At 44.0% G+C, this 60948-nt stretch overlaps 2 protein-coding genes across 6 annotated transcripts in view; one reads left to right on the forward strand and one right to left on the reverse strand.

The window, feature by feature from the left end:
- CRYBG3 (crystallin beta-gamma domain containing 3) overlaps positions 1–26534 on the forward strand; it is a 136569-nt gene extending 110035 nt beyond the window's left edge. Inside the window, exons 18-22 of one of the 2 annotated variants that reach the window (XM_034791429.1) lie at positions 9674–9813; positions 15022–15145; positions 17783–17941; positions 21161–21320; positions 24526–26534. In XM_034791429.1, coding sequence (XP_034647320.1) covers positions 9674–9813; positions 15022–15145; positions 17783–17941; positions 21161–21320; positions 24526–24614 — 672 coding nt within the window. In that variant the 3' untranslated portion in view covers positions 24615–26534. The remainder of the gene's footprint in view (positions 1–9673; positions 9814–15021; positions 15146–17782; positions 17942–21160; positions 21321–24525) is intronic. The other variant, XM_034791436.1, reaches the window with a different exon arrangement.
- Positions 26535–28753: 2219 nt separating this feature from the next.
- On the reverse strand, positions 28754–60722 carry RIOX2 (ribosomal oxygenase 2). Of its 4 annotated transcripts, none has more exons than XM_034791470.1 (10): positions 60493–60722; positions 50906–51341; positions 47470–47589; positions 46098–46226; positions 41709–41812; positions 36638–36740; positions 35490–35652; positions 34469–34557; positions 32923–33033; positions 28754–29058 (listed from the first exon to the last, which is right to left on the reverse strand). In XM_034791470.1, exons 2-10 carry the CDS (start codon positions 51335–51337, stop codon positions 28900–28902), a joined length of 1410 nt encoding a protein of 469 aa, XP_034647361.1. In that variant the 5' UTR covers positions 51338–51341; positions 60493–60722; the 3' UTR covers positions 28754–28899. The 4 variants fall into 4 exon arrangements, with proteins under 4 accessions (XP_034647361.1, XP_034647343.1, XP_034647345.1 ...); XM_034791452.1 differs by having other exon boundaries at positions 35490–35655; positions 60493–60718; XM_034791454.1 differs by lacking the exon at positions 60493–60722 and adding an exon at positions 60439–60457 and having other exon boundaries at positions 35490–35655.
- Between the last annotated feature and the right edge of the window lie 226 nt (positions 60723–60948).

The following is a 60948-nucleotide window of genomic DNA, read 5'->3' on the forward strand; positions in this document are numbered from 1 at the left end:
TTGGTGATATTTATTAAAAATGTCAAAATCCTTTTTCTAGCCACAAACAAGTTTAAAAAAAAAATTTGATGGGGTGGAGGGTAAGGGCGGCAAGGGTATTTGACTGATTGAAGCGTTGGACCAGATCCTGGCTGGTGTAAATGATCCTGGCTGCAGTGACTTCAGGGAAGCTACACTAGTTTCCACCAGCTGAGGATCTAGACCTTGGACTTCATCCCTAGTCCCTTTAGAATCCCTTGATGAGGGGATGGGGCTAACTCAGTGAAAACAGGGGTTTAAAAAGCCTGCTCCTAAGCAACCACAGTAGTTAGCGAACAGGACAGGAGCTAGCGAACAGGGGAGTTTTGAGAGGGAGTGAGAGAGCCAGATACACCTAATAAACATTCTCTAAACTTAGGCCAATAACATCTCCCAAAGAAAAATAACCACATACAAACAAAGAACAAACAAAACCCTGCAATAATAAATATCATGTGGGCAGAAGTCCAGCAGCAAAGTGGGGGCTACCCAGTTTTTTGCACTGAACGCAGCATGTACATAATCGTGAACATGCTTGTGAGCAGGTGGCATGTATGCATTCGGTGCAAGCAACTCATGGCCCTCAGAGACAGAGTACCAGCTCTTGAGACCAGAGTGGCTGAACGGGAGGAACTAAGGGAGACAGAGAAATACATAAATGAGACTTTCCGGGACACAGTCCCATCCTGCAGTCCGACAGCCTCTGTGCTTTTGAAGAGGATGAAAGTATTGAGGAAGGAGAACACTGAGCCGGAGCAGAGGAAAATAATCCCATAGTTGGGACCCTCCTTCCAGATGATATCATGGTATCCTCTTGCACTGAGGATATCTCTCTGGGGGAGGGGACCACTGTTGTTAGGAAGAGACAGTTAATAGCAATGGCGGATTTGATTATTAGAAATATACACAGTTGAGTTTGTGATGACCGTGAGAACAACGGGTACAAAGGTTGCAGACTCTAGAGACATCTAGATAGACTTATGAGCAGTGCTGGGTCATTTACAGCTGCATAATTGCTAGCCTGGGCATCTGACATTCAGAGTTCTCTGTCTCCCACTTGATTCCTGACACACTTCCATCTTGTCCCAGTATACAACTCCAATTGAAGAGATAGCTACTGAGAGCTGGAAATGAGCATCTTGCTAAGTATATATTCAGGTTTAACAATCCCCACCTACAGTTTGTAACAGTGTGTGTGGTTTTTGTAGTGTTGCTACTTGTCACAAGATTTCCAGGGTCATCCAACCATTTTGGTGGTGAGCCTGAAACGTGCAGCGGGTCCCAAAATATCAGACGTTGCAATGTTCCATCATATCATGGGCCTTTTTTAACTCAGCATAGCAATGTTGTGATGTGGGCATACAGTTTTGTGATGTGGTGTGGTAATGATCACGCTGTCATGATATGAGTTAGTCTCTGGGAGCAGCTTGGAAATACATCATCTCTAAGACTGTGACTTGTGTGAGGACAGTCTGACCGAGGCAATGATTTGTTGATGTCAATAGGCTACTGAACTGGGAGAGAAGAACAGGCTTTGATTAGTACTTTATATCTACTGAATTTTGTTCTGACTTATGGCTGTTCAAGATAGGCTGCCAGATATACTTGGATGTGTTATTAGGAGCTTGAAAATAATTTCTCTGCCTGATGGTTTTCCTGATTTAAGTCTGGCAAATATATTTTTCTGTTTCTCCCGTGGAATTTAAGTGAACGTGGCTCCACTTTGGTTGGTTCGTGTTTCTGTACTAGTATCTCTGAATGAGCATGTCTTTCAGAACAAAGGTCACTATTATGATCATGATGATGATTGGCTGGGAAGTAGCAGAGCAAAATTTATTGTAAGTTCATATATATATGGGGGGTATTCACTTTTTCCAAGCAACATGTGGGCTGGCCCAAGCATGTTGCCTCCATGATGAATCCTGACATGATTCCCAAACCTTGGTATCATTTGTGGTAGTGTCACCAAGTCAAACATTATGGCAGAGTCTTAACACCTTCTCGTTGCACTACTCTAATCCTCAAGCATGGAGGGGGAGCATGTGTCTATTTCTGTTCAAAGCTGGACTGGATGAGCAGATATATTGTCTGAGAACTAAAAACATTCTTGAAATGGTTTTAAAATGCCCTAAATTGAACGGAAAAATTCGAATCTCTCTCCCTATCTCCTGTCTTCTGGTGATTGATCAGATTTTGTCTCCTGACCTCGGAGAGTAGGAGAGGAAGGGAAGGAATGGTTCCTTTTGGTTACAGGAGCCTCTTTCCCTGACTGGCTTGCTCCCTTTCTCTTCCCCCCTCCCTCCACAAATTAAAGGTTTCATTTAGGCCTTACCTTTTTTGTACTCTGCTTTCCACTTCCCTCAACTCAGGCTGAAGGAATCTGGCCTCCTGGGAATGTCTAAGGTAATAAGAGTGTAATCTATAGGCCATTGGGCACAAGCCTATCTATAGCTTGGTAATCTCTCCTGTAGGGTTACCATATTTCAACAATCAAAAAAGAGGATGGTGGGAGCCCCGCCCTAGCCCCGCCCCTCCCACTTCCCGCCCCCTGACTGCCCCCCTCAGAACCTCCAAACCCCCCCCCCGCTCCTTGTCCCCTGACTGCCCCCTCCTGAGCCCCCTCATCCTAACTGTCCCCCTAGGACCCTACCCCCTACCTGTCCCCTGACTGCCCAAAACCTTATCCACACCCCCACCCCCTGACAGATCCCCAGGACTCCCACACCCCATCCAACCACTCCCCACCCCTTGACAGACCCCCTCCCCAGAACTCCCGACCCATCTAAACCCCCCAGCTCCCTGACCCCTGACTGCTCCGATCCCTCTCCCCACCCCTGCCCCCTGACAGCGCCCCCAGAACTCCCAGCCCCCCTGCTCCTTGTCGCCTGACTGCCCCTCCTGAGACCCCCCCCATCCTAACTGCCCCCCTAGGACCCTACCCCCTACCTGTCCCCTGACTGCCCAAAACCTTATCCACACTCCTGCCCCTTGACAGCCCCCATCCAACCCTCCCCCTGCTCCCTGTCTCTTGACTGCCCCCCTCCAGAACCCCCCTGCCCCTTTTCCGATCCCCTCACCCCCTTACCGTGCTGCTCACAACAGCGTGTCGGGCTCCAGGCGAAGCCCGACATGCTGCCGCGCTCCCCCATGGAGCGCATAGCCCGGTTCCCGCCCTCGCAGAGTGCTGCGGAGCGGCGCGCTGGGCAGCAGGGGGAGGGGGAGCAGGGGGAGGAGCTCCAGACTGCTGGAGGCCCGATGTGAAATGGCCGTGAAATGGCCGGCGATCTGCGAATGCAGGGAGCAGGAGGGAGGGAGAGAGAGAGAGGAAGGGAGTGATCTGAAGCTGCAGGGAAGAGAAGGGGGGAAGCAGAGGAGGGGCTCTGGCTGCCGGAGCCCCGTGCGAGTGGCTCGATCCGGCTGGCTGCACTGTCAGCTGTGCCGCGCTCTGCATAGGGGGGAAATCCGGACATTTACAAATTCCCCCCCCCCCCCCGGATGCTATTTTTAAACTCAAAAAGCCGGACATGTCCGGGAGAATCCGGAGAAATGGTAACCCTACTCTCCTGTGCTCGCTGAGCATCATGGGAAGGGAAACCAGAGCCCTGCAACAGCAAGGAACTAGTCTAGATTTTACTTGAAATATAAATTTGTGATACCATGAGCTGCTTCTACTGCTGTAAAAAGTGCAGCTTCTGCACGCAAGTGCCCACTAAATTTTTCTTAATGTTCTGGTTTGAGTGGGGAAGGATATCAATGTAAATATGTCATTCCAGCAAAGTAAAGTATTTCATAGAAATACAGCACAGTAGTACTCCTAGAAGCTGTGACTGCTCCATCACAGCTGCTATTAAAAAGCCTCTGGGTGGTTGCAATGGCAGCATTCAGACTAATAACCCTTCTCATCCAAGGACCTCAAAGAAATTTACAGATTTTTTTTTTTAAATAAAGGATGTTGTGGTAGGCATTTAGACCCATAATCCAGATACATAAAACCAAGACACAGAGCGGATGAGTGACTTGCCCATGTTAACCCTGGGAGTCAGTTCCTGAGTCAGGAATAGATCCCAACAGTCCTAACTCTGTCAATAGACAGCCCACAACAGTGGCTCACTTTGTACAGTACTGTGAACTAATAAAAATGAGAGAACATAAAAATTCTGCACACAATATTTTAAAATTCTGCAAATTTTTTGTCAAAATAACACTACATAATCATACCAGTTTCAAAATACCTGTCAGCAAGTATGTCTAACAATATAGACACACAAAAATTCCCCCAGGAGTAGGGAGTTAAAGAAAACCCCTATGACAATCCAGTTTGTTTCTTTGCCCTTCCTTCCCCCCCCACCTCCCCGAGCTCAGCTGTGGGGCCAGACACCCACAACCCCTCCCCCTGAGTCCATGCATGCGGTACTACAAACATTTAATATCCACTTGATCCTTGATATATTCCATTTATTCAGCAGATAATTCAGTGCAAACGAAGTGGGGAAAAACCTACCACAAGTTTTCATAACAGGGAAGGCAATTAGGCCCGAGTCCAAAACCCACTGAAGTTGATGAGAAACCTTCTGTTGACTTCATTGGGATAGGACTCTTTCTTATGAAAATGTATGTAATTTTCATTTTGGAGGTTGCAGTGAAGTGAGAGAAGGAAACATTTTTGGTGACACCGTCTCAAATCAAGTTTATTAATAACATTTTCATGAAATTTGTCATGAAAGATTATCTGTACTTCCAAAAGGACAATGTATTTATATTTTTTATTTTATTATAGCAATGTGTTTGTGTGTATGGTGTCTTGAAGCTATTTTATGTAGCAACTTTACTTAACTTATGCGGGTCTGTCTCTTCCTGTTGAGGTTGGTTGGTTTTGAATTTGGTTTTCATGGTATGGGCACTTAAAAGTGAAAATGGAAACAAAAGCAGTTTGAAGGAAGTAGATCTTGTTTTAGTCTTTCTTTTTAGTATGAGATTTAGTATGTGCTTTTTGCATTGGTAAAATATAAAATTCCTTTGATAGAGTGGTTTAGATCTGTTAAATGAAGGTGAGATGGTTTGTGAATAGGGCTCAGTGAGGTGAGAGAAACTGTGTGAGAGGTTAGCTTTGTAGAAGTTGAAGGTAATGCATAAGTGACTTAATCCAGCAACTGAAATACTACTGTGGAGAGAGAAATGAGTTTGGCAGCACCCCCACACCATCTGATGTATTAATACCAGAGTATTTGCACCTGCTAGCCTAAAGAGTTAAATACAAAGATATTCTTTACTTGTGGACACTCCTTCCTGAACTACTATGTAGAAGTATCCTCCCTTTCTCACAAGACTATGCTATAAATCACATAACGCTCCCTGTGTTTTAACTCCTTGCATCATAAATTAGGCTTTCCCCAGTATTAATTTTTGTTTGAGCAAGGTGGTTTCATTAACATACAAAGGTCACTTCAAAAGAATTCTTCAGTACTTCTTCATGCTTGTAATAGGGAAGATTTTTTACAAAGGTTACAAGTATACCATAGTTGCCAATGTTTCAAAATATTTTCCTGAGAGAACTCTTAGAGCGGCCCTGAGCTGTGCTGGGGCAGTTATTTCCACGTCCTGGAGAATTGTAGGTGACTTTAATTTGGATATCTCGGCTTGCAAAACTCTCAAGGGAATGGGAGTTCAGCTTAGCAGCCAGAACACATGGCGACCCTATCCAATGACCATCAACCTCCTCTCCTCCAGTGCCCCCCTCTTTCCCCACACACACACTCTTGAGAGGAGCCAGGTGGTCCAGGCTTTTTTCTTGGGAGTTGGGGAGACTGGGGTTTTCCTCTGTGTGTTCCCCCTTTCCTACATTGTCTCTCCTCCCACTCCCCAAACTCACCATTTATTTGGTGTAAGAACTGACCTGTTACAAGAGAGAATCCTGAGCAGTGCTGCTTCCCTGCAACCAACTTTTCTCTGGACTCTCAGGACTCTACCATAGCTACCCTTCATTAATGGCCTCTCCTGTGAAATGGGTTCAGTGTCAGTCCAGAGGTGTCCTCATCATAAAAAAAAAAAAAAAAAAAAAAATCACCGTCATAATCAGCACCGTTGTTGGCAGTCTTATCAGAAAGGCCAGGGATCAATTGAGAATGGAGACTGCATTATTCTGCTGCCTTCTGCTGAGGGGTCAGGCATATGGGCACGGGTCTGTGGAGAAGCTTGCCCTGATGATGCTCTGGCTATGTCTTATCAGTGGATAAAGAAAGGACTTCCCATTCATGGGCTGTCAACCTAGCAACATCAAAATGTACTGGGAGTGAAATCCTGGCTCTGTTGAAGTTAATGGCAAAAGTCCCCCAGACTTCAATAGGACCGGGATTTCTCTCCTTATTTTTAGAATTATAAAAAAGCATTTATGGCCAATTGGGAGGCCCATATGTTCTCACCAATTTTAAAGGAATGTGAAACAGCTATTCAGGTACCCCTTTTAAAGCTGGCATGAGAAGCAGTGAGATGCATGGTTTCTTGTGTATCAGCCCATTCCAGGAACTTTTCATCCAAGGCCCAATTCTGTCACCCTGTCGCATGTTGGAGAAAGGACCTTTACTGTGGAAGTAGTGTCACTGAACTCGCACAGGGGACAGCATGGTTCAGTGAACTGTGAGTTAGGAAACCTGGGGGTTCTGTTCTCCACTTTGCTACCAACTTGTGTTACACTGGGTCACTGCCTCCTAATTTGTAAACCCGAGGTAATGATATTCACCTTCCTTTGTAAAGCACTCTGAGATCTAGGGATGACGACACAATATAAAAGCTGGGTATTATTACTCCGTAGGTAAGGTATTTCTCAGTATGAGTAAAGCTGGCTGGAGTAGGCCCACAGGTATGTAAATGCATCTCAGCATTTCACAAAGTAGGGTGGTGCACTGGATTTTTCTTTTGTTAGTTTGGTATCTTACTCTCAAGACCTAGCTACTTTAATCTGTTATGGTAGTTTCCATGGGAGCCGTGAAAACAAAATCGGGGGAAAAAGCAAGGCTAAATTGCTGCTGCCAGCCGTTGGCGTGTAGTGATGTAAAGCATGTGATCAAATCATTGCACTTTACGTGGCTGTAGAATATTGAGCCACATTGTTTAAGACAACAATTTTTTTCCTCTTTGCTCTTTATTTTTGTAACAAGATCGGTTGATTCCATGTTAGAGTTCCACTAGAAAGGTATGGAGTCTTGCTTTCTCCTATGGCTCGCCAGCTAATAAATGCTAATAAATAACTTAAATGAATGCACTGTGTAAACTTGTAGATTGGGACTGCGGAATATCTGGTGAGCTTTCTTAGGCCAGCCACGTTTGAATACCTTTACTAAAGTTGTTTGAGGGTTGGAGCCACTTCGGCTCCCAACAACTGTCAAGCAAGTTTCCTGCCTTGACTCTTAACACAGACATGATCATGCCAGTGGTCCATCTAGTCCAGTATCCTGGCTCTGATTGGCTGGTACCAGATACTTCAGAAGAAAGTTCAAAGAAAACCCTGATATGGGGAGTTGTGGAATAACTTGCCCACAGGACAAATTTCTTCCCAGTCCCCATTAGTTAAAGATTGACTTATGCCCTGAAGCATGATTTCATATCCCTTCCATAAATTTAGTTTTTTAATATTGTAACTCTGAATATCCTTGTTATCCATATAAACATCCAGTCCTCTTTCAATCTTGCTAAGCTGTTGGCCTCAGTGTTGTCTTGGGGCAATGAGTTCCCCAGGCTAGTTGTTCATTCTATGACCTCCATACGCCTCTGGTGCAATAAAATATTTTTTTCAAATTGGAGGCACAGCTAGGAATATAGCAAAAATATTTTTTAAATCATATTAGCTGGTCATGTTGTACGTTACACCACCATGAGCTAACATGGTTTTAAGTATTAAACTGCATCTACACTAAGTGGTGTTTCAAATGATGTTAACTCCTTTTTTTAAAAGCGCCTTTTTTTCTTGTCAGTTCCTCATCTAGACAGACAGAGTTTAGCATGGCTGTCAGTCTCTCTTCAGGTAAAGACTTGGAATTGAGAAAATAGGGTTGTTGCAGACTTTGTGGCTAGCTGGAGAAACCTCAGCAGCAGTTGCCTGTGTTCTGTCTATTGCTATGAGTTTCACTTTCATTAGCCCTAAGATTAACTATTGAAACATTGAAATCAAGCACATTCCTCCCCTCCCCCCTCTACCCCGCCCCTCCCCCGCCACATAAATTGTCCTGCCTCTTCAGAGGAGTGGAGGGCGGCAAAGGAAGATGAATGACATTTCATAATAAGGACATCATGTCTTTGAATCTCATTTTGTGTTTTGGAGAGTTCAAGTTGAAAGCCCTTTCAAAGTTATCTCAGGATGGGTAACATAGATTCTCCTCATTTTCAAGATGCTTGGCAAACTTTTCTCTCATCATGTGCAATACCTCTAATAGTGCTACATGGTACTAGTTAGCAGCGGGAAGCAGTTTCCTGGAGGTGTAACAAGCAGTCGCATAACAAGAGCAGTGAGTCAGTGACAAATTCATGAATCACAATCAAGGTCTTTGTGAAATACATGTCACTAGAAACTCTTTATAACTGTACCTCCTTGGTTCATGACGTTTATATCCTCTTAATGACTGCATGGGCTTAAACATTAATGTTAGATTTTTTGTGTTTGGTTTGTGCATCTTCTGACTCTTAGGCCATGTCTTCACTGAGGGGAAAAAAGGGTGTGTTTTTGCATCAAGAAAACAATCTCTATGTATATCCTGGTGAAGGCACAGGTAATTTTTACCTGGATGTAGCTAGTGAGGTCAACTCTATACCCCGACCTAGAGTTTTCCTTGACTAGCTATATCAAACTAAAAATTCTAAAGTCCCTGGTTTCTACTAGGATTTTGCATTGAGTTGTCTAACTCGATGCAAAAATGTGTCTTTCTTGCAGTGAAGATATAGTTTCCTTATTTGTGAAGTAGTACTATGTATGCTCTACAGATTTCATCCTTGTACCTCATTTTCAAATAACGGTTATGATCTTTATCTAGAGTCAATAGTGCCAAAAGAATTGTTACCAAAATAAGTTAAAAATAACATTAGGTGAAAAGATATGAATTTAAGTGATTCCTAATTACTTGATTTTTTTTTCTGGATTTTTTGAATGGAAAATTCAAATTCTTGATTAAAAATATCCACAGTTTTGCAGTGTATTTCTTTGTTCAATATTTAGGGCCAGATTTTCAACAGTATTTAAGTGACTAAAGATTCAGGTAGGTACCTAGAGGAATATTCAGCCCCTAACTTCCTACTTGAAATCAATGGAAGTTGCATGCCTGACCTGCTTATGTGCTTTTGAAAGTCCCACTAGGCACCTATCTGCATTTTTAGGAGCCTAAATACCTTAGCAAATCTGGTCATTAGTGTCCAACCAACAGCCACTGATGTCAATGGGCACTACACTGTGGTGGCAAACCATTAGACCATGCTTCTTCGACAAATATCAATTCCTAGGAAAGTTTATTATCCAAATCAAAAAGCTAAATTACTGGTAAATGTTCACATTAAAATTAGACCAGAACCACAGAGAGATTAAAAACTGAAATAGACAAATGAGGGTCCTAGGTAGCATGCCAACAAGGTGCAATTAGGCTGTTTTGAGTAACTATAGCTACCTCTCTCCTAGGTTTTTGCTGAGCCTTCCATCAGTCTGTTTGCCCTGGAACGTTGCGAGGGCAGAGAGTTGCACTTCAAAGAAGCTGTCAATTCTGTTCTAAACAAGGACCTTCACTTTTACACCGAGTCCGTATGGGTGAGAAGCGGATTGTAAGTATGGTAGAAATATTTCAGAGACTTCATTTGTGTTCTCCTTCTAGTTGCCTTCCTATATGATGAATTTGCTATATTTGTTTTGGGTCTGTGTGACAAGTAAAACCGGAGTATCCCAAAATTTGGGGGAAATCAACATAGGAACTTGTTTGTACCTGGACCTGAACAGAATACAAATGTGATCCAGTCAGTAAATCAAACCTCCTGCTACAAGAATCTGCCTTTTTGTCTGCTTAAAAGAACAAACAGTGAACAATAAGGTGTTGAGCAGGACAAACCCAGGAGCAAAAAGTAAACCATTTTTAGACTTCCATGAGAAGCATCTTGCATCTGTGAAGTGACCCTTTCTCCACTGCTCGCGCTTCTCCTCACCCTCAGAAAACTCCAGATACCCTCTATCCTGGCTATGCTTTGCGGCCTGGATTCAAAAGCCCCCACCCACCTCCTTTTTGCACGGAGTCCCGTATAGCCACCAAGTTGTGCTAGAGATTGCTGACTACGATTCTTAGCAGCCATTGAGTGTGCAACAGATATCTTCCTTTTTTTATTTTTTAAGTTAATCTTCAGCTCATCTTTCTGTTTACTCTCCATATTCATATGACCAGGTTGGCCTCCGAGCTGCCTTTGTACAGTTTAACGTCACCATTACAGACCCCTAAAGCGAATTCCAAAAAATGAATTTAGACCTCTATTTTTCCTTCACTACCATGTGTAATGTACATTGATATGCTTTTATGCCGTATTTTAAAAATAACACTTCTCTACCTGTCCTGAGCCCATACATTCAATCACCAGAGAGAATTGTAACTTTTACAGAGTAACAGTATATGTGGGACCCCTGTGATACCAGTGCTGAGCTTCCTTCTTCTTTCTAGTCTGTGTTTGTACAAGAGGTAGTACAAGGGGACCTGGTCCCTCACTAGGCAGCACAGTTATACGATTAATAAATAATGATAGAAATGTCTGGTGTTGTAAGGCTGTTCCCACCCTTCTATTCGGCTCTGTTGTGTGAAGCAGACTTAGCAGTAGGTGTGAGCGGTCAGTGCTAAGTATAGTGGCTTTGTATAAAGTTGCTGCCCACTTCAAACAAATGACATTAAAGTGCTTTTTACAGGAAAATTAAGGTAAAGGTAAGGATGAGTGAAATCCTCACCCTCTGTGACCCACCTGTGATCCAGCCATGCCCACGTCCTTGATCCTCTGAGTTCTCTTTGAGGGTTATCTTCATATGGCCTGAAGCACTTCCAGGACCATGACAGGGTTGGGAGTGGCATTGGGTTGGCCTCATGGAAATGCACAGTCTTATTTTTCACATAACCAGTTTTTGCAAAGGTGGTTAATGATTGAACTTCCTTTCTGGGCGATTTAAGAGGGCATTACCAGTGGCTGTAGACCCATGGGGGTGTGTACACTGCCTCAAACAGCTTTGCCAGTGTGCTTTCCCTCTGGTTTCAACATCACTGCCATTCCAGTCCTGAGCCCTTACTAAATAGAGATTGTTTGCTCTTGTTGTGAGGTAGTTTAGAGGCCAGTGACAAACAGCAGCAAGATTTGAGGTTGAGAATAGCAAATTAATTTTCCTTGTGACCTAATCCAGTTTTAGCCTGAGACCTTTGGAGAGGAAAGGCTAGTGTTGTCTGCATTTGCCACCTAGCTGCTAACGTTTCATTATAAATGTGAACATACATATTCCTACCTCCTTGGTGTTAGCACGGTTTGCCATGGACCAGCATAAAGGAGTGTCCTTTCCTTTAAGGATCTGCTCGGGGGGATGTTTGTGGGCTTTCTCTGCCTCACATGGGGATGTGGGTGGGGGATATTAAATCCTCCACCTTGACAGGATTGGCTGGGATGGGAGGCCAAGGCCCATACAAGGGAGAAACGGGGTGGGGGAGTAAGGAGCACTAACCTTCCCTCTCACTGCTTACTATCGCTGGCCATGTTAACAGGCTCTCTACATCTGGGAAGAGTCAGCGCAGGTATGGAAAAGTCCTGAGGGAGTCTCCCCCAGGGCTAGTTCAGGGTTGGAAAGAAATTCCCCTCCCCTCTCCCCATAACAGTTTTGGCTGAGCTGCTGGTGGTTTTTCACCTGTTTCTGAGCATCTTGAAATATCTCTGGGTCAGGGTTGAGGGAATAGGTGTTGGACAATTGTAGGGCTTTCATTGGGATTCCTTCTGGGTGGTCCAGGAAGGGCTTGTTTGTCTCAACTGAGAGTCCATGCAGCAAGATTTAGCGTTCCCTTGTCCTATTGTCCCAAAATGTAAGGTCAGCTTTGGCAAATAAAGAGGCTAAAGACATCTGCAAGTTTGTGTATATGGGGTGGGATCTTACTGTCATGCACAGGCCAAAGGCACCAAGGGAAGTAGGCTAGGTAGGGATTGCAGCTTGGAGGGGGCCATATCCCTGAGTGGCTGGGCATGGACATGCCTATAGACCTTAAAGGCTTTGGGTGGAAGGACTGAGGGGTGCTGGGTATCAGTTGTGGTTATCTTTTGAGTTAAGTTTTACTGTGATTTAAAAGTTCAGTAAAACTGCAGCAGAGGCCTTTAAACCATAAAATCAATAAGAGCTTTATTGGCCACACCCCCACAGTTGACATTGACATTATCTTCATATTAAACTTTGATCAGCTATTAGAACTCTTTCAGGTGTGCCAGGTCACAGAAGGTCAGCTTAGCTAGTTGTGCTAGCAAAATGCTCAGGGTAGGTCTACACTACAAACTTGCATCGGCGCCCCTGCAGCTGCACCACTGTAGTGCTTCTGGTGAAGAAGCTCTCCTGTCAGCTTAATAACTCCAGCTCCGCGAGAAGTGGTAGCTCTGTCGGTGGGAGAAGTTCTCCCGCTGACAAAGCACTGTCTAACCCAGCACTTAGATCAGTGTAACTATGTTGCTCGGGGGTGTGGATTATTCACCCCCACAAGCGACGTAGTTATACCAAAGTAATTCTGTAGTGTACATCAGGGGTCAGTCTAAATGACTCTTCCTAGGTTTATTTCCAAGAACAAGATGCAGATATGTCTCTGCAGCTGAGTGTGACAAATACGTAAGTCCATTGCAAGACAATGGGTTGAAAAAGCAGCTTAAGTCTGTGTTCTCTTAATCCTATTTGAATGCGCACCTTTGTTTGTGCATTCCTTTGGCTGAGGTCTGTGTCACCTGAGTGACAGGACTAATCGCACTGCACTGATTTCCTCATGAGCACAGAGTTGTAGCCTCTTAGTCTCTATTGAATACCAAGGGTAAGCACTGTGGTTTTATGGCTGCAATTCACATTCTCTTGTTTATTGAATACGGGCACAGTTCCGCAGTTGTTTTTTTTATTATTACAAAAAAATCTTATTTCCCTCTCTCCTGTCTTTTATGCACTAGAACAACGCTTTGGTAATAGACACTGTATTTACCTTGAGACTATTGGGCACTGCTAAGACTGAAGTTCTTACCTCCGAGTGTGCAGCGATTTTGCCCGAAAGCATTTCAAAAAAGTTAAATTGTCAGCAATATGGTAAAATAAAAAGGAAGGAATTTATAACTGTTGTCGGTCTTATTGAATAGCTGTTAGTCAGGACTTACGGGACTCCTTTGAGGCTTATACACAAACATGCACTGCCTGTGAGTGAAGTGTGCATGATCAGAAGAACTTTCTCCAAAGTACGTACAGTGAGAGAGGCAAATGATGGATACTAGAACTCTCATCACAATTCAAGCACATAAAATAGGAAACATAGTAAAAATAGTGCATGCTTTATGCTCAGATGAGCTCATGAGAAGAGCATGGAGAATTCACAGTCCGCAAAAGAACATCCCTTAGATACAAATCCAAGATCTGAATATCTCTGATGCTCAAAGATACAGCTTGCAGGCAACACTGTAATGTGTATAGGCCAGAATCTGTATAGTGGAGGAGCAATTTGTGTGTTGCTCTTGGTATATTTTGAAGATGGTATTCTAGTACAGGTATAAATGGTATCAGTGATGTGTTATGCTTCTACAGTTAATAATACTATGATTGAAAAGATGTTTTTACTTAGGGTTACCATATTTTGTGCCTCCCAAAGGAGGACACTCCACGGGCCCGCCCCAGCCCCGCCCCCACCCCAACTCCGCCCCCTCCCCAAAGTCTCCGCCCCCTCCCCTGCTTCCCGCGAACATTTGAGTCGCGGGAAGCCTGAAGCAGGTAAGGGGGAGTGTGGGGGGAGGAGGCGCAGCCCAGGCTGGCCCCGGCCCTGGGGTGCCGGCCCCTGGCCGACCACCCCCGGCCCGCCCAGCACTACGGTCCCCGGCCCGGCCCCCAGGCCCTCGGCACCACACTGCCGGTCCCCAGCCCGGCCCCCGGCCCCGCCGGCCCGTCCCCTGAGCCCCCGGCCCGGCCTGGCACTGCCGGAGCCCCCGAGCCCCCGCCGGAGCCCCCGAGCCCCGGGCCCGGCCCCGCCGGCTGGCCCCGGAGCCCCCGGCCCCGCTCCACCAGCCCGTCCCAGCCCCCAAGCCCCTGGCCCGGCCCCCCCGATTTTCCCGGACATGTCCAGCTTTTTGGGCTTTCCCCCCGGACAGGGATTTGGAGCCCAAAAAGCCGGACATGGCCGGGAAAATCCGGACGTATGGTAACCCTATTTTACTATGTAAAATCCTGTTGTAGCAGTTTGTAACTTTCTGAAAGTTAGTTAGGTTTAAATTTCTCATGCCTGTTCTTGGTCCTGTAGTGCAGTTTGATATAACCTTGTTTGGCTCTTCTGTAGTTTGTTTCACATGTTGACATAGTTGTGTGAGATCCTGTTTTGCCCTCTGATAACTAAACTTTGTGGCAGTGTAGTGTGCTGCAAAGCCTTTCTCGGTGCTCCCTAGAGTGAGTTGTGTAGTTCGCTTGTGCAATGCAGCAATCCCATGCACATGCCCGTTAAACCTGTACACACCATCCATGTCTACAGAGGGATTTTTTTAATCTTCATGTGACCAGGTCAAAAGTTTAAAGTAGTTTCCAGCTTTCATATTAATATTAGGGAATACAAAATAGATCTTGATATAGGAGAAAGCTCTTAACCCACTTTAGGTACTCTACATATTTGGCACAGTAATATAAATACAGTATAATACTATCATGAAAAGCCTTTGGGTTTAAAAATATTGTATTAAATATTATTTATGTAGCTTTGTTTTGCCATATTTAGAGTATAGCATCTTAGGGTTTTGTTTTCTATCTTTATTCAGGTGGATTGCATACGAAGGAGGAAATTTCTCAGGAAAACAAATTCTGCTAGAACCCAGCAAGATTTCAAACTGGACTGAATTCAGTGGCTGGAGCATAATTGGCTCCCTTCGTCCTATGAAGCAGGTACTGTAGGAAAAAGTGTTTTGGGAATAAGCCCTTTTTCACTCCTTTAAAAAAAATAATTCAATACATAAGTATCGGCTGAGAAATCCGACCAAATCCTGATCCGATTGAAGCTAATGAGAGTTCTGCTATTGATTTCAGTGGAGCCAGTATTTTACCCCTGAAATTGGGTCCTGGTGTGGGCTACTAGGCCCTATCAAAAGTCACGGAGAGCCTTTCCATTGACTGCAGTGAGCTTTGGATCAGGCTTATAGAGAGGAATAGACTTGTTTAAAGACTTCAAGTTACAGAGAATCCACCAATTATTTTAGTTTAAAACTGCAAGTGACCCAGGCTCTTTTCTACTGTGAGAATTTTTTAACTTAATAAAAAACTGAGGGTTTATTAAAGCTTTTAACTCAGTCTCCTTTAGGTTCTGCATTGTTTTCAGTTTTCATTGTATAAAAACAATCCTGTATTGGCCTATAAACAATCTAAATAGAAGTGATGGAACTATTTCCCCTGATGGATTTTATTGTATTTTTTTTCCATTTAGTGAGGCATTCTGTGTCATTTTTCACAATAGATTCACTTTGGAAAATGTTCTAGTGAGCCAGGATGATAATCTGAGAACTGGATTAACAGAGGATTTTATTCACAGTTTTTTTTCAAGATTTAGAGAAGTGATTTAGGTGATCAGGATTTTATGTTCTGAAATAGAAGAATACCAGAGATCCTTATGAATGTTATCTGGAATACTTTGGAACTGGTAACCCAACTAGTGATCCATTGTAGCTTCATGGTGGCTACAAACAAGCCTGATAATTGAGTCAAGACAATTATTGCTAATTTAAAAAAAAACAAGGGTCAGAATTGTCCGCATGTAACTGCAGAGTGTATGGTGCTATCCAGGGCTGGGGTGGAGAGGGGTGTGTTCGGTGCAGAGGTGTCATCAATTCATTATTTAAATATTTTTCTGCTCCCATTAAGTCTCTTCTTCTTGGGAGGAGGATAGGTCCTCTGAGAATGCCTCCATTTTCTACCCCACAATCCTTGCAGTGCTGATACCCATCTCTGGAAAAGGAGACTGGACTCTGCAGCCCGTGTAGCCTGTCAGTGCTGATCAGAGCATTGGTCAGAAGGGTTGCTTGAGAGCAGTGTGAGGCACTCCCATCCCCTAGGCCAGGGGTGGCCAAACTTACTGGCCCTCCGAGCTGCATATGACAATCTTCATAGGTTAGAAAGCCAGGGCACACCTGCCGGGGCCTGGGGCTTCAGCCCCACTCTTGCTGAAGCCCCAAGACCCCCCTTCTCTGCTGGGCAGAAGCCTTTACCCCACCACCCCGCTGCAAGGCAGAGGTCCCAAGCTCATCCCCTGCGCCTGGCCCCTCCCCCCCCGCCCCCCCGGTCTGGTACGTGGAAATGGGTGTGTGTATGTGTGGCGGGGCTCTGTGAGCCGCACTTTAATGGTAAAAAAAACTGCGTGTGGCTTGCGAGCCAGTTTGGCCACCCTTGCCCTACGCACTGGGCTTGCTTGCTCCATAGACCTGCTGTTGGACAGCTGATCCGGACTCTTACTGTCTGTCTGTCAAGTTACAGCCTTTCACTTCAGAAACATCACATTATCTTTCACGTCACTTGCATTTGGGCATGCAAATCTGCCATGTCCATTCTCTTGCCATCACAGAGTCTCCAAGGAATGTTACAAGATGCTATTTTTTTTAAATGCTGTTTTTTATGTATGCATGTAAAGCTGCTTGGATCGCTAAAGGGCGTGCATATTTGTCTAGCTGCCAGTGTTTTCGGTGTAGGGATATGATCTGGTCCCAAAGGAGAGCGGGACAATATTGCAAAACAATCTGCAGCTTGTTTGCTTATATTCTTCTGCCTTCTCAGTGATGCGCAACAGAGCGAAATCAAAGTTTTCAACTTAATAACTAGCAAAAAGATAGTGAAACATGTCAGAAGTGACTACTACTTAATGGATGGACAAAAATTATTCAATTAATGACTTTATAATGAAGATTCTCTCTAATGGTGGGGCATAATTGTGCACATATTTGCAGATGTTTTGGGGTGGGCTTTTTAGGGCAGGATTTTAATGAGCGTGATGTTTAGATTTCAGTTTAAAAAAAAAAAAATCCCAGGAGGAATTTTGTCAGCAGCTTTGAGCCTCCTTTTTTCAATAAAGATCCCTATATCTCACAATGCACTATACTAGTGCTGTTTCAATGGCCCTGAGGTATGTCATGGAGGAACTGTTTCTTAAGCTAAAACCTCTCAATAATAGCTTTGCAGACTTCCCCTGTAATTTTTTTAATGAGCTGAGTCGGTGGTGATACCAGTTCAGTGCCCTTTTTTGTGTGTGTTCATGAGCAAAAAAGTGTAACATGAATGGCTACACATTAGAAGCCATTGTTGCTTGTTACCATCCACCTCCCATACCTTGTCTCTTGAACAATTTTTTATAGCATGTTCTTTCATTCACCAAACCCACTTAACAACCTGTCTGAAACTGAATATGTAAAAGACATTTTGGAATGGAAAAGGAAGTGGGGAAAACTGCTGTAAGAATGCTAGCTGTGCGGGAGCTGGTGGGAGGCTTTGCTCACACCTGCTTATACATGTACAGTATAATGGTGCTTTTCTAACTATCAGCCGGCAGTTTACTTCAGAATAAAGAACCGAGCCCAGGATAAATACTTGACAGTCACTGGAAACCTATCAGATGCAAGAGCTACTTCAGTGTGTGTTTCTTCATACAATGGCAAGAATACCCAGATCTGGCACTACTGTCATGGACTTTTCAAATCCAAGGTGAGTTACTGAATGTTGGAAGTGCAATGTATAAACCCACTCTCCTTTTGTCTTGACTGTGAGTCATTTTCCATGGCTCCATGGTCCCCTCCTGCATCCCTATAATAGCCTTCCTTTCTTCCATCAGAGCTCTCCTTAAACCGCACTTCCTTCTATCACTGATTCCCTTCACTGTCTGCTCCCTGGGGTGCTGGAACAATTTATATAGTGGGGGTGCTGAGAGCCATTGAACCCAACTGTAACCCTGTACCTAATGGAAACCACTTCAAGCCAGCACCCCTAGATCAAGCATCTCTGCTGCTCCCACACCTGAGCCTTACATCTTACTTCTTCGTATTACCTGTGTCTAAATTAGACAGAAATTCCTCCTGGCAGGAACCAAGTCATCTATATAAAGCATAGTGCAAGCGCTTTGGTTGCTATGTAAATGGAAAACGTTTAAAAAAACAACCCAAAAGCCTTTTAACTCAGTACAGCTTTTTAAACCAACTTCTTTAACTTTCCAGCATGTTTTCAGGTAAAGGTGCACTTGCTCTGAACATATGAATATGTGATATAGTCACTTCTTGTGTAAACATCTGTGCATTGAGATGAAAATGTACCCCTGGACATATTACGACACTCTCTGATTCCCCATTGTGTTTTGCTTTCTATCTGTTAGGTACTTTTTAATGGCCCCCCACTATCTGAGCACTTCATAATCTTTGATGTGTTTCTCCTCACAACACCTCCATTAGGTAGGGAAGTGCTATTATCCCCATTTCACAGATGGGAACGGAAGCACAACAAGACAAAGTAACTTTCCCAGGGTCACACAGGAAGTCTGTGGTGAAGCAGGGAATGGAACTTGAACCTGGGTTTCCAAAGTCCCAGGTTAGCGCCGTAACCACTGGGCACCATCCTTCCTCGTTTTGCTTTGCTTGTGTAATAGTAATATGCTGGCAGTATCGTCTCAGTAAAAATTAAATAAATTGTATTAATCCATACAATGATAATTATATAAATTGAGTTGAAGGAGGAAAAACTGCAGTTCTGATGCGTAGTTGTGCTGTTCGATACAACCCTGAGTGGAGCCCAGTGCAGGTCCCCAGGGAGTGATTTTGGCTGAATTCTGCCTTGGGGAGACCAAATTCCTCCTGGAGCAACACACGTGCAAGAGGAGTGCTCCTCCTCCTGCTCCCGGAGTGGATAAAAATCAATGATTTTTAAACAAGGTTTTTTTTGTTTAAATTAAATACAGGTCTGTTTTTTTTAAATGTCAACCTATGTTAAGGTCTCAACTTATTGTAATCTATTAATATAATTTAAATAAAATACACAATAATATTAAGCAATACATATTTGCTGACAAGTTTAAGGAAGTCAAACCACTGAACTGGTGGAAGTCACTGGCTGAGCACCTGGAACTAGAGTTTGTTGACGTGCTAAACCAGCTTTTGACAGTAGTAGCCTCTTCTGCAGGTGCAAAGAATATTTTTTTACATATTGGTTTATTCAGGTAGTTCAGTTCAGTGACTAGTTCATTCAAAGTTAAACTAATTGAAAAAGCAGAAAAGTTTGTTTTCCTCTTCCAATCTATGAATGAAAACAAGGTGTGAGAACATGAGATCTTCTAGTTCTAAAATCTTGAAGGACATGGTGACCCAAAACAATGTGTTCAGTTCACTAACTACAGATAATACTTCCCCTGTTTAATAAATCATTTTGTTTTAAATGCAAAACATGTTTTGATAAATTTTTTTCCATGTGTCCAGCACATTTAACATAGTTTTATTTAGTTTAAAAAAATCAAATGCTGTCTTTTATGCACTTTTGAATTTCCATCCAAATAGTGCTTGACACAAATCACTTAAAAAAAAAAAAAAAAAAACTCAGAAATATGTCATTCACCATTTCCCAAAATAATGAAAAAAACATAAAAATTAAGAAACTGAATGAATGCAAGTTAAGCTATATAAATACATGTATAGGTATAGTGCAGTGGTCTCCAACCTTTTTACGCCCAAGAGCACTTTTTGAATTTAAGGGCAACGCAGGATCTACCTTGGCCCTTCCCCAATCACTCCATCCCCCCTCCTCCGTCGCTAGCTCTCCCCAACTCTCTCTCACTTTCACTGGGCTGCTCTGGGTTGGGGCTGAGGGGTTTGCAGTGTGGGAGGGGGCTCTCGGCTGGGGCAGAGTGTTGGGGGTGCAGGAGGGGGTTCTGGGCTGTGGCAGAGTGTTGGGGTGCAGGAGGGGGTTCGGGGTGCTGGCCAATGGGAGCTGTGGGGACGGTGCTTGCAGGCAGGCACGAATGGTGTGGGGCCGGGGCAGGTGGGGAGCCCTGCTGCACCACCCGAGATTGCGATCGACCAGTTGGTGACCACTGGTATACTGCATACTCCTGGTTAGCAAAAAGAAGCACCAAATTTAGTGTCAAGGCTATATTTTACTTCAAATCCATGTTTTATCAACCCAATGAGAATGAATCTTTGTTTAAGGAAATAACTAAAATACAAATTTGAAACAAATTAAAATAGATTGTTTAAATCAAGGTTTCCGGCTTGCTAATTTAAATCATAATTAAAATTAATCCACCCTGGCAGTGTAGACATTGTGAAGGCCTTGCACTGTCTCTCCAGTCTGTATAAAAGAGGGTCACAATGGGCATGTGTACATAGGCCATGGCAGTGAGCCGCCCAGATTGACAGACTCGAGGTAGCAGGGCTCACGCTAGCACTCTAAAAATAACTGTGTAGACAGCGTATTGAAATTGTGGCTCGGGCTGTGAAGCCCACTCCCTTCCTAGGCTTAAGTGCTCTCTGCACAGCTATTCTTAGAGACTTAGCACGAGCCCCTCTAGCGCAAGTCTTTCGACCTGGGTTGGAAGGTTTGTGTCTGCTGACTCTGTACATGTACCCAATAAGGCCTTCAGATATTTAAAAGTGACCTGCAAAGGAAGGAGTAAAGAATTGCTTGTGGTTTTCTTTTTCTTGTATAAAGCCTGCCTGAAAATTCTACTTAATTAAAATAAAATGGTGATTATTTACCTTTAGAAATGTCAGGAATAATGTATGCTAATCTACCCAGTGAACAAGCTATTAGTTGTAAATGTGATGAATGTAATCTGCTCAGAGCTTAGTGGTGGGGTCTATTGCTAATTACAACACTTTTATTTTGAGGCGTCATGGTCGCAATAACCAGATTCTACTGTTATTTTTTTTCCTCCAAATCTCTTAGGCTATTGCTGCATGTCTTGATATTGTCAGTGGCAGAGACCTACCTGGAGCTAAAGTAGCACTGTGGACAGAACATGGAAAGGCTAGGCAGAAGTGGAGACTCAATAAGGATGGAACCATCAGTTCATACCTCAGTGATCAACTGGTTCTCGATGTCAAAGGTACTAAAAAGCTCATCTGCTATTATAAATGCATGTTTTTGCTGTAGGCAGTTGTGGCTGGCTGGGATGTTCCAGTTATCTGTACCCTCAACGAGCTTGCACAATATTAAACAGTCCATTTACTCTGTTGGGTGAGGTGACAGATGTTCCAATCCACAACTATGTATTTTTACCAATCACTTTTAGTGTATGAGACTGAGAAAAGCAGTGTCATGCTATTCCATAACTCCCTAAATCTTGGTAACTTTCACCAGTTTCCACTTCACAACTAACATTTACTGAGGGGAACATTTTGAAAACTATGTTGCAGATGAATGTAGAAAAACACAATTTGTTTTTTGTTTTTTTTTACATTGCTCCTTGTAGCTGATCCCAGCTGTTTGACCAGTCACTTATCAGTTTTACTTTAGGGAGAGCAGAAAGACAATGTCCGGAAGCAGCATTTGAACAAGATGAAAATGCAATTTTATGTCCTAACAAAATAACAACACCACACCCCCCGATACCATAAACCTATTTTGGTACAGTGAAAAACAGCCAAAAAATGTAAAATACCATATCTATATACATTGCCCTGTGTAAAGCCAGATTAGTATCCAGTGGCTTCTTCATACTCAATCTTTCTAGTATGCTGTGGTAGAGCCTCACTTTCAACTACTGTAATAAAGAGCCAGATCTTATTGCCATGTACTTTTAATGACAGCAGGAGTAGAGTGTAAATAAGCTACACAGCCACTCGGGAGGGCAGATCATTTGCTCTTAAAATTTTCAGGATAGTGGTTGGCGCATAGGACTAGGAGTTAGGCAACCTGGGCTCTACATCTAATTCTTGCTGGGCAGAACTGTGTTGCAGGAAGTGCAGCTAAAAGGGAGCATTGCTGTTTAGGAAGCAGAATTGCTCAAGTCCTGCCAATAGTGTGGTAGCCCTGGGAGCATGTAATGGTACAGTGATTCTCTAACCATGGTAAGCAGAGAGCAAGCTGATCTGATAGTACTGTCTCCTCTTCATTTCCAGCTGTTGAGATGCTTTAAAAGAGCTAAAAATACATTACTTTATTAATCCTTTTCCATGTAACCAATTGCTGTAGCTACCCGAGGGGTGTTATACAGTCACAAATGCAGGAAATGGTTTGCACAATGGTAAATGGGAGAGAAAATGTCCAAGACCACCTTTGTTTTTAAAATATAGTTCACTTTATTTAAAAGTTTACTGACGCTGCTGTTAATGATTAAATCTTCTTGTTTCTTGCAACTAGAACTTACGGACGCAATGAAAAATATATCAGCACCAATAAAGAGTTCCTAGCCCACAGGGGTTAAATCAAGAGTAATTCGGGCTCCTAAGTTTTAATTTTAATTAATCATTAATTTTGTTGTGCGTAGCTTGATCCTAAATCATTAAATACAAAATTGTCCTTATTAGCAACATAGATGACAGGTTTTAAAATATGAAATCAGACATTTTAAAAAGCAGCGTCTATTTGACAGGATACATGTTGAAATTGTTTAAACCTGTGCTGCTTTATTTAATGCAGGATCTAATATTGAAGTGACCAGGTTGGTACAGGAATAATATAGTTGTTAAATACTATATTCTTTGGGTGTCTGAAAAGAAATTTAAAATGCAGTTATAAATAGCAGGTCCCTAGGAGCATTTAACTCTTTGGTATTTGCGGTTTGTGACCTGTTAATGCAAAATGCACGGTAGCTCTAACACAGGAATCGTCTATGCTACCTGGAGTCAAGTGGGAAACAGAAAATGAAAGGCCTCTGGCTGGAGAGAACAAACCCTGGCTCAGGATTGTAGCATTCTACACCTGTAAAATGTGCTGATAGTTGTAGCAGTAGCTCTGGATTTGCCAGTTACAAGAAGTAGAAACGCATTTAAGGGAATGGCTGAGAGCCAGTTTTCAGTTCTACAGTTCTTAATTCTTCACCCTGGCAAAAAGGCTTTTCCTGAGCACAGAGGTACACTTGAAACTAAAAATCCTTCTAAGGGAAATAATAAAACTGAGAGAGCGCTTTCTATCTCTTTGGCAATTATATAACTCTTATTTGGCCAATATGCATGAAACTAGCAGCTGAAATCTTAACGTTTGTTTCTGAGTGCTATAATGCAAGAAATCTATTGACAAAATGGAGAGAGTTCAGAGAAGACAATACAAGGAAACAGAGTTAGGAGCACTGGGATGAAGGGAGTGAGATTTAGGATGAATATGAGGGGGGAAATAGGCTCTCTAGCGATTTCCAAAGGGAAGCGGTAGCAAACCCATTGCTTGAGACTGTTTATCAGGTCTAGTTTTAAGAACCAGAAACTGTACTGTGACATACAATGCTGTATAGAATAAGCCTGCTGACGTTGTTATAGGTCTATCCCACCTCTCGTTTCTATGATCAGTATTTTAGTGCCCTCAGCAAGGTGAGGAGAAAAAGGGTACAATCACAGAAGACCCAGGACAAAGATCTCCACGAGGGGTCAGGAGTACAAAGGCAGCAGAGACATGGAGGAGAATGAATAGGGAGAAGAGACCCTTTCTTGTGAAGAGGTTGTGTATAACCTTTGAATGCTACTACCCTCCCCATTCAAAGGCTCTGAATGGAGGGGATTGAGGTGAAAAATTCAAGGCACTTGAATTTGACTGTGGAGGAGGGGTCAAGTGAAGATTGAGGGTACAGACTTGGAGAGCAGAGAGGAAGAAATGATGGAAAGAGTGAGTAGAGGAGACACAGGGTGGAGTTGACAAGTACAGTAGTGGTGTTTAAAGTGGAAAGAAGCTGAGAGCCCTCAAGAGCAGATAAATCCAAAAGAGGGAGTGGAAGGTGGAGAGCTCCTGCTCTTTATGAACATTTCATTAAGACACAGCACCCCTATGCCATCGGACAGAGTGACGGGTACTGTAGCCATTTTACAGCTGAATAAATTAACGCACAAAGACATGAAGAGTCAATGCTGTACTCCCAGTGACAGTAAACCACTCTCCACCTCTAAAACCTCAGACAGCTCTTGATTGTGCTAGGAAAAAGTCCATTTTTAACAGATTCACTTTAAAGCTTAGAAGTCTGAGTAACTTTGCAACGAGTTTTCTGTATTTTATAGATAATTTTCAATGTACTATATATACACTCAATTGAACGACCAGCAGTCTATTTGTTTTGTTTATAAGTATGCTGCATTAACCTTGCCTTAATGAACGTCTATTTTTAGGAGGAAATTATTATGACAAGAACTACGTAATTGTAAATCACCCCCTGGAGAGTGAATTCTCACAGAAATGGGACATTGAAATATTGTGAGTAAAACCACTACAAAGATCCTGGGAATATGGACCTAAGTGTGTTATGAACACTCTGTTTGAGAGAAGGAACTACTGAAGTCACATGCCACTGGAATGTTACTCAGCAAGTCCACCCTACTTCTTCCTATTAGACACTGACTCCCAAACAATTGAGTTTTGCACATTGGCAAGGTGAGGTTAATGTAATGTTTTTTTTCTAATATTCACACATGACTCCATGTTGAGGTCTTCCTCTTCTTAAGGCACCATTTTAAGCCTAAATTCCTTTAACATTCACTAGTCCTGTTAATCTTTAAGTGAAGGCAAAGATATGATACAGTAGCAAAAACTTGGCAGTTTATTTCTAAATAGCCTTTCCTGTGTCACCTTTTAGGGTATAATATGAACTAGATTTTCCTTTCTCCTCAAAAGTTAAAGGAGACGCTCTGCTGATTTAGGATCAAATTTTAATCACAAAAATCATCTCGCTACAATACACTTTAGTCTGTTCTAACCAAGCCCTGGAATTCCAAATCATTGGCCACCTGGGTAAAATTAAGCCCTTATCTGAAGAAGTATTGCATTAAACCATAATAGTTTTTGGATTCATGGGCCTGTCTCCACCCATCAGGTGCCAGCCCAGAAAGTAGACTTTCATATACAGGTAGACAGTTGTACATGCAAATCTATACTAGATCAGGCTAGCTTTCTAGAAGGATTTGTTGAGTAAATTAATGCAATACATTTTGGTCTTAAAACCACAGTATATTCAATAGCACCTTTACAAAACAAATCTATCTTGTATGTGTGCTAACAATACCTTGTGCTGCGGCAAGGTTAAACCTGATGCATGCTAACGTCCGTGAGGCTCATCAGCATTGTATACCTCAGCTGAAGCAATTGCTCATTCTTTAGGAAAAGACCTGAAGATGCTGGCGACTTCCAGAAGTACACCCTTCAGTGAAATCTCAATGCTATGCAACGTTTTTTCCAGTTAATAAACAACATATTTGCATTTCATTTCTGAGGGAAAAGTGTTAACTATTTATGTGAGGCAGATTGTATTAAGAGGGCTTCATGGTTTTTGGTTTATTCTTTCACGCATTGGAGAAAAGTGTTTAAAATTCCATTATGTAGTTCCCCTAGAAGTGGGGTCATCCTAAATGCAGTTCAATATGTAATGCTTTCTAAGTGAGGTACCTTCTCTGGCTCGTGTGTTTTTTGTATTGATTATTAAACTATGAAAGAACGAGTACAGATTAGCTAAACCAAAACGTGAACGATTGTATTATTTCCTATAGCTATTTTGTGTTAATGGCTCATCCTTAAAGCCAAAATTTTGCCACAGAAAAGTGAAACAGGTGTAAGATTATTTTTGTATAAGGGAGAATTCTAGAGTGATATATTTTGAATACCTGTACCTACTTGCACTTATTTACTTTTACATTCTAAAAGCCAAAATCAAATACAGATCTGTAAGTGACTAGGTTTGTGACTGTATATATTTTCTCACTAAAGCACTTGTATAGATTTTTCTATGAAAGTCTGTCAATATACTACATAAATTTTAAATATGATTTGTGCTTTCTAGTTGTAATATAATCCCTTTTCCCTCAAAACAATGAGTAGATCACAGCTGGTGTATCAGTGTTATATAATAAAGTAAAGCATGTATATTTTAATTGTAAAAACTTGCAGGGGATTCTTTAGCTTGTAGTATTTTGTACTGTGTAAATGCAATAATTTTTGTTTTTAGCTAAGACAGTAAGGCACAAAAATTGCTGAAGAGTGACTTCCTTCCCAAGAACACCAGTTATAGCATTTAAACAAATGCCATATATACACTGAATGACACCTCCCTCCCCCCTATGGCTTAAAAATCTTCATATTAAAATAATGCAAACATTCTTACAGCCTAGGAACAATTATTACAACAGGATATTCATTATCGGCATGTTTACCTTTGACCCTCAGTTTTGTGAAGCCATTTCAGAGTACCAGCATATGGAAGATATGCTGTTATGGTCACTAAAATTAATAGCACTTCTTGCACGAATAGGAGTGTCTAGCTAAATTGCATCAGAGTTACTACCTTTAAAATTTTCTAATGCTGTTTCAATGCTTCACTCATCCCTGAAATTCAGTCACCTCTTCAGCGGAAGGTATTTTTTTTGTTAAGTAACTGTAATATTTCCTACAACATCCTGGTGTGTATTACCTTTTTCAAAAAAAGTTGGATGGGGTAGCATTGAGGTAACCAGTTATCTCCTAAGGCTGTGGAGAAAAGGCACAATTTTTTTAACCTGTTTGTTTCCCCAGGGCCAGACAATACAGCTATAGACAGAGTTGTGTTTTTGTGTCTCGCGTAAGGGACACCAAGCAGCATGAATGGTTTTGTATTACTTTACAGGCAGGCTCACTTCCTAGTTGATGGGCAGAGCTGTGAAAACAGGTTAGCCTGCCTTACCACAAGTCATTTACTTGGACTAGTCCTGTCACCCCACCTTAGTTGTTTGAAGAAGGGGCCCTGTTTAGGGGGGGAAACCCAAGCAAATAGTGAGTTGCATGAGATGAGAGCAAAGACAACTGTAGGCTTGAAATGGGAGTTAGTCACATTATTTGCCACTGGGTAGTTCAGCTTACTGTAACAATCCTGGCTTTGTTTGTAGTCACCCTTCAGCTTCTAGGTAACTAATGGCCATACTTTAAATTCTTCTACTATGCTGTTTAACAAAAGGCAGGTAGGCATATTTTAAAAATGTGTCAGAGGCCACAATGTTAAAATTAGCACACACAAAAACCACCCATCAGCTGAGAGTTCAGCCAAGAAGTAGCTGTTGGCCCAGTTCTATACACATTCCCTTACGAGTGCTGAAAGAGGTAGAGACCAAGAAAACCTAGACCAAAACTTCCCTAATCTGAATAAGAAAAAGACAGACATGGTATGCACTGCTTGGGGGTGGAGTATGGAGGAGCAAAAATAAGATGGGTATTTGAGAACCAAGGCTGATAGTCTCACTGGGTTTAATTTTCAGCATGGCTTTGTGCTGTAGTTAAATTTATGACCTAGTGAGACATTTTCCCAAGAAAAGTCACCCTGGTTGAGATTAGACAAGGAGTGACACAAATTGTTTACTAAGTAAAACTAACAATAAAAAGTAACTGTGGCAAACCTGTGAGATGTGCAACACAATTTTACTAGATGCTCATTGCAGTGGACCTGTTTCTTATTGAATGACTCCCTTAGTGGATCCAGCCCTCACTGCCTGACAACCCTTGTTCCCTCACCCTGCAGGCATCTAAATTTTCACAACTGTGCATGTGCAAAGCTACTTTAATCCCTTAAGAGGAACAACTTCAATAGGAGAGACTGAAGGTCAGAGTACACTAGACACACTGATTTGGGGATTTGAAGCCAGGTCTCCCCCATCTTTAGTGTTCTAATCACTGAGCTATTGTGTAGAAGTCAGGGGACAGCACCACCACCACCTAAATTGCTTTGGGGGTGGAGATTAAACTGCACCTCTGCCTTTCTTAGGCAGCCTTGCTGGCTTGTGTAAATCCTACTCTTGGTGTTGGAAAGCATAACCTTAGGTGCCCAAGTCCCTCTTTGCCCATCTAACCCTTAGTGCAAAAAGGCAATAGTACAGGGAGGCACAATTTTCTAGAGGCATTAAATACAGGGAGTTGAACTCGGCTTTTAATGCAGGAGACAGCTAAAGCAAGAATCATGGTGGTGGGAGGGGTGCTAAACTGCAGGGACTTTTACCAAACAAACCGTCACAAAGGAATTACTTGCTTTAAGAAGTTTATATTAAAATAGTTCTTTTGATTTTAGCAGGCGTGAGACAGACCCACTCCTTCCAAGAGGGAACATATTTAAGTACAAAAGGCCTTTTTTAACTTTAAAAAGTGAACTTTGCTAAATGTAGGCTTCACTGCTCAATCTGCAGTTGCTATGATGAGGTTATAATTTTTGACCAATTCTTCTCCTTTTCTGCTACACTTACTGTGTCCCTCTGCCTAAATTATCCTCATTTTACATTTAAAATTTCAAGGCATAAAAGCCACCTTGCCTTTTGGATTTAGATTTCCCTAAGGCATGCAGAAGAGGGTGATTTTGAAGCCTCTTTAAAAAAGAAATACAGCACTAGATTGTACATTGTACAATTTGCCATTTATTACTTTGCTGTCAATACAAGGCAGCAGCTCCCTAGAAGAGGAGGACTCAGATGGTCCTTTGTCAGTACATACTCCAAGGCTGAAATGTCAGGGTCCAGGAACATGGCTGATTTTTTAAAGACTCAGATTACCTCGATGAGACATTCAGCCCAGAGTGATAACACAAGGTTCTCTTTCTCTGCATCTGATTTAAGGCTCAGTTCCTTAACAGCAACAGTAGCACTTCTCCAGATTTGCTTCAATGCATCCATGTGAGATAGAGGAAAACGTAATCCATGAGTCTAAAAAGAAAATTACCCCCCCCCCCCAAAAAAAAATCAGGCAAGGGTAGAATTGAGGCCTAATTGAAACAACATGCAGATATTTTACAAAGTCTCTCCTACAACATCATGTGTGTTTTAACACACAAACACCAACAGTGCAGAGCATCCACCGTAGGTATCCTGTTCTGGGAACATGAAGCACGTGCTAACATCTGGACTATCATCCCCAGTGCATAGTGGCTCGGGGGGGGGGGAGAGTGTTACATACATTTACTTCATTCATATTTTTGGGTTGCACCACTGCCTACTTTAAAGACCACGTGTAGATAGCCACAACCTGTGCTCACAGACGTCATGGGCCTGAAGGTTTTTCCGTTGACCACATCCTCCCTTAGGCTGAGTGCACAGGGAGAGACAGAGCTTCACTTTCATTCTTGTCATTTGTTTCTTGCTGTTTTTTCATCTTTTCTCTGTATAATTCAGCAGTTGCCCCTGCAGTGGAGCTCTCAAGGGATGTATCAGCCATACCATGGCGATACTTGATATATGAGGGGGGGCTTTGCTGTGACCCTGTTCTACTCTGAGTCCTCACTGCAGCAATGTCAGGTGCCTTGTGGGATTTGTGCCAGGCCCTGCCTTGGATGCACACGATGATTAGACTTGCCTAGATGAAGTCTAATCCCAAAGCCAGTGCAGGATCCCTGTGTGCCAGGGAAGAAATCGTAAGCATAGACACATGGTTTGCTACAAATACAGGAGATAGTCAAGCACACCAAATTTCTCTAGTATAAACAGGGCCTGTGTTATTACATTAAAATGCCAATCAAAGTGAGACTATTTGAGGTGGCACAGCAAAATTTAAGTTATATAACCCACATACAAGAGTTATGAGGGCATATGTAAAGTAGGGTTACCATACGTCCTCTTTTTCCCGGACATGTCCGGCTTTTCAGCAATCAAACCCCCGTCCGGGGGGAATTGCTGAAAAGCCACACATGTCCGGGAAAATGGCCGGCACTTCCTCTCCCCCTGTGGCTCTGCTCCACTCCTCCTCTCTCAGATTTACAGAGCCAAGCTGCCCGAGCAAGCGCTACTGGCTTCAGGCAGCACCCCCTCCCCGCCTCCGGACCCCGAGCCCCCAGCCAGGCACTTCTCCTACCCGGCTCCAGCTGAGCTGCACCCACGGTGCAAGGTCCCGAGGCAGGGGGGGAGGCTGCCTGAAGCCGGTACCGCTGGCTCCTGCAGCTCTGCTCTGTAAGTCTGAGGGGGCGGAGCCGAGCAGCTCAGTTGGAGCCGGGGAAGGGATGTGTCCAGCCAGCTCTGGGTCCTGAGGTAGGGGAGGGCTGCCTGAAGCCAGCAGCTCGGCTCTTACAGTCTGAGCTGGGAGGAGCAGCTCAGGTGGAGCCCAGGTAGGAGAAGTGCCTGAAGCCGGTAGCACTAGGGCAGCTTGGCTCTTAAACAGAGCCGAAGAGTCAGGGAGCAGCAGCAGTCGCCAGAGCCTGCTCTAAGGTAAGCCAGGGATGCCAGCAAAGCTGGGAGTACCATGCGCCGCTGATTGCACAGGTGGGGGGCAGCGCTGGGGGAGCTGCTCCGGGGAGTCGCCAAAAAGCACTGACTGTGGTGGGGGAGGAGGGGAGGGCAGTGTGAAAAAGGCAGGAGTGTGCAGAGGGATCAGAGCTCTGGCTGCGATGGGCATCGGGCTGCCTTGCCTGCAAGTGGATCAGAGCTCCTGGGGCTGGGGTGTGCTGTATGGCACTCAGCTCCCCATTTGTGATGAGACACAGCAGTGTGGTGGATCACTGCGAAATACCTGCCCAATCAGAGCTGCGGGGGCAGGGCTTGCAGGGGCTGGCTCCGACAGCTCCCATTGGAGCTTTTCCCAGCTTGTGGCGGGCCCAGCACGTGGAGACCCTGGCTGCCCCTGATCCTAGGAGCAAACACAATGCCAAAACGAAAATACAAAGTTCACTACATATAAAGAATTACGTTTTAGAATTAAAGAATTAAATAGCTCAAAATGTCCGGGATTTTACCGGGCAGGGAGGAGAACTGGGTGCTCCAAGGCATCTGGGGAGCTGGGAAACAGAACAGTGTGAGCTGCGTGTCCTGACCGCTCCCAAAAACTGAGCGCCGGGGCAGATCCTCCACTGAGCAGCTTCATTAAAGTCATGGGAGTCTATACTAGTGGAGTGCCTGACTTTAGAATTGGTGCAGCTGTTTCGTGTGGCTGGGAAGGAGGAGGGGGAATGTGGGGTGCTCAGGGGAGGGGGTGGAGTTGGGCGGGGCCGGGGGTGGGGAAAGGGGTGGGACCGGGGGAGGGGAAGGGGCGGAGTTGGGGCAGGGCCGGGGCCCCATGGAGTGTCCTCTTTTTTCAATGTTCAAATATGGTAACCCTATGTAAAGCCTGGTTCCAATTACCAAAGCAAAAAACAAGTGCTAGACAAATAGCCTACAATATCTTTTGCCTCCACATATTTTGTACAGCGTAGCTGTTTTTGAAGAATCCTGCATTCTCAACTCTTCCAGGTCAAAGCTTTAGTTGGTTCAGATTGATGTTAATCAGACATTCTGACACATCCCAGAGGCACTGACACTCTGCTCAGTAAAATATACACGATCCCAAATGAAGCGAAGGCTAGTCACACTGTTGAAGTCATCAATATTGTCCTGAGCAAGAAAGGGAGGATCCCTTCAGGCATAGTGATAAAAGCACCAATCACAGGCGCTCAAAAGGAAGATATCTTCATGAAGTTTAGATTTAAAAAAAAAAAAAAAAAAAAAAAAAAAGCAGCACTTTCTGTTGGCACATAACTTAATTATTGCATGAGCTTTAAGAAATCACATCAAATGTGAAGTGCGGGGGGTCAGACAGAGCCAACACACGGTCTGGTCTCTATAGAATGTGAGAGGTTATTTGAACAAAAAACAAAACTGATTAGCTCTGTTGCCCAGAGTAAACCCTTTTGAATGACACTGCCAGAGTCTGCAAACAGATGGAGAGAAACGAAGACCTATGGGTGAAACACAGCTATTTAACTCAGTAAGGTGTTGACTGTGGAACCTAATGGTGAACATTTGAACTGTCACCAGTGTTAAAACAAGTATCAGAGGGGTAGCCATGTTAGTCTGTATCCACAAAAACAACGAGGAGTCTGGCGGCACCTTAATTTGGGCATATCCACAAAAACTTAGTCTTTAAGATTTTAAATTTTTTTAAATTTAAATTAATTTTTTTTAAATTTTAAATTTTTTTAAATTAATGGAGATATCCCATCTCCTAGAACTGGAAGGGACCTTGAAAGGTCATCGAGTCCAGCCCCCTGCCTTCACTAGCAGGACCAAGTACTGATTTTGCCCCAGATCCCCAAGTGGCCCCCTCAAGGATTGAACTCACAACCCTGGGTTTAGCAGGCCAATGCTCAAACCACTGAGCTATCCCTCCCCCCCAAGATACCACCAGACTCCTCGTTGTTTTAGCGTTAAAACAAACAGCAGTGAAATAGCTGGTAGAAACATCCAGCTATTCTGGCTGGTTTTTAGAGTTGGGTGCAGTGTGCCCTCACTTGGCTTCTGCCCCTTCCCCTCATGTCCGACTAGTCTTGACAGAGAGGGCAGCAGAGCACATAGAAGTGGGGTGAGAAAAACAATGAGTTTCTGCTAATCCTCCAGCACATCTTGACTAGAGAGCAAGTGAATTAAACCTGCAGAACAAATCTACATGAACCCTAACTTGGGGAAACAACAATTTAAACATGAGAAGCTGTAGAACTTCCTTTCCTTTTGTTGCAGGGGTACAGTCTGCTCTGTTATACATTTAGGGCTGGTTATGGGGCATGCCCATCAGTGCTTAGCATATCTAACTAAACAGAATAAACAACAAACCTCAGATATCCCTTCTTCACTAGTGTCATCATCCTCATTCCCCATCATGTGCCTCTCTCTCCTGTTCTTTAAAGAGTGATAGACATAAACCATCTCTTTGCGAAGCTCATCCTAAAAGACAGCAGGAGGAAAACCATTATCATACAAGACAGGGTAAGTTAATTGCTTTGATCACATCTAATTACCTCCTTATTTAAGCAGCTCATTTTAAGACTAACTCAGGAACTCTTAACTACCCACCCTAGTCCGGATGCCACCTGCTTTAGTGGAGACGAGGCTGCAGAATGCTAGTCTTGAAGAAGTGACTTTCAGAGACTTCTATTTTTCAGCCTACAATGCTGACCAGGTGTGTGTTAGGGCAGGCATCTAGTCTCCCCTTGACCATGTGAGGCTGAAAGGACCATGGAGCCTCCATAACTAAAGCCATCAATAGGTTAAGACTACAGAATGGAACTTAAGTTATTTACAACATGGACTTTCCTTCAGGGTACACATGCTGCAGGGCCTTCATAAAGGACTAGATGGCTTGTTAGGCTACGTATCTTGTCTACATCACAGGCCCAAAGTGGGCCTAGGCCAGTAGTAATCCGAATTTGGATCACTATCTCACAAATTCCAGGCCTTTGGTCAGATTCTTGGGGGCAATTGTCTGCCAATTGCAAGTAGTAGTTTCTGTGACAGAGAGTCAGCTGCCCTCTGACTCCTAAGGGTAAACCCTCCAATCCAAGCACGGCTTGCCAAGGCAAGGAAGCTCGTACTACCTCTTGTACCTGTGCTGTAGACAGAAGACTAGTTTCTACAACTGTCAATTTAGATCCTTTCTCCACTAACCCCTATCCCCTCCAAAAAAAAACCTCTACCAGCAGGCCTTGGTTTACACTGTGTCAAGAGTACTCATCAGAGACCACGATGTTACCATCTCCTCCATGGAACAACTCAGTACCCACAGCCAGCATGGCAGGGCCAAGGGTAACAGAGACAGAGGGTTACTTACAATCATAATGCAGGCCATGGCTGCCCCACTGAAGTCAACAGAGCTGCACCCTCTTGCACAAGGTCTTAAATAATATGACCTAGCTGTTATATAGTGCTTTTCATAAGTAGATCTCAAAGCTGTTTACAAAAGAGGTAAGGATCACACTCTCCATTTTAGATAGGAGGAAACTGAAGCACAAAGAGGTGAAGTGACTTTAAATCCTATTTAATGTCCTATCTTGAAAAGAATGTGTTTCAAAAGCAAATCTCCTTTGCCAGAGAGCGGCAAGAGATATCCGAGTATATGGTACCAGGCTTTTTCTGGATCTAAGGCCATTTGCCAATTCCTGGTGAAAGCTCTGTGTATGGTACACAAAATCCCTGAGTAATTCTACTTTGTAGAACTTCAAACTGAAAACACTACATTGTAGAACAAAATTGCATTACATCATTGAAATCTCATAACAAATCCTAATCAGATGCTGGGCAACTAAACAAACACTCCTACAAATAGTCCAGGACAGCACAACAAAGCAGCAAACACCTATGGAGACAGTTTCATTATACTTACAGAATTTTCTTGATCAGGTTCCACTGTAATTATGGCATGATCTTTAAACCGCAATCTGATTTTGCTGTCTAATTTCGGTAATTTTCCTCCTAAGAGAAAAACACACTGTCCTTCAGAAAGGAAGGAAACCAAACCAATCTTTGCTGAGAAAATTTTGTTTAGCTTTTTTCTTCCTGTAGCTTAAAGTCTAAGCATGAATAGCTCTACTTTTGACTTCTGCTTATTCTCAGATACAGGGAGGAAAGAGCATTCTTTCAGATTCTGAGGCATTTACGTTCAGGTTCATCAGATACAATAGCAAGTTGGCATATTAGCAACAACCTCCACCAGTTAAAGCAATATGCCCTTAGAATAAATATGTAATTCTAACAATCAAGCACAACATTAAACATTTGCTTCATTCATTTTAAATAGAAAAGTAATCGGTTCAAAATTCAAATCATATGTAAAGAATCTACTATTATCACTTTGCCCAAATCAGCACCTTGAACTGCTTTGAGATCCATGCGTTAAACAACAGACATTAGTTAAGCCTCAAAGCATCCCTCCTTTCAGGAAGGTTGGGGATTAGCCCCATTTTACAGAAGGCTAAACTGAAACTGGAGCACAGATAAAATGACCTGCCAGGATTCACACACACAGTCAGTGGCAGAGCAAGGGGTAGGAAGGACTGGCAGGAATCCTGGCAATCCCTGTGATCTAATCACTTGACAGCACTTGCTGCAAAACTTCAGAAATTTCCTCCAGTGCCAAGTCAGGTGCTATGGTTAGGCAGCTGACACGCTGTCATCAGAGCTCATTACACTAATTATAACCATCTCATTGCTACCTTGTGCTCCTATCTGTCTGCTGCATCCACCTGTTGGCTCTTGCCTTACACGCAAGGACTGCATTTGGTGTGCACACAAAGTGTCTACCGGAATGGGGAGTTGCTCCCATACCGAGGCCTCTAATGCTACCACAATGCAGATAGTCATCATAATCCCCCACCAAGGGAATCAAGAGTAAACTTAAATGCCACCTGGAGCCAAGAGATCAGAGCTGTTCCCCAAGAAAGGCGGTAATCGGTTCATGATGAAATCCTTCTTCATGTCCGAGGATCTCAGTTCTTTGGTGTTTTCCAGCCGGTCTGCAAGACTTCTCAGAAAGCTGCTTAATCTCCTTGTTGAGTCAGCTATATCCACCTGCTGAACACACACAGATCCTCACAAATGAGCCCGAGTTAATCATCAGAGACAATCCTAATTCATTAGAGAAGGGATGGGTCAAAATCCTCAAAGCATTACAGATGCTGGGAACCATGCTACTGTGTGGAGTCTTTGAAGTAGCATGAGGAGAGTGCTCACATTTGGGGCTGTCAGTATCCCTTTGAACTACATGAAAAAGTGAAAAAAAATCAATGGCAAAACATTCTCCGGTCGACCCCAGTACTCCAGCTCCCAAAGAAGAGTAAGGGAAGTCTACTAGAGAGCATCTCCCGTCGACGCAGCACAGTTAGGACACCGGGGTAAATCAAGTTATTCACCTAGATGGAGTAGTGTAACTTAGGTCAACTTACCCCGGTAGTGAAAACAAGTCTTAGCATCACTAAGAATTCCGCCAGAAGGAAGTGACACCTGAGAGGGACCCCAAAACACCACCACGACTGAGAGGAAAAAGTGTTGCAGCTTGGGATCATGTTGGATATATAGAGAGCAGTTCAACAACCTAGACACAGCTTGTGGGCGGCCTATTCCTTGGGGTTGAAAATGGAGGTGAACTGCAAACCTCAAAAGGAGATGGTTGTGGGCGGCCTATTCCTTGGGGTTGAAAATGGAGGTGAACTGCAAACCTCAAAAGGAGGTGGTTTTGGTACTACGTGATGGGGCCAACACGTCAATAGGGCTATCATGGAATCATAGAATATCAGGGTTGGAAGGGACCCCAGGAGGTTATCTAGTCCAACCCTCTGCTCAAAGCAGGACCAATCCCCAGATAGATTTTTGCCCCAAATCCCTAAATGGCCCCCTCAAGGATTAAACTCACAACCCTGGGTTTAGCAGGCCAATGCTCAAATCACTGAGCTATCCCTCTCCCCCAAGAGAGCTGCATTGAGCTGCATTCTCCTGAACATTTCTTTAACATACAGAAGTTCATGCTACATTTCCCCTCACAATCTCATCTCTTTACCATCAGTAGTTGCCTTGGTATACTTGTCCGTAGAGCCACATCTTCCTTCGCTGTATCAAACACAAGCCCAGGAATCGCATCTAACAAGAAATCTCCCCAAGAACTGCAGGGTGGAGGGAAACAAAAACCTGAAATGGTGATACTGAAATAAGGCTCAAAGGGACTATCTAACTGCTTCTCGTCTATATAGAGTGGAAGCTATGCATAGCTAACTTGGATAAAGCAAGATTCTCTTTATTAGCGTTGGTCACAGCTTGTTAATGTGGAGTTTAGATTTGCACTTAAAGCTAAGGATTCTTAGTTATGTCTGAACGATACAGGGTATCCTTCCCAACTTTACCGCACTTACTCTTTCGGTATGGAGACTTTACAAATAAATCCACAAATCCATTACTGTACAAGTTAAAATTAATGGAAAAATTTAAGAAATTGAGCACAGTGTCAGACCTTTGACTCCAGTGGTCAGAACAAAATAATGCAGACTAGCTTTCCAAAAAATCACTGAACCATTATGCAGTGGCTACATTTGAAAATTTTGTTTTAGGATTAATGGTGATTTTTTGCTGTTATTTCCCACAGCTGAAAGTTTTTGTTTCAGGGGCGGTTGAATAATCATCTTCAAAAAATTCCACAATTCGTTCACAATGGCTGCCATCTCCCACTGCACTCTATGAGAGCCAAACTCTCCTCTCCTCCCTCCTTCTCCCCACACTGGGCCAGGAGCAGAGCCGAGGCTGGGAGTGGGGGCCAGGAGCAGCGATGTGGCCGGGGTCTGAAGCCAGGCTGGAGCAAAGCTGGGGCTGGGTGGTGCTCCCTCCCCGCCCCCTCGTAGGGACTGGCTAGGGCCCCCCACCACCACTGTCCTCCAGTGCCCACCTTGCGGGGCTCACCCCACAGTTTGGGAACCACTGCGCTAGGCAGTGCTGTAATACAAGTGATACATGAATAATAATGCCACCACCTCTGACTCAGAAAAGTTTACCATTTTTTTCTCCCTACATGTCCCAACTGCTGCTGTTCATTGGGTGTACGTGAAAAAGGAATCTTTGGCTGATGTTAGTAATTAAACACCGGAGCAGCTTCCATCTTAGACCTTCCCCTTCCCTCCTACCTCTGCTACACTCTAAATAGAGGCGGCTCTGACCCTTGTTTTAAAAAATAATCCATTCCCACTACCATGAGCTGCATTGTTATTGCATGGCTGCATTGCAGAGCCAAGTTAGAGACCAGGTATGCACCAGGAAATTGAAGCTCCAGCAGCCTAAATAGGACAGTGAAATAATGGGAGTTCCAAGCTGAAGAAAACCCCACAACTACATTATTAGGACGATCCAAAGATTCCCCTCACATGGCAGGGAGTGACATCATCAGCCACTGAAACACGCTGAGAAAGAGCGGGCACTGGTAAAGTAGATAGTTAACCTTAAAATAGGGATTTTCAGGTAATTTTATAAACACATTAACATGTAACGCAAACACGTACATTTTCAAAAGGACCACATTCAATTAATTTGTGCGTATATATGCACATAGCCCTTCCTATTTGTGTGCGCAATAGCTGCTTGTTACTAAGGTTGCCCAACATTTCCTATTATAAGACCCTGTTCTCTATTACTTATCAAACCTCAGCCAAACATTTGGGCTGAAATTTTCCATGTGGGTGTCTGCCTCAGGCTGAATTGTTTTGAATAATTTCAACCAAAACAGTTCAGCTGTTTCCAAGATGAAGGATGGAAAAAAATTCTGGAGATCGCTTCTCTGAAATGCTCTAGAGACTCCATGCTTTGGCGCAGGGATTTGAAATTCAGCAGGGAGTGGTCTTTGTGTCAGGGATGTGTCTTTTGCCATCCCCATGAAAAATCCACCTAAATTTGGCCACCTTAGAAGCCTCTGAAAAACTGTACTTTGTACATGCTCAGTAGAAACTTCTTGGACGCCAGCAGCTAAAATCTCCTAAGATTCCATCTTCATAGAGCACACTCCCTCCCCTCACAGCTCCTAGTGTGACCTGGCTACACATGCATCATCCCCATAGAGCAACAGAGCAAGCTTCAGCCCAAGTCTAAAGGGGCAAAGGCAGACTCTCTCTGTAACTGCTGCTCTGTGATAGAGCCTGGCACCAAAACTGAGAGCAAGGAGACTTTCTCCTGTGCTCTCAGTGGTTCCCCACCTCCAGGCAGTGGGAAGGAAGAAGCAGTGTGATTCAAATGCAGAGGGGACAAGAGGTGGGCCTGGGAATTGAGAAGAGGGGGAAGAAAAACTGACTGGGAGTTTAATTTGTGGGGGTGGAAGGACAGAGACTGGCACTGGCTGGGCACAGATTGAGGCACAGGCACAAGGGGGCAAGTTAAGGTTGCACAAGAATCTCAATTCTGGCATTTCCTTTTGAGTGCTTAACTTTGCAACCTTCAGTGTTCTTATAACAGTTGTTTGTGCGTAATATATGTTCAGAGTGCAACACCACTACAGCTGGCGGTGTATTTAGAATTCTGTATATCCACTTCTTGGGTATACATATTACTGGATGAATGCAGACACCCAGCCATATTAAACTGCCTACATAATCAAACCCCCATCCTGCTGTTCCTCTGTGAAGTCAGTGGAACACAAGCTAAGGGTACATCTACACTACAGCGGGGAGTCGATTTAAGATACGCAAATTCAGCTACGTGAATAGCGTAGCTGAATTCGACGTATTGCAGCCGACTTACCCCATTGTGAGGACGGCGGCAAAATCGACTTCTGCCGCTTTTTGTCGGCGGCGCTTACTACCACCTCCGCTGGTGGAGTTAGAGCGCCGATTCGGGGATCGATTGTCGCGTCCCGACGGGACGCAATAAATCGATCCCCGAGAGGTCGATTTCTACCCGCCGATTCAGGCGGGTAGTATAGACCAGACCTAAGACTGCAAGTAAACATCACATTCATTCCATTGCCCTCAGTCACTCAGCCAAGGAAAACAACGCTTACAGGAGACACTGATCATGACGCCAAGGAAGAGCACAAAAGACGACTATGATGATTGTTGCATTTTAAGAGCTCTTGGAAATTTTCCCCAAAACAAACAGCACGTACCACACGTTCCTGATATTTATAGTCAGTCGCTTTACCCCCAGGGATGAGAAATACAAAGTAGCAGCTTTTCCTAAGATTGCTGCTCATGCTGCCTGGGATTCTTGAGAGAATGTGAAAGAAGCTTCTAGTTACCAATAGCCTGACGAGCATGGATAAATATTAGGGCATGCTTTTCCTGTTAAAGGAACAGCACTCTTCTAGCCTCTTGCTCATTCTCAGAACACTCTAGGGAACATGCTCCTTGATGGTACTGCTTCACAAGTAACTGAGTGAACTGGCATTGCCTTACGCCATAGCTGATGGATTATGTTCACTCAACACCAGCCTCTCAGGCCTTCAGCAATTATGTGACGGGGATCTGATGCAATCCAGTGTAAATCCTCCTCTTTCAATACTATTTGACAGATGATATAATAGTTGTAAGGACTGACTTGAGCAATTCCTCTTCTGATCATAAAAACTGATCACTGCAAGTGGATCCATAAAGCAGTGAACTTACTCAGCAAAATCTACACCATGACAAGACAGCATGAGTTCTGCTAGGCCAAACCAGCTCAGGAAGTATGGTTCTAATGCTGCCTCTCCATAATACAAGCAGAAAACGCATTGTAAAGTAACTTTTGATTACCAAAACTGAATCCCACTGTAAATCAGTAAAGACTCACCTACTGTATGGGAGAGACATGTCCTCTGCTAAAAGCCATTTCAGCTTAACCTTTAGAACATGAACCAGGTGGAGAAAATCTGAAAGCTGGTCATTTTACAGGGTCACCAGTGAATCAAGTAGGAAGTGCTACTCCAGGGTTCAGCAGGTTTTCCAGCAGCTATGAAACGTTGTATATTAGGTTTGTGTGTTGCTTTGGAATATGGGCAGGGGATGAGACACCCCCTACTGCTAGAAATCCTTCCCACATCTGATTCCTCACCCAGACCATTGACTCAGAGGCCAGCAGTGGAGAAACAGGTTAGGTGGGAGCAGCGATCCCCCAGTGGGAAAAGGCACCAGCAGGGGGAAGGTGTAGGAAACAGTGTTGAGGTGGAAGCTGATCTCTGGGGAAAGGCTGAAAGGGGTAGATGAAAAGCATGAGGATATTTTTATAAAGGGATGGTTTGCAGCTAAGAAAAAGGGGGGAGGGATAGCTCAGTGGTTTGAGCATTGGCCTGTTAAACCCAGGGTTGTAAGTTCAATCCTTGAGGGGACCATTTAGGGATCTGGGACAAAAAATTGTCAGTGATGGTACTTGATCCTGCTGTGAAGGCAGGGGACTGGAACTGATGACCTTTCAAGGTCCCTTCCAGTTCTATGAGATATGTATATTTCCATATAATAATAAAATAATAAAGTTTGGGTGCCTGGTGGAGGCAGCATAGGAGAGAAAAACTAACAACTCATCCTTGATGTGCTTAATAGTCTCTGGGTTAAGAAATGTGCAATAACCTCTCCAGTTGGTGAGAGACTGTATAAAATGCAACACTGAATTTGTACTTGTCATTTATCTTCCACCTAAAGTCCCCAGCTGATAAGTAGTAAGTAAGTAATTAAAAATGATTCTGTTAAAAGCAGCCTACTTGCTATGTTTTTATGCAACAATTAACTAATGATTTGCTTTCCCAGACCTTTATTACTCCTACATGAATACTGGCTTAGATTTAAATTACAGTGTTGCACTTCTATGGTATCATTCATCAGAAGATTTCATAGCACCTTACAAACAAACAAATTTCACGAAAGCCCTGCAAGGGAGGCAGGTAAAGTATTATCCCCATATTACTGATGCGGAAACTGAGGCACAAAGGCTAGGGTATTTGTCAATGGTCACACAGCAAGTTCAGTAGCTGAACAAGGAACAGAACCCAAGAGCCCCAAACTACAAAGCCTTTGCTCTAGCCAACAGATAGCACCACTTCTCTGAAACACACATATTTTAGGTCACCGTTAGCATTTATCCAAACTGTCCAAGGACGCCACGCAATGAAAATGGTAAAGAATAATTACTTGTTTTGGTAGGTGCTGATGGTCACGTGAGTAGAATACAATCCCCCCGGAGGAGTGTCAGCTTGGTGGATAGTTCCTCTTGGAAAGTATAACAAATCTCCTGGCTAAAAGAAAATAGAAGGAAAACACAATTAAGTATTTGAGTCTCTTGGTAACTACCTTTCTGCAATGTTAGCAAAATAAAGAAATTACTCCTTAGATAGCAATGCTGACAGTTGAATATAAAATCATGCAATACAATAGACCCTCCTTTACATGCCACATAGCAGAGCTATGAAAGGGGACCTCTTAAGGCTGGAGAGCCTGACAGCTGAATTAAATTCTTCCTTATTATTTGTGAAGTCAAAAGCAAATTAAAATTTACTAATATGCTCATTAAACTAGGTACACACAAAATGTCAATGGGCCAGTCTCAGTCACTTCAAAGTGAGCCAGTGGAAGAGCGACAAACAAGTGAAATGCTATCTGGATCCAGCCTAACACCCTTGAAAAGGGGGGGGGGGGGAGAAAAAAACCTAGAGTTGCCTAGGAAAGCTAATAAAACCCATCTATGCTAGGTACTAATGTATTTTTAAATACAGTTTAAGCAGTTCTAGTAACAGGTCTTAAACAAAATGACCACCCGTCCTTCCTCCCCCTGCCACACCCCCCATCCTCCTGTCTTAATCCATGTGAGAAAGGGCTCTTTAAAAAAGTGATGCAATTTAGCAGAATGGAGATAACAGAAAATAAAGATGAGGGAGCAGAGAACAGACAGACAAAGGACCACCACCATGAAGAAAAAATTTGCACCACTAAAAAACTCATCACAAAAAAACATTTCAGGCCCAGCACAGCTCTGCAAGAACATGCCACTACCAAACCACACCCTTCAGTTCCCAAGATCAAATGTTACATAAGCACTGCCAAGAATTTGGTTAACTTTAAAATCAATTTCAGGAATAATTAGATATGTGACTGCTACTGCAAATAAAGCTAAATTTACAGCTTCTCCCATTAAATTCTGAATACCTGGACAACGTGTTCCAAGAGAGAGTCATAAAATAACTATGGTAAAATACAAAATAAATTTTAATCTTAAATTTCATTTAATTCCCAGGTTCAAACCACTCTTTAGGCAGATTAGTGGGCATAAAAAAAAAAAAAAAGATTTTAAGTGAATAACTCTTCAAATGGCTTCTTCAAGTAGGTGAATTAAAGGTCTCCTCCAATTACAGAATTTCACATGATTTAGCAAGATCACTTATGTTTGTCCATTTATAAAGAGCTGTGGTTTGTCATAGGTAAACCACATGTGATCCACTTACCTTTTAAACAAGCTTCCCTCTGCCGTTAATAAATTGTCTTGATTATCTATCACAACTAGAAAGGATCAACTTGTGGAGTTATCAAAGGACAGGTACCTGTTCCGTAACTGACGTTCTTCAAGATGTGTTGCTCCTGTCTATTCCACAGTAGGTGTGCATGCTCGCCACATGCACCAGTGCTGGAAGTTTTTCCCTTAGCAGCATCCATAGTGGGGGAGCACCGCTGCGACCCCTGGAGTGGTGCCGACATATCGCGCTATAAAGGGGGCTGTGTGCTCCCCCCACCCTCAGTTCCTTCTTGCCAGATAACTCCGACAGAGGGGAAGGAGGGTGGGATGTGGAATAGACAGGAGCAACATCTCGAAGAACGCCAGTTACGGAACAGGTAACTGTCCTTTCTTCTTCGAGTGATTGCTCCTGTGTATTCCACAGTAGGTCACTCCAAGCTATACCTGACGGAGGTGGCTAGGAGTTCTAAATGATAAAGGTTAAGGGTTGGAGCACTGCCCTACCAAACCCAGCGTCATCCCTTGCTTGGGAGACAATCGCATAGTGCAATGAAAAAGTGTGGACAGAGGACCATGTAGGAGCCCTGCATATGTCCTGAATGGGGACATGAGCCACATAGGCCACAAACAAGGCCTGGGCTCTCGTTGAGCGCGCCTTAACAATAGGAGGCGGGGGAACCCCAGCCAGGCCATAACACGTGCGTATGCACGAGGTGATCCAGTGGGAAATCCGGTGGGTGGAAACCGGTTGCCCTCTGATGCGCTCAGCCGTAGCAATGAAAAGCTGAGGAAATGCCCGAAATGGCCTTGTTGGATCCACGTAAAAGGCCAGCGCCCTACGCACATCTAGCATGTGTAGGCGTCGTTCCTCATTGGAGGAATGGGGCTTAGGACACAGGACTGGCAGGAAAATGTCCTGGTCCATATGAAACGCCGAGACCACCTTCGGTAGGAAGGCCGGGTGTGGGCGAAGCTGCACCTTCCCCTTATGGAAGACAGCATACGGGGGTTCCGAGGTGAGCGCCCTAAGCTCTGAAATGCTGCAGGCTGAGGTGATAGTGGCATTTTTGGTGGCTTTCTCAGATAAGTGGGACCAGGAACAAGTGGCCAAGGGCTCAAAGGGAGGTCCCATGAGGCGTGACAGTTCCAAGTTCAGGTCCCAAGGGGAACCGGGGGTCTAGCATAAGGGAACGCTCTGTCCAAACCCTTTAAAAACCTGGCAGTCATTTGGTGGGAAAACACTGACTGTCCCGCCACCGGAGGGTGGAAGGCCGAAATGGCCACCAGGTGCACCCTGATCGAGGAGGGAACTAGCCCTTGGGTCCTAAGGAACAGGAGATAGTCCAGGACCAGCTGGAGCAGAGCGGACGTGGTGGAGGAGCCTCTCTCCCTCGCCCAGGAGGAGAACCGATACCACTTGGCCAGGTAGGTCCTCCGTGTGGACGACTTCCTGCTTTCAAGCAGGACACGTCTAACAGGCTCGGTACACCTCCCCTCCTCCGCATCTAGCCACGGAGCAGCCACGCCGTGAGGTGGAGCGGGCCCAGGTCGGGATGGAGGAGACTACCTCCCTCCTGGGAGAGGAGGTCCGGGTGGAGCGGCAGCCTGCGAGGGGGGGGCCGCCAAGATTGGTACGGGACCCTACTGCAACTGTTGACGGGCCCAATCCGGGGCTATCAGGATAATTCTCGCCCCGTCTGACTTCACCTTCTGTAGGACCCTGCCTATGAGGGGGAAGGGCGGGAAGGCATACATCAGGGGCCCCGACCAATCAAGCAGGAATGCGTCCGTCATGGCCCCATCGCCTTCTATCACTCTGGAGCAGAACCTGGGACACAAGCGGTTCTGAGCGATGGCGAATAGGTCCACCTGGGGAGTGCCCCACTGAAGGAAAATCCATTCTGCCACCTCCCTGTGCAGGGACCACTCGTGTTGTTGTGAGAACACCCTGCTCAGGCGATCTGCGAGCGTGTTGCTCTCGCCGGGTAGGTGGAACGCTCGGAGGAGGATGTTGTGGGCTATACAGAACTCCCACAGGAGTTGGGCTTCCTGGCATAAGGCCCTGGAGTGCATGCCCCCTTGCCTGTTGATGTAATACACTGCAGTGGTGGTGTCTGTGAGGACTCTGACCACCTTCCCTTGTAAGTGCTGGTGAAAGACCAGGCACGCCAGGCGCACAGCTCTGAGTTCCCTGACATTTATATGCAGGGTCAGTTCCTCGGGTGACCACATACCCTGGGTCCTGATGTCCCCCACGTGGGCTCCCCAGCCCAGGTCCGAGGCATCCGACACTAGATCTAGTGAGGGAGAGGGGTCTCGGAAGGGGATTCCCCGGAGCATGTTGCTCTGGAGGGACCACTATTGGAGGTCCGCAACCACCGCGGGCGGCACCGTAACAACCTTGTCCAGGCCGTCCCTGGTCTGGGAGTAGCAGGGGGCCAGCCAGAGTTGAAGGGACAGGTAGGAGTCTGAGGTGCTGTTACAGTTCCCTGATGAAGACAACCAAGTTCCACAGATACAGGCTGCAACTGAAAATTTAAACAAACTGGCACCAAAATGTCACCAGATATCCACTATTGTTTCTGGAAACAATGACTAGGGACTCTGGCATGGTGTAACTTCTTACTGGTCTCCACACTGGACTGTCTGTAAAGGACAGGTAGGAATGCAAAGGAAGAATCTTGTTTAGTAAGGGTTTTAATCTTTAGGCGAGAATGACAGAGGTCTGTATATGCTTGTTAGAGACATTTCACAAAGCAACAGAAACTCGACAACAGACCATCCAGAAAGAAAAAGAACATAGGAAATGAAAGTCACCAAACATGCAACCAGGACCCTGGGTATGCAAATATGGAGTGTTGTTTAATGCATTCATAGGACCAAATACTGATTCTCCAATTTGCCTATAGGATACCTGACTGCCTTATACGCCAGACGGTTTCCAGTGCTCTGAATGTCATTTTTATAAACACATTCAGGGCATTCTTCTTAAACAATGTATCAAAAAATAAAGTTATGACACTATATATTTCACAGCTAAAGCCAAGAAAGCCATGTGCAGCAAATACCAGTACCTTTAATATGAATTCATGTATTGGATTCCCAATCCGATCCTCTGATTCAACATTATACTCTCGAGCTAAATGCACAGTAGGTTTGTAGAGACGCCAGTGTTTCTCTCCTTCCAGTTGAAGAATAAACACCTGCAAAGGGCCACAAAACAATATGTATCAAAAAGCCATTCTGCGCCTCAAACCTCCAGCTGCTCAAATTTTGAACTCTGAAAATACCCAGGGGACCAAGTGAGAGAGAGAGGTAGCAAAGACAAAAAAAAGTCAAAGTGATGGCCTTACTGGTGACACCCAGAGCTCTATAAAGTTCAAAAATTGTTCTCTGCCAGTCACATAAGAACACAGAGCGTGTGAAATACCTAGTCGCGTAACAGTTCCAAATGGGACACTGAATTCTATCAGAAGGCTTTGCAGACAGCTGACAGGTACATTCTGCACATGCTAGGTAGCTGAGGAGTATGTTTGTGTGTAGCTAAAATTCCTTTAACAAACAAAACTGCTAGATGCATTTATCTGAAGTGAAATTAAAAATAAAATAAAAACAACCTCTAATTCATGATGAGACATTTATGTCTTTTATTTGTAATATTTCTAAAACCAACTAGGAAATATTTGCTTTATTTTTAAAACATGGACAGCAAAAAGAAGAGAGAGTTGGGCAGCATAAGTTCCCAACTTCAGGTTTTGATATTTTAATAAGTTTTATAAAATGTAATAAATGTTTTTGTTATTTTTAAAAGTACAATAAAGACACATCTAGATTTAAGTCTTCCCTGGCAGCATTTACAAACTAGTCATTGTAGTGCTGTGCTACTAAACAAGTACCAGAGTGTGACCAGTCTATTTCTATTGTACAAGCTGAAGAAATTGCAAAGAAAAGAAGATTTCCAAGTTTTTACAGTTTTAATAATTGTAGGGGTCTGACCCCAAGAAGTGCTAGGCACCTACAACTCCCCCTGAAGTCAGCAGGCTCTCTCAGGATCAGGCCCTTGATGTGTTATTGGTAACAAAGGTAGGTTTGGAAGTTTTTAATTGATTTTTTTGACCTGACATTGTCACTTTTTAAAACCACCACCACCACTGCCGTGTAACACTGCTACACTGAAAGATAAAGGCTGCTGGGAAGCTTGTCAGCATCACCTGAAAAATCTCACACAACAGTTCTGGAAAGCACATTTAACAGGATATTACCATCAAATTACTCAATACTTTTCTTTAAAATGAAAAAATCCTTGTAGGTTACTTTGATCAAATCTATACCTAGACAGGGCATAAACCTGTCTCTATTAAATGGATCCATTTAATGACTTCCATAAAGTGAACATACTTGAAAAAGCTGCTTGTAACTTTACAGATTGCAAGCTTGTTCTCTCACCTCAACATCATCGTAGTGGGGAGGCAGACCCTGGGACCCTGGAGGAGTAATGTAAACATTGGAGCCAACCAAAGAGCCAAAGTAGCATTCCAGCTTCTCCTGGATCCTCCACAACTCATCCTTTAAAGAAAGCAAGTGAAATTATCACAAATAAATGTCACTGCTAAAAGCAAATGTGGCGTTTGTTTTTTTAAATTAATGTTTGATGTATTGCTCTAACTATGGTATCAGCAGAGTCCAGGGAAGGGGTAGGGACGGTTTTATGGCCTGCAGCATGCAGGGGGTCAGACCAGATGATCATAATGGTCCCTTCTGACCTTAAAGTCTATGAGTCTATGAGAATCAGTTCTCCCAGATTTCAGACACAGAGGAACTTAAGAAATTGTAAAGGCAGTTTGCCAACCACCATAAGTTTGAGGTCCTATTAGAGAGGGATGCCAGTTGCCTCACTAGAACATGTCCATGCTGAATGCTTTGGGGAACAGCAGAAAAAAAAAAAAAAAAAAAAAAAAAAAAAATCAGCTGTGAAGGTAACTAGCAAGCCAGCTGCCAATCTGGAGGTGATATGCTGCCCTGACTGCTATGGAGAATAGCAAGGTAGAGGTACCTTCCCTTCTCTATTATTTCTACATTTCTACAGAGTCTAAAAACAATGGGGTTAAGGGGAGGGAAAAAGAAGCCAGAGTCAGTCAATCTGTGAATAATATCTTAATGAAATCTATACATAGTGTCTCTATTATACAGCGTAGGATCATACAGAGAGTGTAAAAGGTCCCAGCCCTGTTACTAAAGATACCAAATACAACACAATCAAATCGCATTTAGAAAACAACGGAAGTTCTTCCATTATTCACTCCGTTCTAATGACACTAGGCTAGAATCTCTGACCATTGTCCCCCCCCCCCACTTCCCAATCTACTCTCACCTTTCCTAGCATCAACATTTGGATATTTAGTGGTATGCCCCCAAATATAATTTAAAGATATTTGGGGTTAGAACTTCTAGTGTCTATTCTTCAGTGTTACAGAATTACCCTCTTATTTAGGCCCCAAAAATGTATTTTAGCTTTTAAATCAGACTTGCAGAGACACATGTTGGAAGATACTTTTAAATATGTCTGAAATGAAAAAGAACTGCCTTACTCTGTGAAATATGTTGAATACTAATTATTATACTACCACTGCCAAAGCCTGTTGGTTTACAGTTAAAGATTCTTTCATGTCAAACCATTGTGTGTGCGCAACACACGCATGCACACTTTCCTCCAAATCCTTTATAAACAAGCAAAGACTCAAGCCAGCCTTATCTCCCTAAACACACACAGATACACACGCTTATCCAGTTATCCTAAATATAACCCACACTAAGAGAATGTGAGTCCTTGTGGCTAGTTCATAGGACAGGTTTGAGTCTTTTACAATTTCCAGCTAGAGCCTGTCAAATTTTTCTTCATTTTGATTGTTCAACCACAAAAAAGAATGTTTTGTGAAAGTTTTCACACAATAAATTAATCCCATTTTTCAATCAGTTTTAGAGCAGGTCAAGATGTTTCAAAATAGCAACAAAAATATTTTTCATTAAAAAAAAAAAAAAAAAAAAAAAAAAAACATTTCCCTCCCAAAACCAGCTCTTTAACCCATGGGGACATGGGCCCCTAAATGCCTTAAGTGTTTGTGAAAATTTTAACCCCAAGCATTTTAGTTCAACTAATAAAATCTCATGCTTTTAGCACTGATGGTCTAAAGTTTCAAACCCTAATGATAGCACCTCACCAGGGTTAGTTACGCTACACTATACCTCCACCAAAACACCCCTTCTGTTTGGGGGGAAAAAGAGACATACAATGCACACATGAAATTTCTCTAACTCATATCGTAAAGCCAAATCTTAATGCCAACCACACAACATACCAATAAACAATCCAAACATGGAATGTCTCAACATTGCTGAGTTTAGTTATTGTTTGGCATTACAGTTATCCAAACTGTGCTTTTATTATTGCCTTATGTTCTCAAAGCAGGTTCCTCCTATGACTGCTCTAGTTCCTTTTAAACCCTTTTTATTAATTGCATGAATGAGTTCTAAAATACACTGCCGTCACCCACATCTGACAGACATGACATGCTTAAGGAATTACACTCATTTCTGGGTCCAGAATCAATAAATAGCCTGAAACAGAATTTGCCTACCAGCTACCCTTATACAAGGAGGCAAAGGAGTGCTATCAATTTATGTGCATTCAACTAACTAGACTGCAGTATCCACTCCATCTTCAAATGCCAAATATGACACTGCACCCCAAGAATACAGTGAAATCAAAAATAGCCTAAGCAAGATCTTACATTTGGGGCACAATTTTAACAGGTATACCTCCCAAGAGGCTAATACAAAATTAAACTATATACTGACATAATTGTGCCTAATACCCATCCCAGAGTATTGACATTTCATCCCTTTGTAGGCTGTATGTGGAACCATCCTCTCCTTCCCAGGGTTACTGATTAAATCAGTGCACAATGAATGCTAAGAAGTAAGAAAAAGACAGAGAGCAGGTCTTCACTATGGTGGGGGGGGGGGGTCGATTTAAGATACGCAAATTCAGCTGAATTCGACCTAATCGGAGCCGACTTACCCCACTGTGAGGATGGTGGCAAAATCGACCTCCGCACTCCCCGTCGACGGCGCTTACTCCCACCTCCGCTGGTGGAGTAAGAGCGTCGATTCGGGGATCGATTGTCGCGTCCCGACGAGACGCGATAATTCGATCCCCGAGAGATCGATTTCTACCCGCCGATTCAGGCAGGTAGTGTAGACCTAGCCAGAGCAGAGTGAGCAGTTGCTAAAATGGACAGCATGCTACTAACTATGCTGTAATTCAATACTAGTGTGTTTTGTTTGTAAGAAGGTGGAGTGTTTTGGAAATATTTCACACCTTGCCTTGCCTCAAAAGAACCGGTATTAAAACCTGCACTTGCACACAGAAACTATAACAAGAAAGGGTGGGTGGTGACCTTTAAGAAGAAAATAAAGATGGGTAATAATTAAGTTTGTGTGTTTATCTTTCCCTAAATTATAATGATGGTAACAAAACAAGCTTTTAAGGAGGAGTTCTAATCTTCTTACACCCTGGATCAGCTTTTAGATGTGCCTCTTGCTACAGCATGGAAGGATGGTGCATAGAGCAAAGTATAAAACAGTGTTTTAATTCAGATAGTTCATTTATAAAGTAGTTGGTGTTCACAGCCTGCTGGCCAGCAGCTTAAACCAATTTCTCATTGATTTCATTAAGATACATTGTGATACACTACGATACACTGTGCATTCAGCCTGACTGAGGCAAATAAGACAGCAACTAAGTAATATGCAGCATTTATATTTTACAAAAACACATAAGCAGGACATGAGCCACAATCTATGGGGCAACAGTAGATCTAACCTTAAATCTCTGAGGCTGGTGAAACTGTATCGTTGCTTTTTTCTGATCAAAGTCTCTCTTCAGCTGCATATAGTTCACTTTGCCATCTTTATTTAAAACCTTCTTTTTTCCATTCACACACCTGCAGATATTAACATCTCTTCCATAGTATAAACCCTGGCTGGACAGCTCCTTCAAATCCATTAACTGGAAGAGAGACTGGTAGTAAGCAGCCACTGAAGGGTCATCTCTCTGAATAAGCAGTGGCTTTTGTTCCCAGAACTCCTTGAAGAACTCCTCTTGTTCGATGGGAAAGATCAAACTTTCAAAGACACTGTCTGGGCTGTCATAGTTCATAGGTGAAGAAGGGCAAGATGCTTCCACCTTTGCTCGTTTACATGGTACATGTACTTTCCTTCCTTTTTCGGTTTGTTTCCCTCCTTTCTTGGACATGTTCCTGTTTAAGTTAATAAAGAAAGTAAGGCCACTAGAAACAATACAGTAAATCAGCTAAAGGGGTTACATGCCCAGATCAGCCCCTCTCACTTTAATACATGAGAACCTGGAGCAGGGGAACTGCATGAAGAGCTCCTTTCAGATTCTCCCCCCTCCTCCAAATCATTCCATAAGGACAAGGGAGAACATTCACACGCACCTCAGTTCCTCCCATGAACACTTAGCAATTCCGAGACCTCTGCAGGTAGCTGCTGCTCACTTAGGCCCCAATCCTGCAACTGGCTTCACATTTTGGGGGGAACTGGAGGATTGATTTATGATTGTTGGCTGTCTCAGACTGGCAATAGTACCTCCTCATTTATTTCTGATTACTGCCTTAAATCTCACAGTTTTGCCCTTCCGAAGAATGGTCGCCGCTTCTAATTTTTGTCAGCAGCACTGAAGTCACAGACTGACCTTGGCAAGATGGCCAACACCTCCCATAGCTTCCAGTGGGAGTGGGAGAAATTAAGCCAGCCTGACCTCAGAGGGCCAGAACATGGAGGTGCTGGAATGATACTGTAGGGGCAAGCAGGGAAGATGAATGTGTTAGGCCTTGGCTACACTGGCAATTCACAGCACTGCACTTGCTGCGCTCAGGGGTGTGAAAAAACACACACCCCGAGCGCAAGCGCAGCGCTGTAAAGCGCCAGTGTAATCAGCGCCTGCAGCGCTGCACACTCTCTCGCAGCGCTGCAAGCTATTCCCCTCGGAGAGGTGGAGTACTTGCAGCGCTGCGAGAGAGCTCTCGCAGCGCTGGCGGCGTGACTACACTCGCGCTTCACAGCGCTGCCGCGAGTGTAGCCAAGGCCTTGGAAAACGTGACAGGAAACTATGAAGAATCGGGGGTTCAGGAAAAGGCAGGGAAGATAAGGCACATGCTGAGAAGAGTGCAGTACAATGTGATGGATAGGGGACTGTCAAGGAAAAGGGAAGGAAATAAGAAGGACAAGTGAGTGTAGGGAATAGAAGACTGCGAGGGAACATGGAAGAAGATGTGAACAGGGTAACTGGCAGTCCTGTTTAGTCAGGATGGAGGATAGAACAGGAGCACCCCAGGAGACAGAGTGTAAGCAGAGTAGCAAACTGGAAGGTATTTGTGTTTACGGTTGCACTTTGAACCTGGGATCATCACATAAAATTTAGGATGAGCAGCTGCCCCCTGAAGGTAAAAAATTATGACTCAAAGGCAAGCAACACGCAATTATATTTTTAAAATCTTATGATTTGTGGATGTTAGGCATTGGCAATACTCAGTTTATAGGAAAGAGAAAAAAAATTCCATTAGAAAGAATCAAATCGGTGTCAGCCTTAACAAAGCATTAAATCTATCAAAACACTGAGGGCCTTTCTGTTGCCCCTACAGAATTATACACTGTAACAGTATATATTGTAAGGCTGCACTTCGATCTTGTGCAAAACAGTCAAGCTTTGTGGTTTATACCACGGTGGATTTGATTTAAATCACTAGTCATGAAGACTCGATTTAATCACAGATTTCTACATAAAAGTGCATTCTTGTTGGTTGTTATAACCTTAATACATATTCTTCACAACTCAGAGATAGATGTAGGTTTCATTTTTAGAAGGTACACACTATACATTTTTAAACAGTGATTTATTTTGAAAACTTTTCAGATTTATTTTCTGATATAGCTGTAAAACTAAATGATTGTTTGGGTATTTCATTTACCAAAGGTAATTGAAGCAGATATTTATGAAGTCATTGGGAGATGAACTATCTCCAGTTCAACAGGTTAATCGTTAATATTTGGAGGATTTTCTTGCCATACTGTATTAGGAGAACACCACCAGACAGACATTTAAATTGTTTTATTTAACTGAAACAACGTTAAGTATTCTGGATTTTTTTTCCCTTCAACAGCAAACATATAATATTTTAACAAAACAAGCACATCCTTTGCTTCTCACATTTATCTCCAAACTTCTTCTCCTTGTCCAGATCTATTCCACCCCCAACAATCTTCTAGTCATTGAACTTTTTGAAACTTTGCACTTCTAGAGAGAGGTAAGGGATTGACTCCGTGTACATAAATTTGCAGAGGGACAACAGAGTTGAGGTCTGTTATTTCTCACCTCTATATATTATTTATTTATTTAAAACATTTTTGCTGTTAACAAACATGTTACTTCTGGAGACACAAATTCACAGTTTGAGAACTGCAAAACTAAGCATCTGTGACGGTATCTTCTAGACTGAGCACTGAGTCCCCTTGAGTAGATAAAAAGATTAACCTAAATAATCTATACAGAAGCCTGTGGAACCCCATAAAATTGGGTCCCTAATCCATGAACTATTGGAACTCATTTACAAAACTTTTCTTAAACATTACATGAATATAGTGTCTCATACTATAGAATTAGAATTTATAATCCCTATTCCATGATGAAATATCTTTGAGCTACAATGTATCTTTTTGAGGACAAAACCTATCGAAAGCATTTTATCAAAAAAAATTGAATAAAAAAATCCAATTATTAAAAAAAAAAATCATTGATTTTTATCCACCCTGGTTTATACTGTCACTAGGAACCTTTCATTACAGACTAGTAACTGTACAGTTGAAACTCATTTATTTTGCTCTTCTAGGTAGACAAAAAGCTTGCGTGTCATTATGTAAAAACAAAGTCAATTCATCACATTGCTTCAACAGGTGGAAGTTTAAAGCAACACTTTAAAAAGGCTGAAAGGTAGCACATAGTGTAGTGGGAAGAAGTAAAAATGCTGAAAATGTTAAGATCTACTACTGACTTTTTCTATACATCAATAACACAAATGTAAACAAGTTTAAGTATCTTGTACTTTTAAGAGCTATACCAATCACACCAACCTCTTGGCACATTTACCTGTTTTTAAATGGAAACTTTAAATGTAAACTAGGTCTGTCGATTAATAGCAGTTAACTCACGCGATTAACTTAAAAAAATTAACTGCGATTAAAAAAAACAATTGATTAATCGCACTGTTAAACAATAGAATACCAACTAACATTTATTAAATATTTTTGGAGGTTTTTCTACATTTTCAAATATAGCAATTTCAATTACAACATAGAATACAAAGTGTACAGTGCTCACTTTATATTATTTATTACAAATATATGCACTGTAAAAATGATAAACAAAATAAATTGTATTTGTCAATTCACCCCATACAAGTACTGTAGTGCAATCTCTTTATTGTGAAAGTGTAACTTACAAATGTAGATTTTTTGTTACATAACTGCACTCAAAAACAAAACAATGTAAAACTTTAGAGCCTACAAGTCTACTCTGGCCTACTTCTTCTTGGCCCAATTGCTAAGACAAACAAGTTTGTTTACATTTACGGGAGATACTGCTGACTGCTTCTTATTTACGCCATCTGAAAGTGAAAACAGGCATTCGCATGGCACTTTTGTAGCCGGCATTGCAAGGTATTTACATGCCAGATGTGCTAAACATTCGTATGCCCCTTCATGCTTCAGCCACCATTCCAGAGGACAAGCTTCCATGCTGATGAGGCTCATTAAAAAAATAATGCATTCATGAAATTTGCGACTGAACTCCTTGGGGGAGAATTGTAGGGCTTCTGTTCTGTTTTACCCACATTCTGCCATAGATTTCATGTTATAGCAGTCTCGGATGATGACCCAGCACATGGTCATTTTAAGAACACTTTCACAGCAGATTTGACAAAACGCAAAGAAGGTACCATTATGAGATTTCTAAGGATAGATAAAGCACTCAACCTAAGGTTTAAGAATCTGAAGTGCCTTCCAAAATCTTAGAGGGATGAGGTGTGGAGCATGCTTTCAGATGTCTTAAAAAAGCAACACTCCAATGTGGAAACTACAGAACCTGAATCACCAAAAAAGAAAATCAACCTTCTGCTGGTGGCATCTGACTCATAATAAAAATGAACATGCGTCGGTCCGCTCTGCTTTGGATCGTCATCGAGCAGAACCCGTCATCAGCATGGATGCATACCTTCTGGAATGGTGGTTGAAGCATGAAGGGGCATATGAATCTTTAGCACATCTGGCACGTACATACCTCACAATGCCGGCTACAACAGTGCCATGTGAACGACTGTTCTCACTTTCAGGTGACATTGTAAACAAGATGTGGGCAGCATTATCTCCTGCAAATTGTAACCAAACTTGTTTTTCTGAGTGACTGGCTGAAGTAGGACTCAGTGGACTTGTAGGTTCTAAAGTTTTACATTGTTTATTTTTGAATGCAGTTATTTTTTGTATATAATTCTACATTTGTAAATTCAACTTTCATGATAGAGATTGCACTACAGTACTCGTATTAGGTGAATTGAAACATACTATTTCTTTTGTTTCTTAAAGTGCAAATATGTGTAATAAAAAAGTGAACACTGCACACTTTGTATTCTGTGTTGTAACTGAAATCAATATATTTGAAAATGGAGAAAACATCCAAAAATATTTAAATAAATGGTATTCTATTATTGTTTAATCGTGCAATTGATTTCCTTAAGGTAAGCACTAAGGTAAACAATTTGTAGACAGGGATTTCATTTAACTAGGGTTACCATATTTTAATTTAAAAAAAGGAGGACACTCCACAGGGCCCCGGCCCTGCCCCAACTCCGATCCTTCCCTTTCCCTGCCCCTTCCCCAAAGTCCCCGCCCCAACTCTGCCCCCTCCCCTGAACGCTCCGCCCCCCTACTCCTCCCCCTCCCCTGCTTCCCGCGAATCAAATGTTCGCGGGAAGCCTGAAACAGGGAGGCAGCAGGTAAGCTGGGGCTGGGGCAGGGTGCGGCCCAGTCCGGCTCCTTCTGGCGGCCGGCCGGCCCAGGCCAAGAGGCTCTGGCCCCAGCGTCTCGCGCCTGGCTTGGCACTGGCCCCACCAGCCCCCGGCCGAGCGGCTCCGGCCACCCCGCAGCACAGGCCCCAGCGGCTCCAGCCCAGACCCAAGCCCCATGACCCCTCCCTCCCTATTTTCCCGGACATGTCCAGCTTTTTGGGGATTTCCTCCCGGACAGGGATTTGAGGCTCAAAAAGCCGGACATGTCCGGGAAAATCCGGATGTATGGTAACCCTAATTTAACAGAAGATTGGAGAACAACAGACTATATAACTTTATTGCTAAAGTGAGCAAGAAACACAAATCCAAACAGTGATATTCAATTTTTTTTTAAAGTGTTCCTGCTTAGAATTAAATCACTGAAGCCAAACAATGATCTAAGTCCAAAATTTTCAAACCAGAGTGCAGAAACTTAGGCTCATAAACAAACATTTGAGCAATGAAATAGAAGTGACCTGAATATTACTCCTGGTTGTATTCTGCGTCAAAAAATTAAAAATTCTGCACACAATATTTTAAAATTCTGCATATTTTATTTGTCAAAATAACACTATATAATCATACCAGTTTCAATTACTTTGGTAATTTATTTCAAAATACCTGTCAGCAAGTATGTCTGTAACAATACAGACACACAAAAAATTCCCCCGTATGTAGAGAGGTAAATAGGGTTACCATATTTCAACACTGAAAAAAAAAGAGGACACTCCACAGGGGCCCTGGCCCTGCCCCAGCCCCGCCCCTTCCCCACTCCCAGCCCCGCCCCAACTCCGCCCTGGCCCCGCCCCTTCCCCAAAATCCCTGCCCCAACTCTGCCCCCTCCTCTGAGCACCCTGCATTCCCCTTCCTCCCTCCCGCTCTGATCTTGGTTGGGGGATGCTAAGTGCTTCCCTGCTCCCCACTCACCCTGCAGCCTCTGTGACCCCTGCTCCCCACTCGCCCTGCAGCCCCTGCACCCCCCGCCCCTGCAGCCACTGCACCCCCTGCCTGCCCTGCCCCTGCAGCCTGAGACCCCTGCTCCCCACTCGCCCTGCAGCCTCTATGCCCCTGCCTGTCCTGCTCCTGCACCACCCACCCCTGCAGCCTGAGACCCCTGCTGCCCACTCACCCTGCAGCCCCTGTACCCCCTGCAGCCTCTGCACCCCCCGCCTGCCCTGCCCCTGCATCCCCTGCACCCCCCGCCTGCCCTGCCCCTGCAGCCTCTATGCCCCCGCTTGCCCTGCCCCCCCACTCATCCGGCAGCCTCTGCCTGCTGGGGGCTTCAGACGCTCGGCGGTGGCGCGGGTCCCTGCAGCTCCGGCCGCAGCTTCCTTCCTGCCGCCGAGCATGTTCCCCGGCCTGCCTTTCCCCACGGGAAACAGCTCCCGTGGCACCGGGTTTCGAGCTGCGTGGGGCAACAGGGCCACAGGAAAGGTCCCCACCCGCGAGGAAAGCCCGAGCCCCCCCGTTCCCCACCTGAGCATTGTAGCTGCGGCAGCTGGGCTGCGCTGCAGACCCAGTGGATCGTGCTGGGCGGACTCTGGCTTATGCCTCCCTATTTCCCCGGACATGTCCGGCTCTTTGGAAATTCCCCCTGGACGGGGATTTGAGCACCAAAAAGCCGGACGTGTCCGGGGAAATCCGGACGTATGGTAACCCTAAGTTAAAGAAACTCATACAACAATCCAGTTCGTTTCTCTCACCTCTCCCCCACAGAGCCCAGCCAGTGGGCCAACCACTCACAACCCCTCCCCAACCAGAGCCCAGCCATGAGGCCTTCCCCAGCCCAGACACTTTCACCCCCTCTACTCCAGAGGTCAGCTCAGAGCCCCTCTGGCCCAGAAACTCACAGTCCTTCCCACCAGAGCCCAGCCACAACTATCCCCAGCCCAGACATTCACACCCCTCCCCCCACCAGAGCACAGCCATGGGACCCTCCCTGGCCCAGACAGGTAACATCCCCTTCCCTCCCAGCCCAGACACTCACATCCCTTTTCCCGCCGTCCCCAGCCCACTCATTCCCTCCCAGAACCCAGCCACAGCCCTCTCTACCCCAGACTCACACCCCCGCAACCCCTTAAAGGGCTCTGGTTCTCCGCGCCTCCACCCCCTACAGGGCAGCCAGAGCGGAACAAGAACCAAAAAAAAAAAAAACGGCCGTGCCGCCTTAGGATTGGGTGGAATGCCGCCTCCAACAATCTGCCGCCGCAAGCACCAGCTTGCTCAGCTGGTGCCTGGAGCCGGCCCGGCTGCCAGGTCATTAATAAAAAAGTTAAACTGCATAGGGCCAAGAATCAATACTTGCAGGAACCCACTAGAAGCACACCTGCTCAGTGATGGTTCCCCATTTACAATTGCATTTTAAGACCTACCAGTTAACCAGTTTTTAATCCATCTAATGTGTATCATTAATTTCATATTCTAGTTTTTTTAATCAAAATGTCAGGTGGAACCCACTCTCAGGATTTGGAACACCCTGGCCTCCTGAAGATACTGGATCAAATCCCAGCAAGGTCACCTCAGGCCTTCAGCTTAGCAAGGTAGATAAACAGCATTCCATGCACAAATGTGAATGTGGAGTTTCAGATGAAACTTAAACAGATGTTCTGAAACGTCCCCACACTGTTGTACTGTGTGCCAGTTAGCTGCTGCCTTCTGCCACAGGGGGGCTTGCATTTTAATAGTACTGTATGTATGAAGTATATTAGTATTCCAGGACCTTTAAGGGATGAAAGTGGCTATCAATATAAGGTTTCAGAGTAGCAGCCGTGTTAGTCTGTATCCGCAAAAAGATTGAATCTATCTCCCTTGTAAGTATTCTCACACTTCTTATCAAACTGTCTGTACTGGGCTAGCTTGATTATCACTTCAAAAGTTTTTTTCTCTTATTAATTGGCCTCTCAGAGTTGGTAAGACAACTCCCACCTGTTCATGCTCTCTGTATGTGTTTCCTCAATATATGTTTCACTCTATATGCATCCGAAGAAGTGGGCTGTAGTCCACGAAAGCTTATGCTCTAATAAATTGGTTAGTATCTAAGATGCCACAAGTACTCCTGTTCTTTTATCAATATAGGATATTATGCAGTCTACATATAGCTTGATTGTTTAACAGTGCACGAAGCCTCTACCCCTTTAATAGGGAGGATTCTTCATCCTTTACTCCCCTCTTCTCTATCTCCTGCACATTAAACTGAACATTTTAATAGTTACTGCTTAGGCTTAGAAAGATCAGATTTTTATCAGTAAAGGTAGCTAAAATCAAATTCCCTGCACACACACAAACCAGCAACAAATTTCCATCCATTACAGAAATTTACAGATGGGCTAATTTACAGAAAAATGCTGCTTGAAAACATAAGAGTTTAATTGAAGGATATTTACTTCATTTCCACACAGGAAGTTGACTATGTGCGTGTTAGCAATTATAAAGGTTTAACTTTTTGAATCCCAACATCTATCGCAGCGGTTCTCAAACTTTTGTATTGGTGACCCCTTTCACACAGCAAGCCTCTGAGTGCGACCCCTCCCCCCCTTAAATATATAAAAAAATGTTTTTAATTTAATTTATAACAGCATTGTAATTACTGGATGCAAAGCAGGGTTTGGAGTGGAGGCTGACAGCTGGTGACCCCCCCATGTAATAATCTCACGACCCCCCTGAGGGGTCCCAACCCCCAGTTTGAAAACCCCTGGTCTATGGTCATTAAACAATTATTATCAGACCACTCCTCCTAATTTCCAACAACTGTGAACATTTAACTTGATACAAATGTTTTTAAAATGCTGAAGGCCCATCAATTTGCATAACTGTGAAACACTAAATCAGGGGAAAATGCTTTAAAACAAACATCGATATTATCCATCAACATTAACAGTAAAAACCGCATCCTGCCAAGCCCACTTGTGTCCCAGGCGCCCCCCACCCACCACACCAGCTGCAACGGGGGGGGGGGGACCACAAAGGAACAAGGGCTTTGACACCCCTTTGAACCCGAGCTGTCCCCGCCCAGCGCGGCCTGCCAGGGAATGGGGGGCAGGGCCAGCAAGGGGGGCAGAGGCACAAGCGCGTGCCCAAGGGCTGCAGCCTGGGCGGGTTTGCAGGAGCGCGGCGGGGGGCGCTACACCCCCCGGGAGCTGCGGGACGGGGGCGGCGCTGGACGGGCAGCCAGAGCGAGAGGCCGAAGTTCCGGCCCGGGCCCCTCCGGCCTCCTTCCCCCGCCGGCGGCTGCAGCTCTTGCCCGGGCTGCTCGCCACGTGGCTGCCCGAGGCGGTGGAGCCGCCGGCGCACTTACCAGCCCGGCTGCAGGGGAGCGCTCCGGGGCGGGGGACGGACCGTCACGAGGCGCGGAAAGGGCGGGCAGGAGGAGATTGAGCCATGCGGCTCTTCCTCCGCAGCTGTGCCTGGGCCGTCACGGGGGCCTCGGCTCCTCCTCCTCCCGCTGCTGGGACTCGACTGAGCCGCAGCGAGGGGTCGGGGAAAAACTCAGGCAGGAGGCAGAGTTTTGCAGGTGGCCGCGGCAGCTGGGTTATTATTCCAGCTCTCCCTGGCTTGATTTAAAATACACCCACATGGCTTGCTAATCTCCCCTGGCAAAGGGGAGGACACGCAAGGAGGAGCCGTGCGTTTTGTTTTACAAGCCCTCTCCTGGGTGTACGTGTGGAGGCTAGGAGGGGTTGAGTTGAGATAAAAGTTTGGGTGGCCTGAATGTGATGTCGAGCACATTGTGAGACCCACCGCTTCAAAAATC

Source organism: Trachemys scripta, chromosome 1 (genome assembly GCF_013100865.1).
Source record: "Trachemys scripta elegans isolate TJP31775 chromosome 1, CAS_Tse_1.0, whole genome shotgun sequence".
Taxonomy (NCBI): domain Eukaryota; kingdom Metazoa; phylum Chordata; order Testudines; family Emydidae; genus Trachemys; species Trachemys scripta.

Bases quoted from the DNA above. Each gene is read 5' to 3' on its own strand.
- RIOX2 (XM_034791452.1), bottom strand. From the start codon at position 51,337: ATGTCCAAGAAAGGAGGGAAACAAACCGAAAAAGGAAGGAAAGTACAT. The intron at 36,741-41,708 runs GTAATTATTCTT...TCCACCCTGCAG, and splicing joins ATCAGCACCTACCAAAACAA to TTCTTGGGGAGATTTCTTGT. The intron at 33,034-34,468 runs GTAAGTATAATG...GCTGTCTTTTAG, and splicing joins AACCTGATCAAGAAAATTCT to GATGAGCTTCGCAAAGAGAT.